This window comes from Haematobia irritans, chromosome 1 (assembly GCF_050003625.1).
Source record: "Haematobia irritans isolate KBUSLIRL chromosome 1, ASM5000362v1, whole genome shotgun sequence".
Classification (NCBI taxonomy): Eukaryota; Metazoa; Arthropoda; class Insecta; order Diptera; family Muscidae; genus Haematobia; species Haematobia irritans.
The window spans coordinates 98,573,299-98,645,387 of NC_134397.1; the positions used below are offsets into that span (position 1 = coordinate 98,573,299).

A 72,089-nucleotide genomic window follows, 5' to 3' on the forward strand; every position below is an offset into this window, starting at 1 on the left:
CAAGATCGGCCTGTTTTATTAGTGGCATATGTTTTCATTAAATACATTACCTTGTCCATAATTTGGGATATCCTTTAAATCTGTCTTTGAGATACTAAATAGTTTTTTTTTTGTTTTTGGTTTCGGGAATTTATCGTTCGACTTCAATTTACGGTTGAAGATTTTCTTATATTATGGATGTTTTTATTATATTCGACCTGTATATAGATTTTCCAATTGATAATTGTTGATAAAAACGAGCTCGAGGTCTGTACACCGAAAAAAAAGTTTACTATTTTTTATGAAAAATGAACTAACCCATAGTAAGAATGACCATGATTTGGTGCCAAAGATTTTTTTCATCTAGATAAGTTCATGATTTTCTTATAAATTAGTTCATGTATTGCATCGTATTTTAGTTCATTATTACTATGCTGTGGGAAGAATATACTTAAACTCATTCAAAATATTTCTGCTATCCAGAAAAATGAACAATTTTTTGGGAAACCTGTATTAAGAAATTGGTTTGAAATAAACTGTTTGTCAGTATAATTTTCAAAAAAGCAGAGAAATTGAGGAATCAAAGGTACAACAAGCCTCTATACAACTAAGAAATTTTTCGTACAAAGCAAGTCAATTTTCTATAACCACCAGTATTTTATTTCAAAAAAAATTTATAATATTACACAAAACTATGGCTTATGATATACAACAAAGGAAATATTTTTATTCGTACGTTGGATGCAGTTACTTGTCGGTAGTTAGTAATTGCTTCTTCAAAAGAGTAATATTCTATGTTAATAGGACTAAAGTAATTAATTTAAATTTCCATGTTTTCTATCCATATGAAAGATATATGTGGCATAAGTTGCTATATTCAATCGAATTGTCCAATTCAATCGATTTTGGCTAACTTTTGTTGGGCGGATTTGTCTTTTAAACATCTGAAATTGCAAAGTTATACAAAATATAAGAAAAATATTATTATTTAATTAATTCTATCGCTCATATTGATTTTTAACTTACGGTTTTCAAGAGTATTTCTTATAGCCAATAAGGATATCAGCTTAATTAGCATTAAACAGTAAAAATATTCAAAAAATTACCATCACAAGACCTGTCTAACTGCAAGTGAAAAAAATTATTTTTAATAAATTGAAATTTTGGTTTTATTAAAAACGGGCAAAATACCGTTTATAGAAAAACTTACCACATTGAAAAATCCATCCTGTAGGTATTGGAATCATATCCATGGACTAATGGGACGTTTTTGAAATTATTCTCAGAATATATTTGAAATAAAAAATATTATAAAATTAGTCATAATTTCCACTTGTCAGTATAGCATTTAGTATGTAAGTTGGACATTAAGTTCGAGTTTAGAGGCTAAAATCGCAATTTTCATGACAAGTTTTCTTTAATAATCCATTAAAAAAATAATCTTTATAAAAAACTTGGTTTGGGCTATTCCCCATCAAGTTATATATTAAAAATTGTATCGAAGACGTACAATTTTATAATTTTCTTAGTGATTTATTTTTAATTTTAGCGGCTAAACTCGAACTTAGTACTCACCTGTAGGAATTGCTGTAACATAAAAAAAAATAGATTCCAAAAAATAGACTCCAACCTGTGATCCAGATGTGGAATAAATATAGATCATGCTATTACCACTCATGTTGTATATTTTTTATGTAAATCAATTAAAAATCCGCACTAATTTTAAACTATTAACAGAAATATACAGTTCCTTAATCTACACAGAAAAAAAGGTGTCTTGTTAATTTTAGGACCAGTTTAACTTCCACATAGTTCAAAAAATTTACTGTAATATAGTTCATTTTTCGTAACCACTTCGAAAATTAACTTAGCTAAAGGAAAACTTATAAAAATTCAGTAAATGTTTTTTAGTTCACTAACTACGAAATGGGACGGATTTTTCCTTAAATAAATTTCCAATACAATAGTTAATGCATCGTTGATTGTATTATAAAAAGACATAGGCAATATAAAAATCTTACTACGAAATGTGGACAATTTACTAAGAAAAATTTTTGTATGGAAAAAAATTTTTATAGTAAAAATTAACTTAACCACAGTACCGATTCGTATGGCGGCTTCCTACAGCTTATTTCGGTTTTTACTATAAGTTGGAGTATATTTCCTCACATTGAAAATTTTAGATAAAGTAGAATAAAAAGTAGTTAATTTAATCCTTGACGGGTGTATATAATTTTTTATGCATTCCTCGTAAATTTTGTATATATTTTACCTTATCCTATTATTGCATCATCTTTTTTTTTGTTTGTGTTTGTTATTGCGATGATGTTATGGAATGTGTGTTGTTGGTATCTTTTGTGGTGATAGTTGTTTTGTTGCAATAGCGAGATCAGAAAGGGATCATGTGTGTGTGGAGTTGTTTTTCTTTACATATGTGTCCTTTATGACTATTTGTGTCTTTGAGTTTTATTGGTGCATTCAGTTCTGTTGATGCATTTATGAAGCGCACACGTGGTGCGCTTGCGTGCGGTATTTGTGTTTATTAATAAAAATACATTTATTTCGTAACATTTTAGAAACTGATAAGTGAATGGTGTGATGTTAGAGAAAACAAAAACACTTTATATTGATAAAAAATAAATAACTCTAAAATAAATCACATATTAAGAAACTGTATATTTCTATTAATAATTTAAAATTAGTGCGGTTTTAAATTGGTTTACATAAAAATATTCATAATGAGTGGTAATAAAATGATCTATATTTACTCTACATCTGGATCACAGTACAATTTTTTGAGTCTATATTTTTATGTTATAGCGAGTCCTTAAGGTGTGTACTAAGTTCGAGTTTAGGTGCTAAAATCAGAAATAAATCAGTAAGAAAAGTATAAAATTATACGCCTTCGATGCAAATTTAAATATAACTTGATGGAGAATAGCTCGAAACAAGTTTTTTATAAAGTTTATATTCTTTAAATGGATTACACGATTAAGAACAGAAAATCGTTTTTAAGCTTATGTAGAACGCTGTTTTTTAATTTAATATGATGAATTGTTTTCAAGTTATTCCAATATATATATATATAGCGGAAGTCCCTTAATTTTGAACATAACCGTATATCTCAAAAAGTCGAGCTCTTAAAAAAACAAGTGTAAATTTGGATTCAGCAACCTCAAATTACTAAAAATTTGATATAAATTTTAAATGAACACAAAAACGGTTCAATTTTGTTCCCATGTATTTCTAAAGAAAACTAATCATGAAAAATTGGGATTTTAGCCACTAAACTCGAACTTAATATCCACCATAAATACTAAATGCTATATTGACAAGTGGAAATTATATCTAATTTTATAATATTTTTATTTCATTTATATTCTGAGAAGGATTTCAAAAATGTCCCATTTGTGCATGGATATGATTCCACTAATGTAGTAATTGGATGATTTTTTTCAATGTGGTAAGTTTTTCGTCCATTTGTAATAAAGCCAAAATTTCTATTTATTAAAAATAATTTTCATTTGCAGGATGACAGCAAATCTAATGGTATTTTTTGGAATCTTCTTACTGTTTAATGCTATCTAAACTGATATCCCTATTGGCTCTAAGAAAATTCTCTTGTAAGTTAAAGATCAAAATACCATAGAATTTGATAATATTTTTATATTTCATATACCTTTTTAACTTCAGAGGCTTATGACGCAAATCCACACAACAAAAACTAGCGAAATCGGTGAAATTGGACAAAAATGAAATGAAAATAGCAACTTATGGCATATATCTTTCATATGGATAGAAAATGGAAATTGATATTAATTAGTTTCATTCTACTAACATAGAATATTACTCTTTTGAAGAAGCAATTACTAACTACGGAAAAGTAACAACATACAGCGTACAAATAAAAACATTTCTTTTATTGTATATCATAAGCCATAGTTTTATGTAATATAATAATAATTTTTTGAAATAAAATACTGGTAGTTATGAAAAATTGTCTTATATTGTACGAAAAATTTCTTAGTTGTATACAGGCTTGTTGTACCTTTAATTCCTAAATTTATTTACTTCTTTGAAAATTATACTGATAAATAGTTTATTTGAAACCAATTTCTAAATATAGGATTCCCAAAAACTTGTTCATTTTTCCGGATAGCAGGAATATTTTGAATGAGTGTAAGTACATTCTTCCCTCAGCGTAGTAAGAATGAACTAAAATACGATGCAATACATAAACTTATTTATAAGAAAATCATGAACTTCTCTAGATGAAAAAAATCTTTGGCGCCAAATCATGGTCATTCTTACTATGGGTTAGTTCATTTTTCGTAAACAATAGTAAACTTTTTTTCGGTGTATTATTTGTTTTTTTTTTTTAATCAATAAAAAGCGTTTTTGATTTCTGTAACATCACATTCACTTCTCAGTTTCTAAAATGTTTCGAATAAATGTATTTTCATTAATAAACACCAATACCGCGCGTACAATTTTGCAAAATTAAATCCACGTGTGCACTTCATAAATGCATCAACATAACTGAATGCAACAATAAAACTCAAAGACACAAATAGTCATAACGGATACATAGCTGCCGTAAAGAAAAACAACTCCACACACACACACGATCCCTTTCTGATCTCGCTATTGCAAGAAAACAACTCTCACCACAAAAGATACCAACAACACACAAGGAACATTCCATTGTCTCTAGAATCAAAACAACCAACAACAGCATAAATGACGCAATAACAAACACAAACAATCATACGAGATATACACAAAATGTCTCTAAAAACTCCCTCACATGATGCACTCACATTTTCCAGTAGCACGTTTATTGATTAGTTGGAATTCTATCTATAAGTTAAGGTTAAATATATACCAAATCTATGAGGAATCTATATAAAATTATATACACCCGTCAAGGATTATATTAACTACTTTTTATTCTACTTTATCTAAAATTTTCAATGTGAGTAAAAACATAGGTAGCCATCGTACGAATCGGTAATGTCGTTAAGTTAATTTTTACTACAAAAATTTTTTTCCATACAAAATTTTTTCTTAGTAAATTTTTTACATTTCGTAGTAAGATTTTTATATTGCCCATGTATATTTATAATAGAATCAACGATGCATTAACTACTGTGTTGGAAATTTATTTAAGGAAAAATCCTTCCCATTTCGTAGTTAGTGAACTAAAAAACATTTACTGAATTTTTATAAGTTTTCCTTTAGCTAAGTTAATTTTCGTTGTGGTCACGAAAAATGAACTATATTAGAGTAAATTTGTTGAACTATGTGGAAGTTAAAATGGTCCTTAAATTTACAAGACACTTTTTTTCTGTGTATGATTAATTTTTATTTATTCAATATTTCGTCTTTTCATTGAAAGACTTTGCTTTTTCTAATAAGATTTCTGTAGATTTGCGCCAAATTGTCAGTGTATATCTTATAGCATATTCGCTTCTGTGTTGGTGTATTAAGAATGTGCAACATCTCCAGTGTTAGCAGCGTTGCCGTTTTGGTCCGATCGGACCAAAATTGGTCCAAAAGATTTCTAATTTTTAAATTTGGTCCGATGGTCGGACCAAACAGAATTTGGTCCATTTTGGTCCATTTTCATAAATTTGGTTTCTATCACATATTAAATAGTAGATGGTGCACCGCAAAGAATGTTGTCGGGAGGCCAAATATTTCACATGCTTAAAATACGAATACGAATTTTGCTTAGAATAGAAGACGTATTTCTCTGATATAAAGTTTTTTCCTTGTCTAAAAGTCTCTAAACTTTTCAATGAAGTCTGTTTGTCCTTATAGCTAAGTGATTCTACATAAAAATGTGTATCGTAACATGAATGAAAATTTCGTTTTAATGAAGTCAAAATGGATTTAATATTTCTGAAAAAATCTTCAAAATTAATAAAATGTTTCAACACATTGTTTTAAAGTCATTATACCCTAAACCACATAGTGGTTAGGGTTTTTGGGCACAAGGACGAACGCTATTGAATTTGGAAGAAATCGGATCAAATTTAGATATAGCTCCCATATATATGTATCGCCCGATTTCGACAAATGGGGTCACGCTGTGCTTTTTTTCAAACGGATCGTCGCCAAATTTGACAAAAGGTAATCTTTTTCATCGCCCTTCAAGTCTGCAAAATTTCATCCAAATCGGTTCAGATTTAGCTATAGCTCCCATATATATGTACCGCCCGATTTTTCTCGAAGAGGAGCGGAGCGGAGCGTGGAGCGGAGCGGAGCGATTTTTTTTTCTCGGAGCGGAGCGATTTTTTTTTCTCCGGAGCGGGAGCGGAGCGAAAAAAATGGACCGCTCCGGATCCCTGGTCATGTGTGCCAAATTTAATTGAAATCGGTTCAGATTTAGATATAGCTCCCATATATATGTTTTTCTGATTTCGACAAAAATGGTCAAAACACCAAAATTTTTCTTGTTAAATCGCCACTGCTTAGTCGAAAAGTTGTAAAAATGACTCTAATTTTCCTGAACTTCTAATACATATATATCGAGCGATAAGTCATAAATAAACTTTTGCGAAGTTTCCTTAAAATTGCTAGATATAAATGTTTCCCATATTTTTTATACCCTTCACCACTACTGTGGTACAGGGTATAATAAGTTTGTGCATTTGTATGTAACGCCAAGAAGGAGTAATCATAGACCAACCTTTTAGTATACGGATCGGCTTAGAATTAAATTCTGAGTCGATTTAGCGATGTCCGTCTGTCTGTCTGTCTGTCTGTCCGTCTGTCTGTCTGTCTGTTGATGTATTTTTGTGTGCAAAGTACAGCTCGCAGTTTTAGTTCGATTGTCCTAAAATTTGGAATAGGGTCCTATTTCGGCTCAAAGACGATCCCTATTGATTTTGGAAAAAATCGGTTCAGATTTAGATATAGCTGTCATATATATTTTTCACCGATCTGGTCATAATTGGCGTGTATATCAACCGATCTTCCTCAAATTCCGTACATCCGAATATTTTATGGGTCTCGAAAAACTTGCAAAATATCAGCCACATCGGTTCAGATTTAGATATAGCTCCCATATATAGCTTTCGCCCGATTTACACTCATTTGCCCACAGAGGCCAATTTTTTGCTCCAATTTAGTTGAAATTTTGCATAGGGAGTAGAATTAGCATTGTAACTATGCTTGCCAAATTTGGTTGAAATCGGTTGAGATTTGGATATATCTCCCATATATAGCTTTCGCCCGATTTACACTCATATGACCACAGAGGCCAATTTTTAACTCCGATTTAGTTGAAATTTTGCACAGGGAGTATAATTAGCATTGTAGCCATGCGTGCCAAATTTGGTTGAAATCGGTTCAGATTTAGATTTATCTCCCATATATACCTTTCGCCCGATTTACACTCATATGACCACAGAGGCCAATTTTTAACTCCGATTTAGTTGAAATTTTGCACAGGGAGTAGAATTAGCATTGTTACTATGCGTGCCAAATTTGGTTGAAATCGGTTGAGATTTGGATATATCTCCCATATATAGCTTTCGCCCGATTTACACTCATATGACCACAGAGGCCAATTTTTAACTCCGATTTAGTTGAAATTTTGCACAGGGAGTAGAATTAGCATTGTAGCTATGCGTGCCAAATTTGGTTGAAATCGGTTCAGATTTTGATATATCTCCCATATATAGCTTTCGCCCGATTTACACTCATATGACCACAGAGGCCAATTTTTAACTCCGATTTAGTTGAAATTTTGCACAGGGAGTAGAATTAGCATTGATGCTATGCGTACCAAATTTGGTTGAAATCGGTTCAGATTTAGATATAGCTCCCATATATATGTTTTTCTGATTTCGACAAAAATGGTCAAAATACCAACATTTTCCTTGTAAAATCGCCACTGCTTAGTCGAAAGGTTGTAAAAATGACTCTAATTTTCCTTAACTTCTAATACATATATATCGAGCGATAAATCGTAAATAAACTTTTTTGAAGTTTCCTTAAAATTGCTTCAGATTTAAACGTTTCCCATATTTTTTTACTAACATTGTGTTCCACCCTAGTGCATTAGCCGACTTAAATTTTGAGTCTATAGATTTTGTAGAAGTCTATCAAATTCTGTCCAGATCGAGTGATATTTAAATGTATGTATTTGGGACAAACCTTTATATATAGCCCCCAACACATTTGACGGATGTGATATGGTATCGAAAATTTAGATCTACAAAGTGGTGCAGGGTATACTATAGTCGGCCCCGCCCGACTTTAGACTTTCCTTACTGGTTTTTTACTAAAATTGTGTTCCACCCTAGTGCATTAGCCAACTGAAGTTTTGAGTCTATAGATTTTGTAAAAGTCTATCAAATTCTGTCCAAATCGAGTGATATTTAAATGTATGTATTTGGGACAAACCTTTATATATAGCCCCCAACATATTTGACGGATGTGATATGGTATCGAAAATGTAGATCTACAAAGTGGTGCAGGGTATAATATAGTCGGCCCCGCCCGGCTTTAGACTTTCCTTACTGGTTTTTACTAACATTGTGTTCCACCCTAGTGCATTAGCCGACTTAAATTTTGAGTCTATAGATTTGTATAAGTCTATCAAATTCTGTCCAGATCGAGTGATATTTAAAGGTATGTATTTGGGACAAACCTTTATATATAGCACCCATTTGACGGATGTGATATGGTATCGAAAATTTAGATCTACAAAGTGGTGCAGGGTATAATATAGTCTGCCCCGCCCGACTTTAGACTTTCCTTACTTGTTATATTTAAAAAATCTATCACCAAAGAAATCTAGCCAAAGAAGATTTCATGTGCTTAAAATACGAATGCGAATTTTGCTTAGCATAGAAGACGTATTTCTCTGAAATAAAGTTTTTTTCCTTGTCCAAAGTCTATAAACTTTTCAATGAAGTCGGTTTGTGCTTATAGTTAAGTGATTCGACATAAAATTGGGTATCCTAACATGAAAGAAAATTTCGTTTTACTAAAGTCATTTTAATACTCCTGATAAAATATTCAAAATTAATGAAATATTGTTGACGTTGAAATATTGTTGAAAAGCTTTTAAAAATGGGAGGTGTCTTTTAACCAGGGATCCGGAGCGGTCCATTTTTTTGCTCCGCTCCGCTCCCGCTCCGGAGAAAAGAAAAACCGCTCCGCTCCACTCTCCGCTCCACTCTCCGCTCCTAGAAAAAAAATCGCTCCGCTCCTCTTCGAGAAAATTATAGTACAAACATTGTATTATTTGTTCAACTGAGTTTTATTTTACGAAAACCAAAAAACTTACTTCAATAGTTGTATTATAAAAGAAAAACAAAAAAAAGCAAAAAGTATTTCTTGCTATACATAACAAATAGTAGTAAAAATTAATTATTTAGATTTTGTGTTTAGATTAATTAAAAGGTATGTTTGACAGATTTGCTTCCGTTAGGCGGCAGCGTAAGTGATTATATATATATATATATAATATATATATATATATATATATATATATATATATATATATATATATATATATATATATATATATATATATATATATATATATATATATATATATATATATATATATATATATATATATATATATATATATATATATATATATATATATATATATATATATATATATATATATATATACATATAATTTTAAACTTTTATCACCAAAAAAATTCGTTTGTTACAAAATTTTTATTTTTTCAATAAAAAAAGTTATTTTTGAAACAACAACACAGTCCATTTCGTTTATATCAAACACTGTTCTTTTCTGACTTTAGGTCTTTAATAAGACACATTTTACAGTTCAAAATTTAATATACTACAATGTAATGTTGAACATTTTTTCGGAATCTTCCGAACATATCTGAAATATATGTAAAAAAAAAACAAAAAAAAACTTTGGCCGAAGCAGGGATCGAACCCATGACCCTTGGCATGCAAGTCGGACGTAGCAACCACTGCTCCACGGTCCCAAACTAAATGTTTGTTTCTGTTAAATAAACTTTGTTTATTCGGTTCGTGGGCGCCGCAAGCTATGCTATATAAATATAACTTATATGGATATTTATCTATTGATGACCATAACAGGTACATAGCTCAGTGGTTAGTGTGTTGGCTTACAGAGTGCATGGTCCGCGGTTCGATTCTCCGTCCAGGCGAAAGGTAAAAAAATTTTAAAAATTTATAAAATCGTATAATTTCTTCTACATTGTTTGTATTACAAGAAAAAGGTGTTAAGAACTACAAAACCTCGTGGATGTGAGAAAGATGTGAGGGAAAATGCAATTAGCAAGAAAACAATATTTTTTTTTGAGTTTGTCTTTATGAAATTGTTTTTACATCCTGGAAAAGAATAAACGTTTATCACAAAAAGTATAAACTTTTCTTCCAAATACACTTCCTTACAGCGAAAAGCAAATGAGAAACGAACTTTGCTTGTCTAAAATTTCGTTTGGGAGGAAAGAATTATTTTTTTGCGTGTAGCTGGAACACCTAGAACTACACATGCCAGTCATACAGAGGGTGTGCTCGACGTTCATCCCAAAATTGCAGAACACTGCTCTGTGCCGAAATGCGAGCTTGACGGACACTAAACGCTAGATCGACTCAGGAGGTGATTCTGAGTCGATCGGTATATATTTTATGGGGTCTAAAATAAATATTTCTCTTAGGCACATTTTTTGGCAGATCAAACTTATTATACCCTAACCACTATGTGGTTTAGGGTATAATGACTTTAAAACAATGTGTTGAAACATTTTATTTATTTTATTAATCTTAAAGAATTTTTCTTAATTATTAAAGTCACGTTGACCTTACCTCAAAAATTTTATCTTTCATGTTATGATGCACATTTTTAAGTAAAATCACTTAATTATAAGGATATTACAACTTCTTTCAAAAGTTTATTGACTTTTGGACAAGAAAAAAAACTTTCTTTTTTTTTGAGAAATGCGTCTTCCATGTTAAGCAAAATTTGAATTCTTATTCTAAGGACATGAAATATTTGACTTCACGACCATATTTTTTTCAGTGTAGAAAACTAAAAAATTAAATATAAATAAGATCGTTTAATTGCATTTATTTGACGTTCATTACAAACATCTTTGTAGTAATACGGGATGAAATTGATCGAAAGTACTGTTGTTACTTTTACAACACATACTAGAGATATATTTTGACATTTGCCGTTTTTGAAAACAATTACTAAAAACACGTTGTGTTTTCCCCAATGTACGTACGCACAAAAATACATATCGTACATTTTAAACGTTTACTCACACTACGCTAAGTACTAGCTATATTTGAAATTACCTACACAGTGTAATTTCAAAGTTACACATTTCATTCAAGTAATATTTTATTTTTTCATTTGGTTTTTCATTTGGAAACCGCTCCGGATTTTAGAAATGCCGCTACCGCTCCGGCAAAAAAAGGCTTGCTCCGCTCCGCTCCGGATCTCTGCTTTTAACACATTATTTTAAAGTCGTTTTTTACTTGAAACATAAAATAATTTTCACTTGTAGTAAAAGAGAATTGTGACGTAAATGTGTCCTCACTTCTATTCTCTGCTTCTTTGGCTCGGAATCAATACCAAAATCATGCGTGTAAGGACAAAATTTTTGGAGCCGTGAATGTTTTTTTCAGTGTGGGATTAGATACTATTTCAATCACAGAAAATCGAATGAAAATTTCGCATTGATGTCAACTAAAATTGATTTTAAAATTCGACCTTTTCAAAAAGTCAATTTTTTCAAATTTAAATAAAAAAGTTGAAAAGTATTTTACTTTTTTAATAAAAGCAATATGTACAACAATAAAATATTTTTTAAAGCAAATTTGAAATTGGAAATTTGGTCCGCTGGAGGGAATTTTGGTCCGATTTTGGAAAAATTTTGGCCCAAAATAAAATTTCGTAGTGGCAACGCTGAGTGTTAGTCTCTTGTTGTAATTACTCTCACACTGTAACACACGTGCTCTCTCCAAATCTGGGTGATGGTGTTCTCCTGCACATTGGGTTGATAATGCTGTTTTTTGCATAGGTCTCTGCAAACGGTGTTTCAGATCTGATTTGTGGCCTGATAAACGAGTTTTTAATTTATTTTTTGTAGTTCCTATGTAAACCTTGTCACACACATCTTTTTCGTTCCCATTGCACTTTATTTCGTATATTAAATTGGATTTATCCATGTCATCAATTTTTGGTTTTAGATTAGTAAATAGTTTTTGTAGTGTATTATTAGTTTTCGGGGCTATTGCGAAGTTACTCTTGTCAATGAAATTGGCATTACTGAATCGTTCGTGTAATTTTGGAATATACACAACCGATTTGTAAAAAAATGTTTGCTTCTCTTTGGCTGGCTGTACTTTGCTGTTGTTGATCAGTTTATCAATGGTAGATAGAGGAAAGCTATTTTGCTGGAGTATTTCTTTAATTTTTTTGATGTTCGGCTGGTGAAATTCTTGGCTGCTTATGTTTAACCCAGATATGCCGACGGGCCGTTAAATTCTGTAGCACACCAACAAGTAGATTAGAAAATGTAAAGCACTGTAAACGCAGAAACCTGAACATAAGAGGTGTACTACATGTAGTACGGTCGGCACATCTGGGTTAATACTCGGTTCATAAAATTTTGAGCAGTATTTTGTATAACTCTCCTGGGGTGGCTGGAGTAGAAATTTACCAATCTGCCGGAAGAAGTTGGCTTTTGGTACCAGTCGGTTTTAATTTTGTTACCATCTCTGATAATTAAAATGTCCAGATAGGGAATTTGTCTACATTTTTCGTATTCCAATGTGAATTTTATGCTAGGGTTGAAGTTATTGAATATCGTCAAGAGGTTATTTATTGCACTTGTTTTCACAATCCCAAAAAGGTCGTCAACATACTTAGTAAGAATCTTAGGCCTAATATCACAGTTTGCCATACATCTATCCAATAGCTCTTCCATCACAATGTCGGCTACTATCGGAGATGCTGAAGATCCCATAGGTAAACCTTTTCTTTGTTGATAAAAACTGGTTTTATATCTAAAATATCTATTGTCAATTATGCAGAATCTTAATATCTTGAAGAACAGATTCTTCGGAATCTTAGTTATCTTCTCCAGCAAATGCCACTTTTCTTCTATTATTTTTAGTGCTAATTCAACGGGTATACTCGGAAACAAAGATATAACGACAAAAGATACCATCGTCTCGTCTTCTTCTATCTTGATGTCTTCTATCTTTGATTTGAATTGTATGGAAATTTTTACGTTATATTTGGCATTTTCCGTTAGTCTATTTAAAATGGTTGTCAAGTAATTGCATAAATTGCTGGATGGTGAATTTATAGAAAAACATATGGGACGAAGTGGGTAGTCCTGTTTGTGAACGAATTGTTCAAACACAATATTATAGATGACTCTATCTACCATTGATAAACTGATCAACAACAGCAAAGTACAGCCAGCCAAAGAGAAGCAAACCTTTTTTTACAAATCGGTCGTGTATATTCCAAAATTACACGAACGATTCAGTAATGCCAATTTCATTGACAAGAGTAACTTCGCAATAGCCCCGAAAACTAATAATACACTACAAAAACTATTTACTAATCTAAAACCAAAAATTGACGACATGGATAAATCCAATTTAATGTACGAAATAAAGTGCAATGGGAACAAAAAAATGTGTGTGACAAGGTTTACATAGGAACTTCAAAAAATAAATTAAAAACTCGTTTATCAGGCCTCAAATCAGATCTGAAACACCGTTTGCAGAGACCTATGCAAAAAACAGCATTATCAACCCAATGTGCAGGAGAACACCATCACCCAGATTTGGAGAGAGCGCGTGTGTTACAGTGTGAGAGTAATTACAACAAGAGACTAACACTGGAGATGTTGCACATTCTCAATACACCAACACAGAAGCGAATAAACTATAAGACAGACACTGACAATTTGGCGCAAAGCTACAGAAATCTTAATAGAAAAAGCAAAGCGCAGCAGAGTAAGCGTTAGTAATGCAACAGACACCGTCGTTAGCTATTTACTCTACCGTTGGTGTATTGTTTTTGTTCTTTTCGTGAGTGTTTTTAATGTAACATGCAATTTGTACATATTTAAATATACTGTGTATATACTTTCTTTTCTACTTGTATACGCAGAAAAATTTTCCCGATGAAGTCTTTCAATGAAAAGACGAAATATTGAATAAATAAAAATTAATCATACAGACCTCGAGCTCGTTTTTATCAACAACTATCAGTTGAAGATTTTCTGTTATCCGCTCCGTGACTGTAATATTACATCAGTCCATTAGATTCAATATGTCTCTTAACAGATTTATCCGTATTTCAGACAGGTTGGTTGAATTTGAAGCCAACCTCAATGATAAAAACACCCCTCTATCGTCATCATACTTAGTCGAGTCGTATATGGAAGAACTGAAGGCATTGTGGGAGGAAATTAAGCTCTCCTATGACCAATGCCTTCAGGACATTGAGGCATATGATGATGACGCTTTACCCCCCTAAGCGGACGGAAATTCGGAAAATGCGTCCGAATTAGAAATATTCGACATACTGCCGTTGCAATGCCCGACTAAAAGAAATTTTATCTGACCACTTTTCTCCCAGGGTGAATCCAAATCCTCAACCCGTCACTTCGCATGTGGCTCACATTCCCATTCCAGAAGCCCCGAACGGCTTCAAGTTGCCACCGTGCGAAATCCCAACTTTTACAAGGGACTTCTCAACGTGGCCAACTCACTAACGATAATTTCGCGATGGCTTGGAAGAGTCTTTGTGCTCGTTATGAGAATAAAAGAGTTCTCGTGAACATACAGCTCAAGAACTTATTTAGTCTTCCGATGATTACCGCTGAATCTGGAGCCACTTTGAGGAAGCTCCAAAGAGATATGAATTCTAGTATCTCACTGCTTAAACAGTACGGCATCGAAATAGAAACATGTGACCCAATTTTTACTTTTATTTGCTCCAATAATTTACCCGATTCCACTCTCACGTTGTGGGAACAGACCCTGTCGGATAAGATTTCTAAGTGGTATGAATTGTCATAAGACTTTAGAGTCAGTGTCCGAAATCCGGAAACCGGAACTGAATCCCACTAATCGTTTAAAGCTCCCAAGTGGAAAATACAATAATCGGGGAAATTCGTCGAATGTGAAAACATTTCAAAATAATATTTCTGAACCGAAATGCACATTATGCCCTAAAGAATTCCATATCATTCGCAAGTGTCCCAAGTTTTTAAAAATGGATCCGAGCCAAAGATTTTCAGAAATTAAGGCTAATAGTATGTGCATAAATTGTTTTTCTAAAGTTCATACAGTCAAGAGTTGTAACAGCAAATATTCCTGCCGCACAAAAGCACAACACTCTACTCCATAAGCCACAAAACGAAAAACCTTATAGCACCGAAGCCAATCTGAGTGCTGCGGTTTTTCCATCCACTTCGTCATCTATACAGTCCACTTCTTCGTCTAGAAATGAAATTGTCCATTCATGCTTCTCGACCAGCTCTCGCGGTGCCTTGTTAGGAACTGCCTTGGTGAAGATTTGTCACAGTGGTTTGACGTATACCGCTCGGACTTTGGTGGATTCGGGATCTGAGGGAACTTTTGTATCCCAAAAGCTTTTTAATATTTTGAAATTGCCTTTTAGACGCACTAGTGCCAAAGTATCAGGGTTGAACAACACTGTTTCGGCTGCTGTACAGAAAGAATGTTCTTTTGTATTAGGGTCCAATACTGATGAAAATATTGAGATTTTCACTACGGCACTAGTGGTTCCACACCTTTCGGGAAATCTTCCCTCTAGGACCTTTGATATTGAATCACTTTCGAAACTTCCCAACATTCCTTTCGCTGATCCTAGATTTTATGAAAGTTCCACGATTGCTGTCCTTTTAGGAGGAGACATTTTACCATCCATTACACCCAAAGAAAAGTAGACTTCTAAAATTAAGTTTCAAATTCTTATTTCTAGCCTGAATCCGCATATAAAATTTTAAGCACGCAAATACTAAGTTATACTCATATTAAGTACAAAGTGCGCTTATTTGTGCAATTCAAGTGCTTAAAGTTTGTTCTAAGCTTGTTTTGAGTTAACATAAGAAAATGTTTACTTAATTTGTCTGTGAGAGTTAGCTAATGAGAGCACAAAATAAAGATTGCTCTCTTCGATACTCTCATAGATTTTCAACCCCCGAAAACTGTTTCTTACATACAGAGAATTTTCAATTTAATCTTTGGCTTTTAGTGTTAGTGTTGTTGTTTGGCTTGCATTTCGTCTGCTATCTTAAGCCGACTACGGATTAAAATAAGAAAACTTTAACTTGATATTCCTTTATGAGTCATGTCAAATCAGAATACAGAATATATACAGGTTATTAGTTTATTGTTCGCATGTATGTATGAAACATTGTGAGTGTGTGTTTGATTTCGATCTTGTGTTTTTTAGCTTCGCTTGCATTTTGTTTGCCAAATTCTTTTAGTATTATTGTGTGCTTTGACCATAATTGACAGTAAACTATTTATTGTCTCCTCACAAGAAAGTGAGAAGGAAGATAAATTAATAAATATTTAAAAAATGGAAGTACATACAATATTTAAAAAGTAAATAATATTAAAGCGAAGCTAAAAAACACAAGATCGAAATCAAACACACACTCACAATGTTTCATACATACATGCGATCAATAAACCAATAACCTGTATATATTCTGTATTCTGATTTGATATGACTCATAAAGGAATATCAAGTTAAAGTTTTCTTATTTTAATCCGTAGTCGGCATAAGATAGCAGAAGAAATGCAAGCCAAACAACAACACTAACACTAAAAGCCAAACATTAAATTGAAAATTCTCTGTATGTAAGAAACAGTTTTGGGGGGGTTGAAAATCTATGAGAGTATCGAAGAGAGCAATCTTTATTTTGCGCTCTCATTAGCTAACTCTCACAGACGAATTAAGTAAAAATTTTCTTATTTTAACTCAAAACAAGCTTAAATCAAACTTTAAGCAGCTTTAAGGCTCATTTTAAAAAGGTCGCGGCAAACTTCAAGCATACATTTGAAGAATTTCAGACGCTCCTTGCAAAAATTGAAGCGTGTCTAAACTCGCGTCCTTTATCCCCATGCTCTCAAGAACCATCAGACTTTTCTGCTCCAGGACATTTTTTAATAAGAACCCCACTTTTAGCTCCCATTGATCCCTCAATAAAAGACAGTCCATTATCCATTATAAACCGCTGGCAAAGGTTAGGTTAAAGTGGCAGCCCGATTAAGATTCAGGCTCACTTAGACTATTCAGTCTATTGTGATACCACACTAACTAAAAGTACCTATTATATATGGGCACTTCTAGTTTTAACCGTTGAACCTTCTCGATTATTTTCTTCTGTTGAACCAACCAGATTGTTCCAAAAACATTAGCAGTATGCTTAAGTTAACGTTTTCCAGGTCCGCCAGTAATCTGAAGCTATATACCCCTAAAATTTGCTTACGCCTTACACAAAATGCAGGACTCTCACACAAGAGGTGTTTTATTGATTCCTTGTCCTCCGCATCATGACAGCTCATAGAATAGTCATTATACTTCGCACCAATAGTTTTTGCAAAATCGCCTATCAGGCAGCGACCTGTTATAGCAGATATGAGGAGTGATATCTGGCGTCTCGAGAACACTAGCATATCTAGTGTGCGATTTAAGTTTAAATGGGGCCATATTTGCTTGGTGTCGTTACAACCCTTACAATTCTCCCATCGAACATTTGTCATCATGACACCGCTGGCAAAGACTTAAGGTAATTCACCAACTTTTCTGTCTCCGTTGGAAAGAGGAATACCTTAAAGAATTACACAAGGGTCATAAGTGGAAACGGGCAACCGATAACTTACAAGAAGATACCATGGTGATCATACGTGAAGAAAATTTGCCCCCAAACTGTTGGCGCCTTGGGAGGATAAGAAAGGTACATACTGGGGCTGATAATCGAGTTAGAGTTGCCGAAATTATTACGCAAAAAGGCATTGTTACCCGACCGATTACGAAAATCGTAGTTCTTCCTATCGAAGATACAGTTTAGCCAGTACTGTAGAATAAGTACTTAAGTCATTCCAGATTTCCAAACGAATAGTATTGTTTTTTCTTATAGTTTCAAAATACGGGATAAAAAATCCCCATCTCATTCCCACCAAAATCATCGTAAACAGGACACAAACCAATCCTACATTTGTCGTTTGTGTAGAAAGTCTCATCCTTTACGGAAATGTAAACGTTTCTTGGATATGAATATCCTGAAACGTCAAGAAATAGTACGCAAATACGGATATTGCACCAATTGCTTAGCGCATGAGCATTCTGGCAACACATGCTTCACTGCAACTGGTTGTCGATATTGTAAAAAATCTCATCATAGCCTTCTACACACCCATGCCCGGTTGGAATCTATGAAACGAAAGGGACAGAAGGCTTCAGCTATAACTTCAACTCAATCTTCAGCATCAACTTCTAACCCACAATCGCCCTCAAAGTCTACGACTCCTTCGTCATAATTTAACTCGGCGAATACGACACTTTCGGCTATTTTAAAGCACAATGCTGTAACTTTGTGGTCGTGTCTGTCACCACTAAAAACGGAAACTGTACCATAAGATGTCTTCTGGACTCTGGATCGAAATCCAGTTGTATTTCCTCTAAAGTAGCAGAAAAACTTAATTTGACTACCCTTACTTTGGACGACGAAACTATCTGCCCCCTCACATTGATGTCTACATACATACAACCCGGAAATTTACATCGAAACCGTCCTGAAAGTTAACAACCGGATTGCTATTCATACGCCTAGCAAATCGTTATCACCATCTTATGCTCGACATTTCTCAAACATGCTACTAGCCGATAAAGAGTTCTACAAGTCTGCTCCAATCTCGATTATTTTAGGAATTGGCGTATATTCACGTGTAATAAGTGAGGGATTTCTTAACAGGGCTGGGCTGCCAACAGCCCAAAACACGATTTTTGGCTGGTCTATTTATGGAACTTGCTCTAACTAACTAATGTAATTTTCCTATCTCAATAATTTTTTTTTCCTCGAAAAAACCCACACACTGAATAAGCAATGAAATATTGAAAATTTATGAAAACGTGAACTTCCACAAATTTTCTTATATTACCACCTAAAAATATTGTTGTATCTCAATATTACTTACAAAAAAAAAAAAATAATGCTATAATATAGAAATAATATATATTGAATTTCGCACATTGTAATACCAGAACTAAAACACTCCAATGAATGAATTTCTAATATTAATTTTTATTTAATAATATTACCAGATATGGTTTGACATTCTTACATCAGTTCATTGCAGGTATGCTACAAGGGGCCGCTAATGTTTATGTCACATAAACAGTTGGAAAAAATTTTCCCTCTAAAATAATAATTTTCTCAGCACTGGAATCCCTACTGGGATTCTTAGAATACCCAATTACTTTTCAAGATACAAATCCAAATAAATCGATAAATTATAATTTCAAATGACAACTCAAATCCAGGAAACTGTCAAGCCATGTCAAAACACAGCTTCCGCAATAATTTTAAGTGATACTTCTCTTTTTGTATTCATCATTTCTACTGGTAAGGCGTTGATTCAGAAGAAAGAAGAAATAAATCCTTAATAATATCATCCATCTAAACCCAAATCGTTGTGTTTTTTTCATTCCATCGTTTTGATATTGGTTTGTTTCTTCCCTACGATCTCATCTGGAGTACAAATCCCAACTATTATTGCAATAGTGGAATTTGTTTCGGCTCACGACAAATACTCTTCCAACAGGTTGACTGCACTCCCGCACACAAACAATAACATAGGAGAGTTTGCAAATCTACCTCTAACGCGCATTATCCCCTCGTTAGAGGTAGATTTCTGACAGATAGTTACTAACCTATTTCGTATCTGTAGAATTTCAGAAGCGCTTATTGTATGCGATGACCTGTGAAAATTGCACCGATATTTAGAAAAACCGGTACACGTAAGAAAGAATTCTCAGGGCTTTCGAATAAGATGAAAATCTTTCTAAAATATCATCCAAGTTTCGAAAATATGAAATGTGGACTTTAACTGATTTTTTTTCTAACTCCACATCGAAAGTCAGATCTGCTGCACTATTGGGTCATTCCTCAGGCGGATGTTGTAGCCATTCAGGCCCATGCCACCTAAGCCTATTGCTTGCAAGTTCTTGTGCTTAGTAAATCCTCTGGGTTGTCCTCCGAGGACATATGTCGCCAATTAGATACGACAGTAACATGTGTGATTCTCGCCACCCTATTGGCGACGAATGTTGTCCATACACATGGCGGTCAGTACATCACTATCATAGAGTCCGTCCACCAGTAAAGTGTATATATTTCGCATTCCAATTGTGGTAACAAATTGTCGACCATATCGGCTAGCAATGCTGCACAGCATAATTCCAGTTGGGGGATTGAGATGGTCTTTACCGGCGCCACTTTGGGGAAATTAAATGCGTTGAAATATTCCTTTTATTCCTAATTCGAATGTAGAGAGCGGCACCGTACGCCCACTCAGAAGCGACACAGAACGCGTGAAACTGGACATCACTTTCGGGTGAGAAATCGACCCACCGTGGAACTCGAATATCTTTAATCTGTGGATAGTCCCTCTGGAACATTTTCCATAATTGCAAGGAATTTGGCGATATACTTTCATCCCACGACGTTCCATCAATCCATATTTTCTGCATAATTATTTTAGCCCGAATAACAACAGGGGAAAGCCTACCGGCTGGATCAAAAACTTTAGATATAAGCGATAAAACCTCACGTTTGGTATAACAGTTTTTATCTGGGAAACATTATGGGAAAAGAAAAAAACAATCAGAATGGGCATTCCACCGAATACTCAGAGTCTTTGCTGAACTCCTATCGTCAAAGTCAAGGAAATCCTCATACAATAGTTGATCAGTAGGAATACCCTTGAGAACATCATTCGAGTTTGAAGTCCATTTACGCATATCGAATCCTGCGGAAGCCAATGCTATCACCAGTTCATCCCTGGCTCTGATAGCCGAACAAACCGAATTTGCACCCGATAGTGCATCATCTACATACATATAATGGGACAGTATACGACTCGCTAAGGGATAGACCTCCTGCACATCGCTGGCTAACTGTTGCATGGTCCTCATCGTCAGATAAGGCGGACAATTGACACCAAATGTTACCGTTTGGAGTTCGTAATCCCGTAAGGACGCGCTAGGACTATTTCGGAAAAGAATTCGTTGGAATCGGGTATGTTCGGGACAAATTAGAATTTGGCGATACAGTTTTTGTATTTCACCATTAAAAACGTAACGGAAAAATCTCCATCGAAGTATCAAAATTGTGAAGTCCTTTTGCAACACGGGCCCAACATGGAACACAGAGTTCAAACTATTATCGATCGAAGTAACAGCCGAAGCATTAAATAACACACGGACTTTTGTGATCGTGCTTTCTGGCTTCAGAACAGCGTGGTGAGGTAAATAGTAGCGTGGATGAAGGAATGAAGTATCGAAAACTTTATTGGCCGCATATGGTCTAAAGTCAGATATTCATGCAGCACCTGGTCATACTGCTCCTTTAAGGTAGGATTTTTAAGTAAGCGACCCTCATTCCGGAAAAATTGGGCCATGGAGGAAGATCTCGATTGTCCAAGGAAAAGTGTTTGCGGAAATCCTTCCTTTAATGGCAAAGAAAATATATATCCTTCCCCCACTGTTAATTTTAGTGCTTTTCTGAAACAACTTCTCGCAAACCATATCGCTGTATGGTAGGACTTTCCTACGAGGCAGGTCCTCCACCTCCCAAAATCTGGAGATTTGCCTATCTAAGGAAATCGCACAATAGAAGGACACCACTGTTGGGGAAGGTGGTGGTGTGCTCAAAGGAATGGTCCCAGCGAGAATCCATCCGAAAATGGTCTCCTGAACCATCAAAGACCCCCCCAAAAAGTCGCTCAAACCCAGGCAGCATAATCGAGGGTAGTACATCCCCTCCAATGAGAATGTCGATTTTCGTACTCTCGTAGAATTTCGGATCTGCGATAGGCAGGTTGGGCGGAACCTGTGGCGACAGAGCGTCAAAAGTTCGGAAAGAAAGATTACTAGAAACCTCAGAATTCGGGCAAATGGTAGAAACTAGCTTGAATGTACATTCCTTGTGCACAGGAGCAGATATAGTGTTGTTGAGGCCTGAGACAGTGGCACTAGTTCTACGAAAAGGTAATGTCAACTTGTTAAATAGATTCTCTGCTATAAATGTACCCTCAGATCCTAAATTTATCAAAGCACGTGCCTCGTATGAAACGCCAGCTAGACGTATATGGACCATGGCTGTCCCAAGTAGAATGCCCCTAGATCCTGCGGAAAAGTATGTGCGAACGCTGTTACCCCCCGTATCACCGGACTGTAGAGATGTAGGGACTGTTAGTGGGGGTAATGGCTTAGAAAGCGACGAAGCCGTAGTCGGCTCATTTGCATCCCTAGGCATGGCACGAGTAGTATAATTTCGCGTGTCCGCAGAATCGTCGTGGAGAAGTGTGTGGTGCCTGCGCAGGCATTTATTTACACACGTTTCACACGACTTCTTTTTGCCACTAGAATTATCCCTTAAATTCTGTGGCTTGGAATCTGATGTGCTTTTCATGTCCGAAACGGACTCGAGGGTTCGATGCCGACTCGTGAGGAAAATGTCCAAGTCTGCCCATTTTAGGACGGATGTCTTATCTGTGATAGTCTTTCCCATAGGGTAAGAGTGAGACTGGGAAGTCGATTCGAACAAATATAGACAAAGATCGGATCCCAACTTGCTATATCAAACTCGTAAAGGCTGAGAGCAGATATACAGCCATTGATGTCCCTTTGGAGAGACTTCAAAGCATTGGCAGATTCAGCGGAACAAGCTTTTAGACAAACAAATTTTTCAATTGACCGTTGATTAAAACCCGCCTGTTCTCGTAACGGGAGCACAGGTTCTGCCATGCAGACTCGAAACCGTCATTGGTTAGTGGACTCTTCGATACGATATCGTGAGCCTCACCTTTCGTTTTGCTGACCAAATGGAAAAGACGCTCGACTGGACTGAGCTTCGGATTCTTAACACATATGGCCGTGAACATGTCGCGGAAAGTCGCAGGGTGTTGTTGTGATCTCTTCAAAGTCTTCTTTATTAATGCCCTCTGATAATATACATCCATGCTTGGTTGTATGCACTAAGTACTTACAATCTGTTACAGGGTTGTTACATGCTACAGTGGGACATTTATAAAGTAATGTACTTAAATATAAATACAGATATACAACATCTTTCCTTTCACGTTTATTTTATATTCATACCTCTTAGTGCATAAATTTCTTTATATACATGGAAATTTAATGTAACAATCATTAATATTATTTCCTAACTGCTTATTAGGATATAGCCAGTTTTAATCTTCAAATCCAAGTCTCTTCGGAGGTTTTATTTCCCTACCACTCCTGGAGAAGTTCTCCTTATTGTTTACCCTTGATTCTATAGCTATATTTGGAATATTCGTCAAATAATTGTTATCGGGCACTGATATTCCTAAATCAGGTTTAACTCCATCAGATTTCTCTGCAACTTCTAAGATATGCTCCCTATTCCTCCTGTATGTTACCCCTTCTTCATCGTCAATCAAATATGATCTAGGTATGATCTAGGTACATATTTTGACAATTGTTCCCGGAAGCCATACTGACAATGGACTCCTTTTAAAATAAATTTGGTTTCCAGGAACAATAGGTCTAAGGTTTCTTGTATTCCTGTTGTAATTACTGGCTACCTTCTCCAGTTTTCTAGACCTACACTTTACAATATCCCTTGACTTTACAACTCTAGGTCTCAATGTATTCGACATGGATGGCAGTTTCGTTCTTAATGTTCGCGACATCAAAAGTTCTGCTTGACTAGCCAAATTATCCTTCCGTGTAGTGCGATAGTGAAGTAAAGCCGTATAATAATCATCGCCTGTATCGCGGCATTTCTTAAACATTTCCTTAACCGTTTGAATTGTCTTCTCAGCCAGGCCGTTTGATCGTGCAAAATAAGGGCTTGAAGTTTGGTGATCAATTCCCCATTCCAAGCAGAATTTTGCAAAATCCCTCGAGTTGAATGGAGGCCCATTATCCGACATCAAAATGGTCGGAATGCCATGCCTAGAAAAAATGCTTTTCAGTTTATTGATAACTAAATTACTTGTGAAGCTATCATTCAAGGGTTCAACCTCAACGTATTTTGAAAAATAATCAACCAATAATAAAAAATGTTTCCTCTCAAATTCAAATAGGTCCATACCAACTTTGTACCAAGGAATAGATACAATATCATGATTGACTAATGGTTGTCTTGCATTAGAATTCCTATATCGTGTGCATATCTCACACCCATCTACAATATTTCTAATATCATTATTAATATTGGGCCAATACACCGAATCTCTAGCCAAACTTTGGCATCTTTGAATTCCTAAATGCCCCTCATGTAATCTTGTCAATATATGCGACCTCATAGCCCTTGGAACCATAATCCTATTATTCTTCAATAATAAAACTGATATCATCCCTTACATGAAAATATGGAACTACATCGACGTCACACAATTCCCTTGTCGTAGGCCATCACTCTCTCACATAATGAATGATCCTTTGAAAAATTTCATCCTGCTTCACAAATTCCCTTATCCTATTGATATCCGTTGCTGGCAGCGCGACTTGATTGATTACGGAATGACAATGTATGTCAATATCATTGTCCATGTCACCGCACGACTGCTCAGTTAGTGGGGCCCTAGACAAAGCATCGGCAATGTGTAGATACTTGCCAGGTTTATACTTCACAACCAAATCATATGCCAACAATCTCATCATAAATCTTTGAAGTCTTGGATGGATCCTATGTAAAGGTTTCCCAAAAAGGGCCACGAGGGTTTTATGATCAGTCTCAACCAACACCTTATGACCATAAATGTACTGATGGAACCTGGAACAACCGAAAACAATAGCCAATAATTCTTTCTCAATCTGTGCATAATTTATCTGAGAGGAAGTCAGTGATGCCGACGCATAAGCTATTGGCTTCCCCTCTTGCATTATGACAGCACCCAAAGCAAACTTGGAGGCATCAGCTGAAAGTGTCATTTCCTTTCTCGGATCATAATATGCCAATACGGGATTCCTAGTTATCTCCAACTTCAAATTCCTAAAATCATTATCCTGATGCTTACCCCAATGCCACAATGTATCCTTCTTAAGCAAATCTCTTAAATGTTTATTCTTAGAAGACAAACGGGCCTAAATAATTTACCATACCCAAGAAACGTTGTAGTTCCTTCACATTTCTTGAAGCTGGCATTTCCACAACCGATTTTATTTTCTCCCTGTTTGGGCTAACTCCCTTAACGCTAAAAATATGACCAATGAATTTGATCTCGTCCCTATGAAAGTTAGATTTGGATTTGTTGAACTTCAGCCCCACCAGTTTCGCCCTTTCTAAAACCTGAACCAAAATTCGATCATGTTCCTCCAAAGTAGGAGCATGTATCATGAAATCATCCATGTATATCATCAGCCCCTTTATGTCGCCGAAAAGTCTAATCATCTCTGCATGAAAAATTTCGGGAGCAGAATTAATACCAAACGACAACCTTAAAAATCTATACCTCCCAAAGGGTGTGGCGAATGTGCACAATTTCGATGACTCCTCACTTAGAGGAATTATCCAAAACCCTGAGTTCGCAACAAGTGTACTGAATATTCTCGAACCACTCATTTGGGCCTTACATTCATCAATATTCGGAAACGAATGTCGAGGTCTAATGATAACCTTATTAAGGTTTCTTGGATCTAAACACAACCTAAGAGATCCATTTGGTTTAGATACCAAAACAATGGAATTTACCCACTCGGTGGGCTCCGTTTCCTCAATGATGACATTCAGGTCCTTCATCCTCTGCAATTCCTTCCTCAACGGCCCCAAAAGACAAAATGGTACTCTACGGGGTGGATCTGCTACTGGTTGACTATTTTCCACAACACGTAAATCACGCAGATTTTTCAAAAGACCCAAACCGCTAAACACCTCAGAATACTTTTCAAATATTCCTTCTTTATTAATAAAATTCCCAACCTGAATGAGATTCATATCTATGGCCATATCCAGATTATTATTCAACCGTCGAACTGAACGGACGTGTTTTCTAATAGCGGAGTATTTCATCGTAATAAGTACTTATTACGAATTTCACGTGTGGTGGAAATAATAAACCACCATGCAGCGAATTTCAAAGTCATCCACTGTGTTGCTAACTTCAGGGCCCAGTGGACGGGTAACGACTGAAGTTATAAATTTGGGCAGCGACCAAGAGTCAGGGCCAATTAGTCGACCTGTAGACGGGTCGACTGGCGGTGACACTTTGGCAAGTCGAACCTTTTCTAAGGTGACGACATCAAAAGGAGGCAACCCCTCTCGAAAGAGATTCAAGGAACGATGAAATGCTTTGTTTATCCTAAAGAAATTAAGATCAGTCGACCCAAGCTCGTTGTCGGCTAAGCAAAGCGATTCCTTAAATTGGGCTCAAGGAATTCTTGAAGCTGGAAAAAGGGAACGATCACCGGATGAGTTGCCATCCTCTAAACGGGATCAAATATCGTTTGCCTCAGTTGCAAAGGACAGCCTTGTGATGGCTATTATTAATAAAGGAGCAAAATTACTTTGCAATCCATGTCGAGCACATAAAATTTAGATTGATATACCAATTCCTTAAATTTAACGTCTATATCAACTTCTCCTACTACTGGCAACTTTTCACCATTGAACGTTAAAATTCTATTTTTAACATTAGTATTAATTTTAAATATATTAAGCTTATGCAGCAACTTAGACGGCAATAAATTCGCTTGTGATCCAGTATCCACTTGACAGCTCACTTTAAAACCATTGATTTCTACCTCTAAAATCCATTCCTTCAAAACTCTCGCTTTCGATTGTTGCAGTACTCCAACAAATAAATCATCTTAATCTGCTTCTTCTTCTTTTTCAGAATCGCCATTTTCTTCTTCGATCTTTCTTACATACTTTCCATTTCGCTTTTTAGGATTTTCATTTTGGCGCATATAACACATTCTAGCAAAATGGTTAAACTTTTTACATATGTGGCAGACGGCAGTAGAGAGAGTAGGTGCGTTTAACATAATTTAATGGCTTTTTCTAATGGGTATTTCTAAAATTTTTATGGGTAGATTGCAGTTTTTATGGGTTTTTCTAAAATTTTTATGGGTAGATTGCAGTTTTTGTGGGTTTTTCTAAAATTTTTATGGGTAGATTGCAGTTTTTATGGGTTTTTCTAAAATTTTTTTATGGGTAGATTGCAGTTTTTATGGGCTTTTCTAACATGTTAATGGTTACTTTACACTTATTAATGGCTTTTTCTAACTTGGAGTTGTACGTGTAAAGTTTATAGTCAGGAAGTGGTGATCGTAAACTATGGGAGGGTATTGGAAAGCGGATGTGGAAGCAAAAGGGAATGTACGTGGAAAAATTTTGTGTGTCGGTTAGAATGAAATTTGTGGAGGATCGCTATCGTTGGAGGGTAAAAAATGGAAAGCGAAGGTGGAAGCAAAAGGGAATGTACGTGGAAAAATTTTGTGTGTCGGTTAGAATGAAATTTTTGGAGGATCGCTAACGTTGGAGATAGTGAGTTTGGATTTTCATTGGTTAGGTAAGTAATAGTTTTTTCTAACGTGCTGTTTTTTCATAAATTTTATAGTTGGGATGTGTTGATCATAAAATGATGATGGGCATAGAAAAGTGAAGGTGGAAGCAAAAGGGAATGTACGTGGAAAAATTTTGTGCGTCGGTTAGAATGAAATTTGTTGAGGATCGCTAACGTTGGAGATAGTGAGTTTGATGGTAGTTTTGGTGGGAGGGAAATTGTAGCTGATCAAGGTTAAAAATTTGTTAGGATAGTTAAGTGTATACGTGAGGGTTATGATTGTAAATATCGATTGGTAATGAAAACCGTTGCTAGTTGAAATTGAATGAGAAATAATCGTTTTCATGGAAATAGCCACAGTGGTCTATGTGTTGTAAATGGAAAAAAAAAAACTTACTCTCCATTATGTATACAATTTCTGTTGATCTGTCAAGTACCGGAAATTTTGACACCTGTTGAGTTTTGAAGAAATTGATTTCGTTGAAGGGAAACTATAGACAAATAACCGTCATTAAATTTGACGAATTTATGATGTGTCAAGTATTGTCACCTAAGGTTGAAAAGTTGTACATTTCATCAACGAAGAGATCTATGGACATGTATATAGACAAGATCTTCAGGAATACTTGTGGATGCATGATGGAATATTACATTGTTTGAATATTTGATATGTTTAAAAATTTTAAAATATGATATATTCTCTGTAAATGTTAATGATCATGCTCAGAAAGGAGGGAATATGAAAAAAATGTATGAAAAACAAATGAATTGTTTGTATATAAAGGACATTTTGTCTTCGGTAAGTTGCAGAAGGTTCTTTGTCGTTGAAGGAAAAACATTCTCGGGAAAACATTTTTTTTTTTTTCGCTCAAGAAACAAAAAATAAAAATAATGGATATGGATATGTCTTTTGACGAAATGATCGACTTATTCCAATGCGGACAAAATCTGTATGAATGGGTTAATGAAGAGGAAGCACCCATAACTATCGGATGCCAGACTTTACAAGAATATTGGGATAGCGAATGTCAACGTATGGCAGATGAAATTTTCACATGGAGAAACGAGGATTCATTTCAAGACTAGGATGAAGAGCTGGAGTAGAGAATCATAAAAAATTTCTTAATTTTCTTCTTTTTTTTTTTTAACTCAATTATAAAATAGTTATATAATATATTAATAAATTAATAATAATAATAAACAAAAAAAAACACAAAGCTGAAACTTCTTTTTATTATGTGGAGGGGGAAACGAATGGGTGGTAGTGCAGCCAAATTGACTGACCATGTTTGTTATAAATAGTCGAAGTTTTTCAATATCGGTATTCAGTCACAATTAGAAATACACGATGGCAAGCAACAAGTTAGTGGAAAGTTTCAATTCCCTAAATTTCAAGAAAATTATCAACATGAAGGAGCTGTCCATAAATGTTGAATACCTTATAGGAGGTGCCTATAGGACAACAACCAAATTTGGTGAAAAGGTTGTCCTAAAACTCAATGATGGAGTTTTATATCTACCCTCAAGGTTCAATTCGTTGAGTGAAGAGGACATCCAGCGCTTGAATGAAGGAACATTCTCCATTACCAAAGTACCGCTTAAAGAAGGAGCTGAATTTACAAAACTAGTTTTGAACGAAGTGTTGTTGACACCAGACACTTTTTATGTACCATATTTAGGTTAAGAAAAAGAAAAAAAAAATAAATAAATAAAATAATTTTTTGTAAAACTTGAAATTTTCATTCTTTTTATTTTTGGTTGGGATAATGATGGGAAATGAAAACGAAAGGGAAGGGTGGGTGAGTGGCAAACAATTATTCACTTTCGCTAGAATAAAAGCGTCGACATACTTGGACGTAACCACAGTATACAGAGTTACTTGCACTGAAACGAAAAAGATGAGTGAAGTAGAGAAATTAAAAACACCAGGCACAAACAAAAGTCTACTCTATCGGGAAGATGAGCGTTGTAAGACTTTTCAATCTTGGTCGGGGAGGCATACAAATTGGAAAGAGATGGCAATGAGTGGTCTTTTTTATACTGGCGAACACGATAAAGTGAAATGCTACTTCTGTCATGTGGAAATACATTCTTGGCAGCCAGATGATAATGTAATATCTGAGCATATGCGATGGTCTCCGATTTGTCCACTGTTGAGAGGGTATCCTAATAATAATATTCCATTGTGTGAGGAAGAGCTAACGCATATACTCCAACCTATAGGATACGATACCTGCGGATTGAATATGGAGCGAGAGGAAGAGAAAATCAACAACAATGTATCCATAGCTAATTATGTTTTCCACATTTTCAATCTTGGTCATGTGTTTCTATTATATGGTTTAACTTTTGTTGTTCTAAGCAGTGTAAATAAAGGTACAAAATAATATAAAAACGCAATTTGATTTTTGGTTTATTGTTTATTTATTCATCATTAATAAAATTTTGTACATGGGAAAAATTTGTTTCTAAATATACAAAAAGTTTGAAAACATTATTGAGAGCGCATTTAAATCTATTATCGGTATGAATTTCACATGATGTGTAATAGTTATTCAGTTTTGAAAAACTTGTCTTATACTCTAGATTAATGATATTAACATCTAAGTATTTCATTAGAAAATCTTTTTTGGCTTCCCCAAAGCAGAAGATGTAGTCATAGCATTTGAGTGGCGAAAGAATTTCACCGACATTAATGTAGTCTATGTCACCATCCATCCAATCCAATCCATGTACAAATTTCCGACAGTAAATGTTTTTTCTACGCCCTACTCTGGTTAGTTCACGAAAATCAAAGGGACGTTTGAAGAAAAAGTGATTGGGTACGGTTGAAGAAGCACCCATATATGACAGCTCCTTCATATAAATGCTGCTATCATCGCCGTGGCAGTATTGAAAATCCAACAGCGCGAAATTGTTTCTCGTCAGAGTTGTCATTTTAGCGTGGATTAACTGAAAATACTAAATGAATTGGCTTTCCAAAGCCCCTATATATACGATTTTTCATTTAGAATTCACGTCAGTCTTGAAAATTCATCCGACGAAAATGACGAATAGCTCGTACAAAAGTGAAATGTTCAAGAACCATGATGTGGTTTTTGAATTTGAGTACTTTGTCACCACTCGGCTCAAAGTGACGTGTGGTTTCTCGACAACTTTTTGCTTTGAACCACTAATTTGGTTTCAAGACAAGAGAAAAAATTTAATTGGATTTTCTCGTGATATGTGGCTTCATCTGATGACATACAAGGACTATATACAGCTGAGACTGGATCAGTTTGAGTTTTTCGACTCCTTCAACTTGTTGAATGATGTCCCCAATGAACATATCGGATACGATTTTCGTCAAAAGGATGGTGAATGTTTTCTAGTTTTCCGTCAAAATAATGGCAAAATCAAAATTGATGGAGAAACATGGCGCTCGATTACACGCGTTGGCGTATTTTTAACAACATTTGTGTGTTGGAATGCGATTTTGCAGAAGCAGATATCTTATTTTTATTTTAATTTCTATATTCCTACTTGTGCTAGGTTAAAGAAAACCTACATTCAAATAAATGAAATTGTAGGATTTTATGAAAAAGAAGTAGTGATTGATTTAACTCGTCTTTGTTTTGAATTTGGTAGAAAAATGAAGAGTATTATTAAAAAAGATGTGGAAATTTATAATATGTACACTACTATAAATAATGTATAAATGAATAATAATAATAATAAACAAAAAAAAAACTACTTGTTTTTGTTTTGTCTTTTTCTCTTCATTAAAATTTACTTAGGAATAAAAGACACAAGTGGCCGCAATTAAAAGAATTAAATTTCTGTACTCGATTATAATTGTAATTTATTCTCTTTCCTAAATAGTTTAAAATTTCTAAGGGCGGTTGCAAATTTCCGAAGCTATCGAAATATTCAACCAAATCTTTGTTTTTGTAATACGCCACCCAATGCGTGCCACTTCCCTTGTAGGTGTCGAGATTTACTATACCACACTCAATTGTGTGAGGCTTTTTCGGTAATCTATCCCTCATAAAGACACCTCTAAAATATGGAATGTGTTTTGTGGCAAATGAAATCAAATCATTATCTGTTAACGCTCTCTTGGGTAGCTCTTTTACAAGTTTTTTATTTTCCGTTGGCGGGTGTTGTTGTTTTCATTCTCATTGATTACTATACCCATACCCTTCTTAAAGGGTTTTAGGTAAAGGCCTTTACCCAGTGCCACACTCTCCATTGCACGGTTATGACGTGCATTTTCCTCTAGTTGTTGCTTAGCATTTTTGGCAGAGTTAACTGCTTTGGCTATGGATGCACCACCTGACGCCAACGCACCTACGGCACTGAGTGCTGTTAAAATTGGTATTAGTGGGAGGAAACCGCCAATTTTTGGTACTCTTATTACTCTTGGAATAGTAACTTGTGCTTTTTTTCCCTTGAATGATCTACCAATAACGTTTCGAGCCACTTTTATAGCAGCATGGATATCTGCCGGTTTTTGTTTCTTTAGAACCGTATTTGCCTTTTTGAGCGCATCTTTAAATAGTCTTTTCCCACAAATTGGTTTCTTGTTTTTCTTTTTCAATCCCATACCAAATTTTGTCTTAGCCTTCATTGCATTTGCAACTAAATATGCATTTATTTTTTCTCCCCAACTGCTGTCTTTTGCCAACACGCGCTTCCAGGCTCTCTCGGTTAATTCTCTATCAGCTCTATGTCTATTTTCAAGATCTTGGTTTTCAGAATATGCAATATCATGAATTTTGCAAGCTGCATCCAATCCATTTATTCCCTTATCTCCCCGATCCAAACGTTTTTGTAGTTTAGTTCCCGGTCCGCAATATTGATAGCCAGGTAAATGCACTTCAAATGGTAATGCGTTAATGATGTTATTAAGTAGTCCTCTTCCTTTGATTGCTTTCTTGCGAATAATTTTATTTTTCGCGTAAACGATCATTTTATACTTTTTTTTTTTTTTTTTTTTAACTCTAAAAAACAAAAAAAGAAAACATATATTGCAGTGAAATATTTTTCAATTCACAGTCATCAAAATGCGTTTCGTAAAGCAGGTTAAAAATATTAATGTTCAAAACTATGATTTTCTGCATAAAAGACCTCTCAAGACTAAACATAGTTCCTTATTACCAAACACTATTCGTGCTCTAATTGTCGGTCCATCAAATTGTGGAAAAACTAATACTATGATTAGTTTAATAGAGAGTCCCAATGGTCTAAAATTTGAGAATATATATCTGTATTCAAAATCTCTATACCAACCAAAGTATGAATATTTGAAAACGCTTTTAAAGCCTATAAAGGGAATGGGGTTGTACACTTTTTCCGATAGTGGTGACGTGATCGCACCAGATGAAGCAAAACCAAACTCAATAATGATTTTTGATGATGTGGCTTGTGAAAAACAAAATAATATTCGTGCTTATTTTTGTATGGGTAGGCATAAGAACATAGATTGTTTTTATTTGTGTCAATCATACACACGAATACCAAAACATTTAGTACGAGATAATGCAAATTTTATCATTATATTCAAACAAGATGAAATGAATTTAAAACATGTTTACGATGATAATGTTCTAAGTGACATGACATACGACAAATTTAAAGAATTATGTCGCGAATGTTGGAAAGAAAAGTACCAATTTTTAACAATAAGTAAGGATAACGAAATTAATGATGGGCGTTATAGAAAAGGCTTCGATACATATATTCAAGTTTAGTAATGAAAAGCAATTCATTTAAAACAGACGCAATAATGGATGAAAATACTTTAAAACAGCTCATAAAGACAAGAAAAGTTTTAAAAAGAAAATTTGATGATTTAAGACATGGTGAAATCGAACGTAATAACCAGCTTGAAAGTACTTTTAAACCGCTGACAGTTCCACTGAATAAATTTCTTAGGCTGTCACATGAAGCGAAACCCAATCATTTCGAAGGAAAACTATCAAAGAAGGAAATTAAATTAGAAGAAAATGAAAAGTTATCAACACCCGTGAAAAACACAAAAGTTGAAAAGGATGATGATGATGATGATAATAATGATAATTTCTATTCGCAATCGGAAGATGAGGATATTTTGTATGATCTAAACACCTTACAAAACAATAAAAAACTGGATACATGTTTTGGGCCACATAAAGATAGCGATGGTGGTTGGAAGTTCGGAAATAGTGACCTTCAATTGACCGATGATAAAATTATAATAGGAAATCAAAGATGGGCTCGCACTCCGGGTCTATTTGAACTTCTTTTTTATAAAAATCCCCAGAATTATGATAAATCTGAATTGGAAATCTACAAGAAAATATTGATAAATACGAATGCCCATAAAAGAGATTACATGTCCGAGGGAAAAATTAAAGCAAGCAAGGGTTTAAAATACACCAATATTATAAAGAAATTATTTCAATCTACTCACGTGGGTGATGGATTAATGAGTGTAAACATGCGACCACCAAACTATATATATTGGGATGACCCCAATGAATTGGTTGATCGTCTCAAGCTGTTGATTGCATCTCAAAATGCTGGTCATAATAACCACAATAATGAAATAGTATCAATTATAGAAGAGCTAAGAGAAGCAAATATAATTTACTAACAATTGTTTGGGAATTTTATTATCAAGATGAGTGTCGACAAGTTCGGTCACTTCTCAAACTCAGAAATTCTACGAAGAAATGCTCAAAAAATTTTGGGAATTACTTTTGACCGGTATTATAACCTCGATATACAAACTAAAAAAATTAAAAATTTGGGTGCGCCAACAGAAGATCGAGACGCAGTCAACAAAGCTTACCTACAAGCACAAATCACGCGCTCACAAGAAATATTCAAAAAAGAGATAAGCGTAGAATTTTACAAAACGCAGGAGCAGATTTCGGAATTGAAAACTTCACTAGCAAACATTTTCGACGCTATGAGTAAATTGTATCCCTCGCCAACATTCATTTACAATAAACACGAATGATCATGGAGAGAAGAGGAATCGTAAATGAAATTCATTCTCAAGTGCGAAAAAACTTTCCTCGTCGTAGAGTCATAATGAAAGGGATTGATGACTTGTGGCAGGCGGATTTAGTCGAAATGGGAAAATATGCTAGAAAAAATAGCGGATATAAATTTTTGCTGACAGTTATCGATACGTTTTCCAAATATGCCTGGGCTGAAGCAACAAAAACTAAAAATGCAAATGATGTAACTGCGGCGTTTCATAAAATATTGAAAGAAGGAAGAATGCCCAAGAACTTGCAAACAGATGATGGGAAAGAGTTTTTCAATAAAGATTTTGGAAAGCTAATGGAAAAGTATCGTATTAACCACTACTCCACATATAGTGTAATGAAAGCATCCATCGTTGAACGCTTCAATCGCACATTAAAAAGCAAAATGTTTCGTGAGTTTTCCTTTAACGGGAACTATAAGTGGATTGATCTGTATAAAAAGTTGATATACACATACAATAGAACAAGACATCGAACAATTAAAATGGCGCCATACAAAGTAAATTCGAAAAACCAGCAGGAATTGCTCAATACCGTATATAGCAAGCTTAAAATATTCAAGTCACACAAATATAAAGTGGGTGATTTTGTACGTATCAGCAAATATAAGAATATATTTGAAAAGGGATATACCCCAAATTTCAGCACGGAAATATTCCGTATTAAATTAATCAAAGTAACAAATCCTGTAACGTACATATTGGAAGATTATCAAGGTCATCCCATAAAAGGATGTTTTTATGAGGAGGAATTAAAAAGAACCAGATACCCTAATTCTTACCTAGTAGAAAAAGTTTTAAAAACTCGAGGAGATCGTGTTTATGTTAAATGGTTGGGTTTTTCAAATCAACATAATTCATGGATAAATAAAAGCGATTTAATTTAACACGTGTATATCATTCAAATCATAACACTCACAATGTCAATAACACTAGCCTTAACGGGAAAATCATCAATCCTATCTGCGGAATATTTCCCCTCATTGCAGCTCTCTGGTGATTATGAATGCGCGTTAATTGATTTTCATACATACAACTCTATACCAAATATAGATAATGATAACAATTTATTTCATATTGGTGAGAAAGTAATTGAAATCCCCATAGGTTCATATGAACTGGAAGATATAGTCGACTATATAAAAATGGCTTATGGAAGAAACAATGGATCGAAAAATATCAATATTTCCGCCAACAACAATACACTGCAAATTGAAATATTCTCTTCACATGACAAAATTGATTTCAGTCATGATTGTTCTATTGGTCGCTTATTGGGTTTCAAAAGAGAGATTTTGACACCCAATATAACACACAAATCATCCCTTCCTGTGAATATTATGAGGGTAAATGCGATTCAAGTTCAATGTAATATTACTTCAGGTGCTTTCATGAATAGTTTACCGGTGCATACCATTCATCAATTTGCCATAAACGTATCTCCTGGCTATAAATTAGATGAAATACCACGAAATTTAGTTTATTTACCAGTGATCGTTAAAGAAATCAGTTCACTTAAAGTGTGGATTGTGGATCAAGAAGAACGATTAATAAACTTTCGAGGTGAGGAAATTACTTTACGCCTCCATCTAAGGCCATCTGCAAGATGATTATTTACAATAAATACGTCGGCGGAAAGTCAAAGGGAAACATTCGAGAACAAACCACCAACCGCAGACTACTGCCTTTATCTAAGGAAAACAGAAAATTTTTAAAATCTCTCAAACTTCGTTTAAAACAAAATGTCAGAAATTCTTAATGTCACTGAGAAGCCGTTTTCCGATGAAAATATAACTAAAAAAGACTATCATAGTTATGTTCCATATATTCACTCATTTAAAAATAATGATGAGATTAGAATTACCATACAAAATCAAGACTTGTACGTATTGCCAGCTGAAAGTTATATTTACATAGAGGGTATCATAACAGTGGCTAGTGGAGAGAAAGCGGCCAACGCACGTTTAAGAAACAATTGTGTGGCATACATGTTTGATGAAATCCGCTATGAGCTTAATGGTGTTGAAATTGATCGATCGAGATATCTTGGTATATCAAGCACAATAAAAAATTTCGCTTCCCTAACAAGTTTTGAGAGTAATATGCTCCTGAACGCAGGATGGAGTTCTTTGAAAGATATAGCTGTGAACACATTCAATTTTTATGTTCCATTAAAGATGTTACTGGGTTTTGCCGAAGATTTCAATAAAATTATATTGCATAGCAAGCATGAGTTAATACTTCATCGAAGTTCTAACGATAGCCAAGCATGTTATTCATTGGATCCAAAGGAAAATCTAAATTTAACCATTACCAATGTAATGTGGAGGATACCCCATGTACAGCTCTCTGACCCTATGAAAATAAAAGTCATGAAAACTGTACGTGATGGAACATCATTACCGATTGCATTTCGAAGTTGGGATTGTCATTTTAATCCCACTTTCTTTGGATCGGTGAAATGCAACTGGAATGTAAAGCTGTCGCTGAATAGGGAGAGACCACGATTCATTTTGTTTGCATTTGAACGGGAAGGAAAGTTTGTTCACTGTAACTTAACAAACATAAAAGTGCATTTGAATTCAGAGACCTATCCGTATGATGATTTAAATTTAAAATTTGATGAAAATAGATATGCCATACTCTATGATATGTATACTAAATTTCAAGAAAATTATTATCAAAGGGAGACACAACCAATCTTAGGCCTTGATGATTTCAAGACCTCGCCACTAATAATCATTGATGTTAGCCATCAAAATGAAATGATAAAGCATGGTCCAATAGACGTTAAACTCGAAATTGAAACGAGTAAACCAATCACACCAAATACACATGCCTACTGTCTTATACTGCACGATCGCCTGATGGAATACACACCTTTGACTGGAGTTGTTCGAAAAATTATTTAAAAACCAAAAAATCACTTTTTTTTTTTTTATTGTTATTAAATTTTTTTTATATACATTTTATATACATGTTTATAGTAATAAATAACAATTTAAATATATTTTTTTTCTTTTAAAAAATAAATAAATACATACAACAAATTATATATGTTTTTTTTTTTTTCTTATCAGACAAAACGGTCAAGATTCAAGTCATGTAAATCATTTATTGTTGCCAAGTCAAGACTTTGAATATCATTCAAACTCTCCTCAAACACCATTGGATTTATTGACTCCCAGTTGATTTCATTATGTTCCATTGCATGGTTTTCTTCTGCGATTGCATAGTGACCCCATGCATAGGTTTTAATGCCATCTTCTCGAATTTTTCTTTTGTCGTCATTATAACTTAAAGTTATTTTATTAATTCTATTTGTAAACACTGTGTGTTTCTTTGACCTAAAAACTAGCATGTTGTCGTTTACATTTTGTTTGTTAAAGAGACAATTGCGGTATGTCTCAAACGTGTACTTTTTCAAAACGGATTTTTTGACGCCCTTAGATTTTTTAATTTCCGAAGCACCCTCTACTTTCATAGAGTACATTTTCGGTCTCAACCCTATGAATTCCGTCATTATTCTCCCCGAATTCTCATCTTTCATCATTCCAATTACTTTTTTATTTTCTATAGGGAAGTTGAACCTATTATTTAGAGGCAAGTCGGATGTATCGAATCTTGCTTTTATTTCTTCCACCGTCAATTCTTCATAAAAGTCCCTACCTAAGAATTCGAGGACCATTGAATCAGTGTCTGTATATGCTAAAGATACATCATCGCCGAATTTTTCTTTCAGAAACTCATAATAAAAGTTGTACATGAAATGTTTTGAAATTTCTAAAATCGCAAAGCCCATTTGTATTGGTTTATCGTAGATAATTTCCTCCTTATTCATTTGAATAGCAACCATATTTTCCCCGAAATGAATTAAACTATTAAAATTCGGACTGGAAATCAATTTCACTGCGCTATTCCTTTTTCCAACTGTTTCCCATACTTTGACAATTCTAACGTCCGTTCGTTTTTCGACATTTTCCATCGTCTTGCCATAAATTGCATTATTTAATAATTTGAAAAAATTTTTTTCAAATGCAATGTCGGTTCTGGCTCTATGCCCATTATTTATTTCAATATATGGACGAAGCCAATCACTTTGCACGAATGTAACTATTCTATGCACCTTATCAAGCTTCAAACCCAAATCTATACATTGCTGTAGATTTCTATAATGAATGACATAGTTTTTCTTGTCTTCGAAATCTGCTATCAATTTCTTAAATTTGGAACCGGGGGGAAACTTGTTCTCAGGACAGGGAGGAAAATCATTTAAATAATCGTGAACTTCTTTGGGGCAAGAAAGGTCAACCTCAAGAAAATAGCCGTCATTCGAATTGGCTGGCAATTTTGATATTTTATCTATGTAAAACTTCATTAGGAATTCTTCACTACCCGTAACCCACTTGAAATCTTTTTGAGGGAGATACTGTGACATAGCATATCCATACAGGTTATTCGCGTCAATGTATAAAAGCATACACAATAGCTCATCCTTTATATAATTCGCCATATATTTATTATTGGCACGAACATACCTTTTGCTACACTGCACTATACCACCCCTAATCCCCCTCATGCAGAAATTATGCATCTCTCTATCTAGTAAGAGATGTAATTCTGTTGTCTTTGTAATGCATTTCAACATTGCTTCCCAAGAAAGGCCAGGGACAGTGAAATAATGACAAGGGTCAAGTCCATGTATATTCCAACATAATTTTCGGAAATTCTCAAACACATCGGTTAAAAGGAGAACGTCTGTGATCAGATACAATTCCATATATTCTTTAAGTGTCTCACACCCCATGGTGCTCCACACATTTTGAGCGTGTGTGTAGTCTTCCATGGAACACGGTGTGTCAGTCAATGTGTTATGAAAATCTTCTATGGATGGAAGTTTTTCATCATCTAATCTACTATGACTTGATAAATAGTCATAGCAGAAAACGCCTTTCCTTTTCATCAAATCGAAATTGACGGGGAAGTGTTCTTTCACATTTAGTAAGGCATCGTTAGGCAAATTACGGGCAAGTGTGTCCAAACTTGCCGACATAAATTTGAAACTGTCCAAAAACCTCATCTCTAATATTTTTCGATTACCCATGGGAATGATGTGTGACATGGAAATATATGTCTCCTTATTCTGGGCAATAACCGAAGTTGTACCCTCAAAGTCTGCCAAGTCTTTGATAAAAAGATGTGAGTCATATTTTGAAAAATTATGGAAGAAAATTGGTATGAACTTTGCTATTTGGTATTGTAGGTTGCAGCTGTTGTGTGCTGGTCCCCTATATTTGCCTGTGAGATGGCAGTGATCTCTAACCTTTTTTTCAATATGCGTGTTAATTTCACGTTGGCAAATGTGACATTCTTTCGCTTTTAAAAATTCTCTAACCTCTAAGGGCGTCAATCTATCCATTGGTTTGACGATATTTAGACGATCATAGATCGTCTTACAGTCCGCAATTAAATCCTCTAAGAATTTTTTGGAAGCATCTACACCCGTATACTTTCTTAAAATATTTTGACTACTATCGTAACTACATATAATTTTGTAACTATATGCACATGGTACATGTTTTTTCAAAGATGTAGTCTTTGAAGTGTTGTCACTTTCCACGCTACTGTCCTCTAAAATACACTCAAAGTCTGCATACACTGTATGCGAAACCATGAGCTCGCGCTTGAAATTATTGAATGTCAATTTCTGACTATGTTTGTCCGGCATTGACCTCTTTACCTTTTGACATTTTTGTTGATGCTCATACAGTTTGTCTCGCGAATTAAAATGACGTATGCATAGATCACACACATGAATACGTGCATTATGGTTCCGTTTCTGCCTACTCAAGAGTCTGGAAGAAGAAGAACAAAAATCTCATTAAATGGTTTGATGGAAAAATTGAAAATATGCAAAATTACCTTGAGATGCTCGTTACGAGAATATAATGTGATTTTTCTCCTTCGGTTAGCAGCAGCAAATTTATATGTGTTGATTTTACATTGGCAGTTTTAAAATAGGGGCCGACAATGACTCCATTTACATAACCATACACATTTACGCTGATATCGGGATTCTGATCTTCAAATTGCCATATATGATGTGTAGGCAATGGGAATTGTAGATTATTAAAATTCAAAACTTTCCCATTTTCCAAATGTATAACATTGTTAGTAATGTCAACATCATAGGAACTTGTCGCAGCTCTATTTTTATTTGGCATACCACCGACACCAGCTATCATACACCATTTGAAGCAGTAGTCATCAGTGTTTTTTATGTTCACACATGCTAATTTTCTTCGTAAAGCCATGGGGGTAGGTATGTACGACGAGCCACTAATAAGGTTTACTCGGTTAACATTAATATCTAGCTTAGCAATCTTACTCAATGCCCAACCTGAATCTCTTTCCTGAAATTCGGACATTTTGTTGAGAATGCTATCAAACTGGGACTCAAACAGTTTTTCAATGTCGTCAGATTTTGTGGCTAGACACATTTTCGTAATGTGGTTGAATGTTTTTGGGCTACTCACTCCATCTTCACTGGACTGTTGAGCTGCCTCATTAACAGGCTTTACGTATTCACCGATAAGTTCCATATTGAATTTTACGGTGGTGTGCTCATTAACTTTTTCCTTCACTAAGTTAATCAGTGAAGATTTTGCCTCATTTAGAAGTTCCTCCGGGAGGAGTACATTACTCGTATTGCAATACTCATACATGGCAATACGTTTTTTAAAGGCAGTTTTTGTTTCTCGTAATTTCGTTGTTGTAGATGGCTGGTCTATGTTATCATTGTCGGCCCTCTCCTCACTCGTTTTCTGGTAAATGTTTTCTTGTTGCACACTTTGCGTTTTGATTAATTTGCTATTGTCTCCATGGTGAATTTTAAGGTTTTTGCTGCATGTCGGTCGTTGGATTGGTTCGCTTGCCTCATCTATTTTACGTTTCTTAACACTCACATCTGAGACCCCTTGACCTACGATTTGAGGACAAGTCTTTTGGTGAGATCGTAAAATATATTTATTTTCACAAAATTTTCCGCAAACACAATGTTTAACAATGTGTAATTCAAACAAATGTTTTTGTGTATAATTAGCCGAACAATAGCTGCAAATATATTTTATTTTTCTTGACGGCACAATATTATTGGAATTGTTTTGAACATGTTGTTGTTGTTGTTGGCTGTTGATCCATTGAAGGTTTCCTTGTGCGCCTTTATTTTCACTGCTGCTCCACTGACGATGAACGGTGGTGCTCCATTGCTGCATACTTTGTGGATGAAATTGTTGTTGGTTGTTGACTCCCCATTGCTGCATGCTTTGTGGTGGATATTGACCGACATTCCATTGACGATGATTGTGCAGTATACTTTCGGGGTGCACTTGTTGTTGTTGTTGGTGACTATCCCAATTTTGTTGTTGTTGTTGATTAACATTATGGTGAATCAGTTCGCCTCCATTTGGTGATTGATTCACCCATCCTTCCATTTTTCTCTTACTTGAGGTTACGTTTTGCACCCTTCCTTCAACGACGTGGGGGCATTTCTCCTTGTGCGACTTGAGAATAAATCTATTCTCACAGAATTCACCGCACACACAATGTTTCACTGAATGACTAGTGAATTCCCTTTTGGTTGCGAAACCGGCGGAGCACATTTCACACAAATATTTAGCCATTTTTTTTTTTTTTTCAAAAATGCGTAAACACACGGAATCGCTTTTAACAAATTGTTAAAAATTTAAATATTTTAAACAAAAAATATTGCTTTAAAATTTGTTTTAAAATTTGGAAAACGGGATTTGATTCGAAGCGGTATCGATAGGCTCGTGAACTATCACAAACTGTCAGTACCATCTAGGAAGAGAGAGTTTCAACCTTGTGTATGTCAAAGGAGTTCTCTATACTAGCTACATAATATTGAACATTATAAAAATTAAAAATTATTATGAATATATTAGTTTATTATAGATCCCTCAAAATTCCACAGGTGTCAAAACTTCCGGTACTCGTCAGATCAACAGAAATTGTATACATAATTGGGAGTAAGACAATACTTGACACATCATAAATTCGTCAAATTTAATGACGGTTATTTGTCTATAGTTTCCCTTCAACGAAATCAATTTCTTCAAAACTCAACAGGTGTCAAAATTTCCGGTACTTGTCAGATCAACAGAAATTGTATACATAATTGGGAGTAAGATTTTTTTCCCCCATTTACAACACATAGACCACTGTGGCTATTTCCATGAAAACGATTATTTCTCATTCAATTTCAACTAGCAACGGATTTCATTACCAATCGATATTTTACAATCATAACCCTCACGTATACACTTAACTATCCTAACAAATTTTTAACCTTGACCAGCTACAATTTCCCTCCCACCAAAACTACCATCAAACTCACTATCTCCAACGTTAGCGATCCTCAACAAATTTCATTCTAACCGACGCACAAAATTTTTCCACGTACATTCCCTTTTGCTTCCACCTTCGCTTTCCATTTTTTACCCTCCAACGATAGCGATCCACCACAAATTTCATTCTAACCGACACACAAAATTTTTCCACGTACATTCCCTTTTGCTTCCACCTTCACTTTTCTATGCCCATCATCATTTTATGATCAACACATCCCAACTATAAAATTTATGAAAAAACAGCACGTTAGAAAAAACTATTACTTACCTAACCAATGAAAATCCAAACTCACTATCTCCAACGTTAGCGATCCTCCAAAAAAATTTCATTCTAACCGACACACAAAATTTTTCCACGTACATTCCCTTTTGCTTCCACCTTCACTTTTCTATGCCCATCATCATTTTATGATCAACACATCCCAACTATAAAATTTATGAAAAAACAGCACGTTAGAAAAAACTATTACTTACCTAACCAATGAAAATCCAAACTCACTATCTCCAACGTTAGCGATCCTCCAAAAAAATTTCATTCTAACCGACACACAAAATTTTTCCACGTACATTCCCTTTTGCTTCCACCTTCGCTTTCCATTTTTTACCCTCCAACCATAGCGATCCTCCACAAATTTCATTCTAACCGACACACAAAATTTTTCCACGTACATTCCCTTTTGCTTCCACCTTCGCTTTCCATTTTTTACCCTCCAACCATAGCGATCCTCCACAAATTTCATTCTAACCGACACACAAAATTTTTCCACGTACATTCCCTTTTGCTTCCACATCCGCTTTCCAATACCCTCCCATAGTTTACGATCACCACTTCCTGACTATAAACTTTACACGTACAACTCCAAGTTAGAAAAAGCCATTAATAAGTGTAAAGTAACCATTAACATGTTAGAAAAGCCCATAAAAACTGCAATCTACCCATAAAAAATTTTAGAAAAACCCATAAAAACTGCAATCTACCCATAAAAATTTTAGAAAAACCCATAAAAACTGCAATCTACCCATAAAAATTTTAGAAAAACCCATAAAAACTGCAATCTACCCATAAAAATTTTAGAAATACCCATTAGAAAAAGCCATTAAATTATGTTAAACGCACCTACTCTCTCTACTGACGGCACGTTCTGCTGGACGTTTGTATGTGTGAGTTTGCCCACATTTGCCGCACATTTGATGTGAAACTTTATGTTGTTGCTTTTTTGTAGAAGAGAATGCCGTTTTATTCATATTCCCTTTTTGGTTTTTTAAGACCGCTATGACATTTTCTGTTTCTTTTTGCATTTCTGCGGCATTTTCTCGTGCCATTTCCATGCTTTTTGCTGTAGATAGGGCCTTACTCCACTTTATGTCTCCTTCGCTCAATAACTTTTCTTTTATGTTTATAAACTGCTGTGATAGTCCACATATAAAAATGTCTTTGACTAGTTCTTCCCTCAAAGACCCAAATTCACAGGGTATACTTAGGTTTTCTAGAACTGTCGCGTACTGACTGATTTTTTCATCCCCTGACTGTGTGCCTCTCCATGGAAACATTTGTGCCTCTCCATGGAAACATTTTTCTTTGGGATAAAATACGCCTCAAATTTGTTCCACAGCTCTTCGAACTTTATCGCATCAACTTCCACTACAAACGAATTAAATACCTCCAATGCATCTGGTCCCATATGGTGTAACAAAATTGCCACTTTCCGCACATCAGACTGTTCTATTAAGTTTGAAGCCAGCAAGAAAATTTTGAACTGTTTGCTCCAATTACGCCATTCCACAGCTAAATTCGAGCTGTTCATATTAAACTGGGACAAGCTCGCCGCAAAGGAAAACATTTGGTTTGAAATCTTTTCTTTATCCACCATGTTTATCTCTTTTTATATGCAAAGTTTCACACCTGACACCATGTTGTGATCTCTTCAAAGTCTTCTTTATTAATGCCCTCTGATAATATACATCCATGCTTGGTTGTATGCACTAAGTACTTACAATCTATTACAGGGTTGTTGCATGCTACAGTGGGACATTTATAAAGTAATATACTTAAATATAAATACAAATATACAAGAGGTGTAAGACTAATATTATAAGTTGGACTGGACTCCAAAGCTGTAGACCTAGGACGCATCTCACTAATCAATTCATTCAGCTTAGAGATACACCTAGAATAAACTACGTATGAACTTTGGTGCTTCTCTTTAACGGTCGCCAAATCCGACTTTAAAGCCGTACTCTTACCACATTCCCCTTCCCTACTACCGTTCTCATCATTCACATTCGCCAAACACTTTTCATATGCAGCATTGAGAGTACGCCACAATGACTTCACCTCATCCTTGTGGGTTTCCAGAAGAAACGTCGGGGACATGGGAACCTGGTTACTACTTAGGGAAGCTTCAAACTCTACGAGTTTGTCCGCACACCTTTTGTAGTTAGCAAGTGAATGACCCAATAAAACTAGAATATGATATAACGATACCGAAATCGGAAATTGTGAAATAGGACGCATCTCACTAATCAATTCATTCAGCTTAGAGATACACCTAGAATAAACTACGTATGAACTTTGGTGCTTCTCTTTAACGGTCGCCAAATCCGACTTTAAAGCCGTACTCTTACCACATTCCCCTTCCCTACTACCGTTCTCATCATTCACATTCGCCAAACACTTTTCATATGCAGCATTGAGAGTACGCCACAATGACTTCATCTCATCCTTGTGGGTTTCCAGAAGAAACGTCGGGGACATGGGAACCTGGTTACTACTTAGGGAAGCTTCAAACTCTACGAGTTTGTCCGCACACCTTTTGTAGTTAGCAAGTGAATGACCCAATAAAACTAGAATATGATATAACGATACCGAAATCGGAAATCGTGAAATAGGACGCATCTCACTAATCAATTCATTCAGCTTAGAGATACACCTAGAATAAACTACGTATGAACTTTGGTGCTTCTCTTTAACGGTCGCCAAATCCGACTTTAAAGTCGTACTCTTACCACATTCCCCTTCCCTACTACCGTTCTCATCATTCACATTCGCCAAACACTTTTCATATGCAGCATTGAGAGTACGCCACAATGACTTCATCTCATCCTTGTGGGTTTCCAGAAGAAACGTCGGCGACATGGGAACCTGGTTACTACTTAGGGAAGCTTCAAACTCTACGAGTTTGTCCGCACACCTTTTGTAGTTAGCAAGTGAATGACCCAATAAAACTAGAATATGATATAACGATACCGAAATCGGAAATTGTGACCGATAAAATATATCCACTCAACCAACTCTACGAAATCCTTTAATATCAACGGCAATATAATTAGATAATTGATACGAATTATACCATATACAATACATTAGAAAGTAATTATTGTGCAGCCTTTGTTAATCTCGAGAAAAAACCAGATGTCTTCAATAGATGCAGGTCAATGAACTTCGATTCAAAACTAGGCCATTGGAAAGGATCGGTAAACAAAACAAAATGATGTACAAGCGAAGAAACTAAAACAAATATGTAGGTTAGGTTAGGTTAAAGTGGCAGCCCGATTAAGATTCAGGCTCACTTAGACTATTCTGTCCATTGTGATACCACATTAACTAAAAGTACCTATTACATATGGGCACTTCTAGTTTTAACCGCTGAACCTTCTTGATTATTTTTCTTTGTTGAACCAACCAGATTGTTCCAAAAACATTAGCAGACTGCTTAAGTTAACGTTTTCCAGATCCGCCAGTAATCTGAAGCTATATGCTCCTAAAAGTTGCTTGCGCTTTACACAAAATGCAGGACACTCACACAAGAGGTGTTTAATTGATTCTTTTTCCTCCGCATCATGACAGCTCATACAATAGTCATTATACTTCGCGCCAATAGTTTTTGCAAAATCTCCTATCAGGCAGCGACCCGTTATAGCAGATATCAGGAGTGATATCTGACGTCTCGAGAACATTAGCATATCTAGTGTGCGGTTTAAGTTGAAATGGGGCCATATTTGCTTGGTGTCGTTACAACCCTTGCAATTCTCCCATCGAACATTTGCCATCATAACAGCCTTCTCACGCAGCATGAGCTTGCAGGTAGCTAGGGGCATACCAACAAATTCTAGTTCCCCTGGAATATGTAAGGTAGTCCCTAGCCTTGCCAACTCATCGGCTTCGCAGTTCCCCGGTATGTTCCTATGGCCAGGCACCCATATTAGGTGAATATTGTACTGCTCAGCCATCTCATTGAGAGATTTGCGGCAATCGATGGCCGTTTTCGAGTTGAGGAAGACAGAGTCCAAGGATTTTATTGCAGGTTGACTGTCTGAGTATATATTAATGCCCACATTTTTTGGAACATTACTTCTCAGCCAATTCGCCACCTCTCTTATTGCTAATATTTCAGCCTGAAAAACACTACAGTGATTAGGTAATCTTTTCGCTATTTGAAGTTCCAAATCATTAGAATATACTCCGAAACCCACTTGTCCATCCAATTTGGAGCCATCACTGTAGAAATCTATATATTCTTTATTCCCCGGGGTCTGTGTGCACCACGCCTCACTGTTGGGGATTAGAGTCTCAAACTTTTTGTCGAAAAGTGGACTCGCCAAAGTGTAATCCACTACGTTAGGCACATCTGACATTCTTTTGAGGACAGAACTGTGACCGTAACCTTTTTCCGACCACAGCGATAGTTCGCGCAACCGCACAGCCGTTGTTGCAGCTGACTGTTTGGCCAAAATGTCTAAAGGCAATAGATGCAGCATGACATTAAGGGAATTTGTTCCTGTCTTGCTGAATGCGCCTGAAATACACAAACACGCCATACGCTGAACTTTATCTAAACCAGTCGGTTTCTAAAGTGCCGACCACCAGACTACAACACCATATAGCATTATAGGTCTAACCACTGCCGTGTATAGCCAATGCACAATTTTTGGTTTTAGTCCCCACTTTTTTCCTATTGCCTTTTTGCACGAGTACAAAGCTACAGTTGCCTTCCTCGCCCTTTCTTCAATATTAAGCTTAAAGTTCAGCTTCCTGTCCAAAATAACGCCAAGGTATTTTGCACAATCACCAAAGGGAATTTCAATACCCCCTAAGGAAATAGGCCTAACCGTGGGAGTTTTGCGATCTTTGCAGTACATGACTAATTCTGTCTTTGCGGGATTTACCCCAAGACCATTGTCTTTCGCCCATTTTTCAGTCATCCGGAGGGCCCTCTGAATAATATCTCTGATTGTGGATGGGAATTTTCCCCTGACTGCCAGAGCTACATCATCTGCGTATGCCACCACTTTTATCCTTTCTTTTTCTAGAGTAACCAGAAGGCTATTTATAGCAACATTCCAAAGAAGAGGTGATAGAACTCCTCCTTGGGGGGTGCCTCTGTTCACATACTTTTGTATGTTTGCTTGTCCTAGTGTGGCTGAAATACGTCTCTTCATTAGCAGTTCGTCTAACAGCCTGAGTATACATGGATCAACATTCAGAGTTGTCAGTCCATTTAATATCGAGCTCGGATGGACATTATTGAACGCCCCTTCGATGTCTAGAAACGCCACGATTGTGTATTCTTTGACAGATAGTGAGCTTTCAATAAAGCTGACTAGTTCATGTAGTGCGGTCTCAGTAGACCTGCCCTTCGAGTATGCATGCTGTCGTTTCGAGAACAAACTTGAATCGATGCTAGTTCTAAGATAAATATCTATCATCCTCTCCAGAGTCTTAAGTAGGAATGAGGATAAGCTGATTGGTCGGAAATCCTTCGCCCTCGAGTGAGAGGCTTTTCCCGCTTTAGGTATGAAGACGACTTTTGTTTCCCTCCACTTTCCTGGGATATATGATAAGTTGATACATCCTTTATATATCACCGACAACCAGGGGATAATTTTGTCAGTTACAGCTTGTAACTCCGCCGGAGTAATTCCATCAGGTCCAGGGGATTTGAATGGTCCAAAGCTATTTAGCGCCCATCTTATTCTAGTTTCCGATACAATTTCCTCGACAGGAAACGACCGCTGAGCAACTGTGGCACCGCCAGTACATGGTTCAACCGTCTGATTTCCAGGAAAATGTGTGTCCAATAGTACCTCCAGCGTCTCCTCACTGGACGTTGTCCAATTGCCCTCCGATGTTTTAATGAAACCTGGAGCGGAGTTGGTGGATGCTAGAACCTTCCGTAGTCTGGAAGCCTCGGACGTATTCTCAATACTGCTGCAGTAAGCATTCCAAGAGTTATGCTGAGCCTTTCTCAGTTCTCGCTTGTATCCTCTCAGAATCTTCTTGTAAGCGTCCCAATCCTCAGAAGCTCTGGTGGACTTTGCCTTGTTAAAGAGCTTCCTGCAGGATTTCCTCATATTACTTAATTCCGTAGACCACCATGGTGGTCGATGTTTCCCCCTTGGCTTTCCTCTAGGGCATGCAGCTTTCAGTGAGATGTTGAAGGCCTTAGTAATCCGCTCCACTGCGTATTCGATATCTTGCACATTTCTCATATTTGTCTCTGTTATTTCCGGTATCATAATATTGAACGATTCCCTATACCTATTCCAGTCAGCTTTCCTAACATTTGGCGGAAATATGATCTTGGTGATATGAACATCAAATTTGAAACTGATGTAGCGATGATCTGAGAAGCTGTGTTCACTTAAAACCTGCCACTCAGATATCATTTCATTCAGTTCTTGCGAGGCCAAGGTGATGTCCAAAACCTCTTGCCTGTTTTTAGTGACAAAGGTTGGGACATCTCCCTTGTTGCAAACTACCAGATTAGTACGCAAAATAAACTCTATTAGCGACTCTCCCCTTGCATTAGTATCACTACTTCCCCATATACTATGATGTGCATTCGCATCGCATCCCATAATGAGTTTCGTCTTTGTTTTCCGTGACTCCTCCACTAAGGTCTTGACGGCATATGGAGGCATCTCCCTGTCATGTCCCATGTAGACCGAAGATACCCAATATTTGCATTTGGCTATTTCTAAACTGGCAACGACAGTGTCTGTATTGCACATTGAAGGAAGCAGAAACAAGTTGAGCTCGTTTTTAGCAATTATACAGGCTCGATTTACATCATTACCAGTATACTGCAATAGTTTAAACCTCGGAGTACTTAATTCACATATTTTGTTTTTATAAACATATGGCTCTTGAATAAGAACTATATCTATGTCCCCTTTCATCAGGAGAACTTTTAAGGCAGCACATGCAGCCTTACAATGATGAAGATTTATCTGGAGGATCCGTAGGACCATCGAGATTTTCAACAACCGTCACATCAGCCGCTTCAATCGAGTCATCAAGAATGTCCTCTTCAGAGATATCGGTGACTCTCGCAATAACCATAGGTTCAACTTTGGTGAGTTCTGAGGCAGTAGAAGCCTCCTCACGCATACGGTATCTATCCATGTCTTCAAATGTCTTGGTATCCCCCTCGACTTCGCAAGAGGATCCGCTTACTTCTGATTCAGACAAAGGCTTGTCCATTTCTGAATCCTTTAGCTGATCGTTTTTATACACCTTCATTTGGATATAATGAAAGCCATAACACACACGGCCCTGGGACTTTGCTAGATGTGGCAAAGACTGAGTGTTCAATATAAACACTGCATGCCGTCTTGGCCCATCCACTTCATCCAAACGGCCAACCTTCCAATCAGCTGTTGGAAGATCTGGATTGCATTGTTTCAGTCTATTTAAAATAGATTCAGGGTCAGGAGGGTTTGCAGGTATCCACGCATGTGCTCTTGGTCTAGCCGGTATGTCTTTCTTCTCGACTAACTCTAGAGCAGCTCCTTCCCAAACTTCACCAATTAGTATCAGAGCAGCTTTAAAACAGTCTATAGACCTCTGGTCCTCAAATGCGACTAGCTTAAATCGTCCTTGATGCCAACCAGCCTCTTGGTGTCGAGGATCTGGGCCGGGAAACTTTTCCAGCACCTGTGAGTAGACGCCAGACAAAGCATTCTCAATTTCCCCCCATTTTTGCCTTGGAACCATACCGTCCAATGCTCCTTTATTAACGATAGCCATCACAAGGCTGTCTTTAGCAACTGAGGCAAACGATCGTTGATCCCTTTTGGAGGATGGCAGCTCATCCGGTGATCGTTCCCTTTTTCCAGCCTCAAGAATTCCTTGAGCCCATTTTAAGGAATCGCTTTGTTTAGCCGACAACGTGCTTGGGTCGACTGATCCTAATTTCCTTAGGATAAACAAAGCATTTCTGCGTTCTTTGAATCTCTTTCGTGAGGGATTACCTCCTTTTGATGCCGTTACCTTGGAAAAGGTCCGACTTGTCAAATTGTCGCCACCTGTCGACCCGTCTACAGGTCGACTAATTGGGCCTAACTCTTGGTCATTGCCCAAATCTATAACTCCAGTCGATACTCGTCCACTGGGCCCTGAAGTTAGCAACCCAGTGGATGTCTTTGAATTTCTCTGCATGGTGGCCTAATATCCCACCACACTTGAAATTCGTAGTAGGTACTTATTACGATGATTTTATCCGCTATTAAAAAACACGTCCATTCCGTTCGACGGTTGAAAAAACAAATATGTAGGTCAATGAACTTCGCTTCAAAGCTAGGCCAATGGAAATGGAAAGAAATCTAAAAGTAGGCCATTCGAAAAGATTCGTAACCAAAACAAAAATGATGGATGAGCAAAGAAACCGAAATAATAGAAAATCAATTTCACGCACACATACACCATAAAAACGCAGAAATTGCAATGTGTAAGGAAGATATGTAGCTTAAAGAATTCGATCGAACCTATCCCGACATGTTCGACTCGAACTTACCCGGTACCAGAAATTTAATGAAAGGTGGATGTAGTAGTCAAATACAGAGAGCAACGTTGTTGTGTGGCAAGGTTACTTGTAGGCAAAGAGTATAAATAAACAAGAGGGTCGAAACGTCTCATTTTTGTAATATCGTATAAATGCCATAGATTAGGGTCGAACATGTTGCAAAACGGTACCAACATTTTCTTCGTATTCCCTTTTGTTATCTACGGCTTTTCACATGGTTTTGATTCGTTAACTTGCGATTCGATTTTGAAAAATCAAATTATTCTTTTTGTAATCAAAATTTTTTTTAATTTATAATAAGAAGTGAATTCTTATAATTTTTATAAATGTTAAAAAACAACTTCACGCGAAAATCTAGTGAAAAAGTGAATGTTTTCTAGAGTATTTTACGTTAAGCCTAGTATTCAGCTTTAGCTGAAATTTCATGTAGGTACCAATTCAGATGTTCCTTGAAATGTTTGCTTAAGTATGTTAAAGTCATATTGTCATAAAAAGACAGTAAATTTATTGTTTACTGTCTTTAATAAATTGTCTAAAACACGACAACTTATCGAATGAATGTTTTGGGACATAGAATTCATAGATTTAGCAAACAGAAGTATTCTTTTGGTCCTTTTTTGCGTTTTTCGTTTTGTTTTTTAATGAAAAAATAATTTGAACATAATGAAAATCTAGCACACATTGCAGAACACGCCTTATAATTTTTCCATATTATCAAACGTAAATAAAACATGTTGCATGTTTGACCCTAATCTATGGAATTTGTGCATATCGTAAGTGAGCGATTTCGACCCTCTTTAGTTATTTATACTCTTTGCTTGTAGGGCAATGTATAATAATTGTAATTCGTAATCCAAGTATGATGTTTGATCCAAATATTTTGAATAATCCAAATTTGTCATGTAATCAGAACATTTTGTTGAAAAATTCACTAATCAAAGAATGAAACCTCGATTACATCAGCGAGAACACGATTTCCACGTTTACAGATTATTACCGACGGACCTTTTTCTCTTTAATAAAATTATTCGTTTCCCCTTGAAAATCTTTTATGAAGTCTGAAGTAAGGCTCTCAGAGAGTACGCTGGAATCCGGTTCGTGTTGGACACCTTGTGATACCACATTGACTAAAAGTACCTATTACATATGGGCACTTCAATTTTTAACCGCTGAACCTTCTCGATTATTTTCTTCTGTTGAACCAACCAGATTGTTCCAAAAACATTAACAGACTGCTTAAGTTAACGTTTTCCAGGTCCGTCAGTAATCTAAAGCTACACTGTCTCCAACAATTGTCCGTACAACAAACTATTGAAATATATTTCATCGTATCTCAGAAACTAGACAATTTGCTTTTATATGATCTTTTTTATGTCAAATAGAAATAAATCATTTAAGCTTGAACTTTAAAATACAATTTAATTGAAACGAATCAGATATATAGTTTCTGAGATACAATGCAATATAGCTTTTAGGAGTGATATCTGACGACGTGAGCCTTTTCACGCAGTAAGAGTTTGCAGGTAGCCAGAGGCATACCAACAGATTCTGGTTCCCCTGGAGTACGTAAGGTACTTCTTAGCCTTGCTAACTCATCCGCTTTGCAGTTCACCGGTATCTTCCTATGGCCAGGCACCCACATTTGGTGAATATTGTACCGCTCAGCCAACTTATAGACAGATTTGCGGCAGTCGATGGTCGTTGTCGAGTTAAGGAACATAGAGTCCAAGGATTTTATTGCAGGTTGACTGTCTGAGTATACAGCAATCCCCCGATTTACGTCGCCTCGGTTTACGTTGTTTCGATTTACGTCATTCCATCTAACTTTTTTGTTCCATCCAACTTCGATTTACGTCGTCGATTTTTTTTCAAACTTTATCAGAAACACGTTCCATAAGTGAAATATGTACCAACGATGATGACATCGAAACAATTATTTCCGAAATTCTTAACGAAAATTCGTCAAATTCTGATTGATATTGCATATATAACGCAATTGTCGAAGTGGCGATGTTTTTTTATGTGTATACAACGTAACGGTGTTTTATTTTTTTATGAACTTAATTTTTAAATTGAATTGTTATTTTTTGTTTATATACTGTTAGAAAAATATGTTTTTCATATGTTCCGATACACTCAAAAAAAGTTAACTTGGATCCAAAGATTTTGACCTTCCCTTAAGGATTTTGGTATTGATTCCGAGCCAAAAATGCGGCTTCATTAAAATAAAGACATTTTTTTGCGGACCTCCCTGGCTTTAAATCTAGGATCAAATAAATTAAAATTGGACACAGATCTCATTCATCGAGTTTTTATTTTCTTTTTGCGATATATTAATAAATGTATTTATGTACCAACAAATTCCAATTTCAAAATCCAAATTATGCCAGGTACTTCAAAGTAAAAACAGTTTTCTTAATGCTAAAAAAACTTTAAACCAAAGATGCAAATCCTTAAAATAAGTCTTAGCCTACATTTGAAGCGTTTTTATATTAAATTTAAAAATTCAATATGTCAGTTGAGTTAAAGACGATTTCTTTAAATTAAAAATGTTTTTCTCTATTTTAATGAAAATTTGCCTTACTGCAAAGATCTACAACTTCAGCAGAGAAGCAAGGATTATAAACATTCTTTTAATTAAAATGTCATTGTTTTAAAGAATTTGTCCTTAGCATTGCGTAAATTTTGAGTCCTAAAATCTAAGTTGCATAATCTTCCATATTAGGTCAATATTTTTTTCAGTGTATAAACAAATGTGTTTCGGGCACAATTTTTAAACACAATATATTTAAGTGCTAAAATGTAATGTCCCTAAACTAGCATTAAATGTTTGGGACACATATATTAATATGTTAGAATATATTATGTTTAATGTTTCATAAAAATAATATGTGTGAATGTAAACATATATAAATTTACAAATTTTGAGTAAACATATATATGTTGTGATATTTTGTTTAGAGAGCGACAGAGACAGACAGAGTATAGAGAAAGAACCCGGGAGGGTTGACGAAAGATATCAACATAACACAGCGAGAGAATCAAAAGAGAGCAATTTATTTTGAAACTGCATGTATATTGTTTCGGAAAACTGTTTTACGTGTTCATTTGTTTTGGCTATGCGCTTGGCATGTTAATAAGGCTACGCCAAAAATTGGATATGCTCCAAAGTCTAAATATTATTTAATTTGAACATTAAATTGCGTATTCGGAGTAAAGAGAATAGACATTCGGAACCAAGAGAATAGACATTTAAAAAAACAGCATGTGTTTTTGCCTCGAGAGCAGCAATTTAAGTATGTGTGGACATGTCTTTTGTTTATCATTTTGGCATTATGGGCACAATTTTTATACCCACCACCATAGAATGGTGACGGGGGTATAATAAGTTTGTCATTCCGCCTGTAACACATCGAAATATCGATTTCCCACTACATAAAGTATATATATTGTTACGTTTTTATATTTAGGCGTTTTTAATTACCCGACAATTAAACACAGTTCTTTTAAATAACGACAATCTACAATTTATTTACTATGACTTCACACTTTACAATTCGTTCACACTGAAGTTATTCGTTTGACGCTTTAATTAAGACTGACTCGTTAGCAGCATGCGAGCGCTTTTATATATGACGGTGTGGCAATTCGAGAACATTCTGGTAGCACTACAATATTCTGGCAACGCCAGAACATTCTTAGACAATGATAGAAGGATCTACGACCATTAAGTCATTCATCTGGTGGCTGCCAAACACATACACACTCACATAGATATGTGCTCGCATTACTACAAGAACAAAAACAATGACAATATACAATGAGATGAAATGAGAATGCAAAATAACAAAACAAAGGGGTTGTTATCAAAGAGAGTGAGAACTTACATGAAAATAAGCAAACAAAAGAACATAAAAGAAATTCAGGAAAGTGCTAGAAAATGAATAGATGATTCCAACAAGTTATAACGAAATTTTATCGTTACAATTTGAAATTTAAATTAACGGAAACTAATTTAAATAAAGTTAAATCTATAATTATCAAATACGTAACAATATATTCTTGATCAGGGAGAAATTCTAAGACGATATAACGATGTCCGTCTGTCTGTCTGTTGTAATCACGCTACAGTCTTCAATAATGAAGCAATCGTGCTGAAATTTTGCACAAACTCGTCTTTTGTCTGCAGGCAGGTCAAGTTCGAAGATGGGCTATATCGGTCCAGGTTTTGATATAGTCCCCATATAAACCGACCTCCCGATTTGGGGTCTTGAAATCGTAGTTTTTATCCAATTTCCCTGAAATTTGAAATCTAGAGGTATTTTATGACCATAAAGAGGTGTGTCAAAAATGGTGAGTATCGATTCATGTTTTGGTATAGCCCCCTTATACACCGATCTCCCGATTTTACTTCTCGGGCTTATAGAAACCGCAGTTTTTATTCAATTTACCTCAAATTGGAAATCTAGAGCTATTGTAAGCCCACAAATACGTGTGCCAAAAATTGTGAGTATCGGTCCATATTTTGGTATAGCCCCCATATAGACCGATCTCCCGATTTTACTTCTTGGGCTTATAGAAACCGCAGTTTTTATTAAATTGACCTGAAATTGGAAATCTAGAGGTATTGTAGGACCACAAATACGTGTGCCGAAAATTGTGAGTATCGGTCCATGTTTTGGTATGGTCCCCATATAAAACGACCTCCCGATTTGGGGTCTTGGGCTTATAGAAACTATAGTTTTTATACAATTTGTCTGAAATTGGAAATCTAGAGGTATTTTAGGACCATAAAGAGGTGTGTCGAAAATGGTGAGTATCGGTCCATATTTTGGTATAGCCCCCATATAGACCGATTTCCCGATTTCACTTCTTGGGCTTCTAGAATCCGAAGTTTTTATCCTATTTGCCTGAAATTGTAAATATTGTGGTATTTTAGGCTCACAAAAACGTGTATCGGATTAAGTTTTTATCGGTCCATTTGGTAATGCCTCCATATAGACCGACTTCACTTCTTAAGGGTGTAGAAGGCGCACTGATCATGAAAATTGCTTGAAACTCAATGTAAAATTTCCAGATTTTACTTCTACAGATTTAAGATTTCAAATCAAGACGTTATTTTATAATTTTTTGCACACTTACAAGAGATGTTAATGATTCCTCTAAAACTCAAACAAAAATGGTTCTTATAAATCCAGAATCTGATATAGTCCTCATAGGTGAAAACTTTAAATTTATCTTCGGGAAGTGTCCTCAAGTCCTCAAGCCCTCCTGAAATTTCAAGGGAAACCTTAATATTTGGTTCATGGTGGTGGGTATTTAAGATTCGGCCCGGCCGAATTTAGTGCTGTATATACTTGTTTTTTTGTTGGTTCGTCAAAAGAGATCGGAACGTACGACGAGTAAGTCAAAATATTTAGAAACAAAGGAAATTAAAAAAAAAAAAAAAAAAAAAACAGTGGAAAATATATAAAAATTACAAAGGGATCTTCAGAAAAAATAAGGTTAGTTTCTCTTTATTAATAAACAGTCCTAGATGTGGTGACGTACACTTTCAAAAATAACAGCGGGCATTAAGTTATTTGCTTTAAAATTATTTTTTAAAGAAACGAAAACGTGAAAACATGGCCATTTTAGAGCGATAATGCCAACTTACTTCCGGCCTTAAAGGTAAAAGTGAAATTAAATACAAAATTATTCGTTAATAACTATTCATATTTGTATTTCAAAATACGAGAAATTTTAAATGCATTTAAAATGGTGTTAAATGCTAGTAAAAAGTAGTTCACTCCTAAATAAATTTATGTATATATTGTAAAATTATGTATGTTCATACTCGAATTTACGTTCTTGTTTTTGTAGAGTTTTTGAATTTCTTCGAAAATTTCAAACTTTTATATTAAAACCATTTTTTTGTTACAAAATTGTTATTTTTGCAATAAAAATAATATTTCATCCAAAAGCTCAGTCCATTTCGTTTTAAATCTTTAATAACATACATTTCGAAGTTTCATTGTAAAAATTTAATTTAATAATATAAATAAATATAAATACAAAAAAAATTTGGTATTCGGTCGGAGCAGGGATTGAACCCTTTGCATGCAAGGCATACATGTTAACCACTGCTCCACGTGGCCACCAATATATGTTTCTGTTGAATAATGCTTTGATTGCATCGGCTCGTGGTGCTGCAAAATATGCTATACAAATGTAACATATAACGATAATTGTCTATTGGTGACTATAACAGCTACGTAGCCCAGTGGTAGTGTGTTGGCTTACAACTAGCATGGTTCCCGGTTCGATTCTCCGTCCATGCGAAAAAAAAATTAAAATCAAAGAAAATTATAAAATTGAATAATTTCTTCAACATTATTTGCATTACCGAAAAAGGTGCCAAGAACTAAAAAAATTCGTGGAAGTGAAAATTATGTGAGGGAATGAGCACAATCTTCTTGCGGAGAAAATTCTTCCAAGCATTTAATATTTTTGGGATCACAATGCTTCCAAACATGATATGTTCACATAAAACAAACATAATAATGTTTCGACAATATCCAATAATATATGTGCTTCGCGCAAAATATGTTTGGAACATATGTTAAAGAAGCGATTTTTTTTGAGGGTGTATGTTTGCTTTATGTATATATACATATTTATTTTTTATGAATAAAAGACTGAATTACCTTTAATAATGAAATGGACTTAGGAGTAAGTATGAGCAATTTTTACGTCGTTTCGATTAACGTCGTCAAATTCCGGAACAAATCTCGACTTAAATCGAGGGATTACTGCATATTAACCCTTTCACTACCGAAATACACCTAATCTTAAAAACTTGAATTTTCTTCTGTTTTTACTAGTACTAACAGCATGTAGAACAAAAATTGTCATTTTGAGAACTACCCCAATTACTTCAAGAGCATATTCTGAAAACTTGATTCTTGAATTGTGACCAAATGTCCCTACGAAAATAAGCGCTATTTAGCTTATGATGTCTTTCAAAGTGTGAGAAAAAATACAAAAAAGGTCTCAAAAAAGTATCTGCTATAGTTTTTGTATGAATGTCCATTTACTAGAAACATACAGTAGAAAAACTATCTCAAATTTTCATATTTTTCGTTTATTGTTAAAGAAGTTTATAAAAATGTATTTTAGTGCTCACCAATATGGAAAATATTTAAAGCTTATTTGGAAAGAAGCCTCTACTTTAAAATAACATCGAGAAATAAATCGAAACTAAGAGGGAAAATATAATTTGGTGTCTTTTTCGAATTTCCTTCTAAGTGGACATCGATAGTGAAAGGGTTAATGCCAACATTTGTTGGAAAATTACGTCTCAGCCAGTTCGCCACCTCTCTTATTGCTAATATTTCAGCCTGAAAAAACACTACAGTGATTAGGAAATCTTTTCGCTATTCGAAGTTCCAGGTCTTTAGAATATACTTCGATACCCACTTGTCCATTCAATTTGGACCCATCAGTGTAGAAATCGCTTGCGCAACCGCACAGCCGTTGTTGCAGCTGACTGTTTGACCAAAATGTCTAAAGACAATAGATACAGCATGACATTAAGGGAATCTGTTCCTGTATTACTGAATGCGCCTGAGATACACAAACACGCAAAACACATAACTTTATCTAAACTTGTCGGCTGCTGAAGTGCCGGCCATCAGACTACAACAACATATATCATTATAAGTCTAACCACTACCGTGTATAGTCAATACACAATTTTCGGTTTTATTCCCCACTTTATTCCTATTGCCTTTTTGCACGAGTACAAAACTACCGTGTTTTTTCTCACCCTTTCATCAATATAAAGCTTAAAGTTCAGCTTCCTCTCCAAAATATCGCCAAGGTATTTTGCACACTCATCAAAGGGAATTTCAAGACCATTCTCTTTCGCCCATTTCCCAGTCATCCGGAGGTCTCTTTGTAAAATATATCTCTAATTGTGGATGGGAATTTTTCTTCACACATCCGATAAGTATCTGGAGTGTACTCCCTCATAACATACAACATACAATAATTGTGTGATTGAATCAATTAAAAAAGTGATTGGCTTTTGACATAAAATTTAATCACAGTTTTAATTGAATCAATTAAAATTTTAATTCATTTCGCGACAAAAATCAATCAACTATTTGATTGATTCAATTAAATTATTAATTGATATTTGCAATAAATTTCAAATCAAAAATGTATGTATTGCGCCCCCAAAATCTTATTTAGTTTTATTTGAAATAAAAAAATATGAATTTCTTATAAAAAATCTTCAATATTTTATTTCTCTGAATTATGATATAGACAAAAGAGTTTGGTTTTTGTTAGCTGTGTGTTTTGTTCGAACATAACTTAGACATACAATTATGATCAATAACAACTAAAGGGTTAAAAAAAAAAAAACTATATAAATCATTATCTTCCTTATCATATTAATGATGTCAGCATGTTCCTTCTAATATTTGATGCGCCTACATTTCCAATAAATCAGCAGCTTGTAAGCTTAATTAATTTTTTTTGAAAGTAAACAGAATAATTCGAATTTAATTTTGTTCAATTAAAAGTTAATTTAAACATTACATGCATAGAATATCAAGTCCAATTCTTAGTTCCAGGTTGCAGATTTATAATCTTCTTTTGAAGTTGAAGTCTTTTAGCATAAAAATGTGTATTAATGAGTAGAGGTGGGGGCGTGACTGAAATTTCAATCACACTCACGCAAATTCACGAAGTAAAATGTTATTCACGCACGATACGTGTGGTAGCCAATCCCACTCACGCACATTCACGAAATGAAAACCAGTACTCACGCACGCTTACGCACGAACTACTTTTAAAGACTCACACTCACACACGATTCACGACAAATTCACGAGACTTACGATATCTTCCAAACGGAAATCAACAAAGGTAACAAAATTCAAAAATAGAATATAGTTCGAGAGCTAAATTAATTTCAGTGACACACGCGTGAATCACGTGTGTCACGAAAATTTCGTGACACACGTAAGGAGCTCGGTAATTTAATTTTAGTAACAATTCCTTAACAAAATTTCCACACATTGAAATCGTCTATTAAAATTTGAACCAATCAAAGACCAAAAATAATGGCAAAACAATTTAATATTTGGTATTATATTGATGACACTTTGCAAATTCTGAAAATAGAAAAAATATAAATGGAAAATACATATTTTTATTATTTTCGGATATTTTTCATATTTTTAAAAAAAGAAAGAACTTCTTTATTATTACATAATTCAGCTCATTAGTTTATATATCAGATACGAGTATACTGGTCTCTACTTGGGTTCAAACTGAAAAAGGCAGGTAAAACAAAACAAAAGTGCAACTTCAAGGTGAATCTTCAAACAAACCCATACCGCTCTTGGTTTTAAGAAAACTAGGAGTGAAAAAAAATTTACAATTTTAAAAGATCAATACGGTACCCACCTTTTGATTGCAAACATATTCTTATTTTCATATATATTTGATAAAATTATGGAGTTGATGGGATTGATTGGTCAATTTCACGAAATAAAATTGGTCACTAAAAGAAATGAATGAAAAATATATTATTTTAGTCCGTTTAATGTAAACCGGCTTCAATGGAAAATGCACATTTCACAATTGCTTATCTTCAATAAACGTAGATTGTTTTCCATTTTTACAATACCACATAACACAAACACAGCTAATTTCAAATGCGTTTTGCCATATATTTGTTCAAACCTTTACCACGTGGCCATTTTTTGTTGCACACTTTATTTATCTCAACCCTTTGCTATGATTTCTTGTTGTTGCGTTCAAAATATTTAACATATGCACGCATTTCGAACGCATCAGACAGATCGTCAATCGTGGTTTTCAATTTACGCGACAAACAAAAACCCAACCGTTCGTTACAAGTTACTTTCACAGTCTGACCTCTCCATCATACGTTGTGGAATAAATACCCATTCTATTGTTCTCTTTTCGCTCTTTCCATCGCTCAAAATTGTTTAATTTCAATCACAAAGGTGTTCACATCACATGTGTAATTGGAAGCGGAAAATTTTTCAATCACGTTTGTAATTGAAAATTATTTCCGAATTGATTAACAAATTGATTGAATCAATTAATATTTTAATTGGAAACGTAACAAATATCAATAAGTTTTTTAATTGGTTTTTATTCGGATTTGATTAAATAATTAATTGAATCAATTAACATAGTAATTGAATCCGTTTCCAAATTCAATTAAGTGTTTAACTTAAAAAAATTTCGGTGATAATTTTTTTGTGTGTAGGGAAACCAGAAGGTTGTTTACGGTATGTGCCTCTGTTCACATACCTTTGTATATTTGCTTGTCCTGGTGTCACTGAAATACGTCGCTTCTTTAGAAGTTGGTCTAACAGCCTAAGTATTCTTTGGTCAGCATTCAGAGTTGTCAATTCATTTAACATAATATCGAGCTCGGATGGACGTTGTTAAATGTCCCTTCGATGTCTAGAAAAGCCACAATTGTGTATTCATTGACATATACTGATCTTTCAATAAAACTGACTAGTTCATACAATGCGGTCTCAGTAGATTTGTCCTTCGAGTAAGCATGTTGTCGTGTCGAGAGCAATCTTGAATCGATGCTAGTTTTACTATAAATATCTATCACTCTCTCCAGAGTCTTAAGAAGGTATGAGGATACTCTAATTGGTCAGAAATCCTTCGCACTCGAGTGAGAGGCGTTTCCCGCTTTAGGTATGAAAACGTTTGTTTCCCTCCACTTTCCTGGACCATATGCTAAGTGTATATTCTACTCGTTACCACAGGAATTAAAATCTGATAAGATCTGGAACTTAGGTTCTATTCCCGAGAAGTTAGAATTTTACTGGCTTCAGGCCAAGTGCTGAACTTAAGTTCGAGCAATGCGAACAGTTACACCACCGTGTAAAAAGGAATGAGGATGAGCTTAGGCTCTTGCCAGAGAAGGCGCAGTAGAGAAAAGAATACTTACGTGGTAACCCTTACCACAAACACCAGTGCAAAAACCAAGAGGGATTTTCTTATTAACTTACATTTATTCAATTGAGGTGGAATGAGATGAGGTGTGCTTACAGCGAGTTGTGAGAAAAGAAGAAGGTATATAGCAATGTTTTTTGCCAAGTCACCTCGGCTCAAAACGGAATAAAAAAAATGTGTTGCCACTTATTGATACAAATACTGGTTTGGATTTCATTTACAATTTTACAACTCATGGTTGTATTCATATTCATAGGATAATTCACTAATTCAATTAATTCAAGTTGCAACTTACAACTAAGTGGAGATATAATTCAATTTCAAGAATTCATTTGTACAAAAATTAAAAAGGTGAAAAACTACAATAAACATCCTCCCGGCCTTGGCCAAGAAGGCCAACATGTCACTCGTAACTTCCTTTAGGCGTTGCAAAGCTTCCATGGCTGTTTGTAAAATCTGTTGACGAGATAATCGAGTAGTGCGATTTCCTTCTCGGAGATTGCTTCTGCGGCTTCGTTCTTGTCTCCTGTCTCGTCTGCGTTGACGGTCAATTGCCTCTCTCAATCGATTCTCTTGCACACGTCGGCTGTTAATTAAATGACGCACGTCTGAACTCACTCGTCCTCTTTCAATGTCCTTCAACGTAACCCGGGGAAGGTCAGCTACATGAAGCAGTGTGTGGTGCTCCTTTCCGCATTTACGACAAACTGTTTCGGACGTGCACTCGTATGTGCGATGCGACCTAGCAAGGCAGTTGATGCAGTAACTCTTTCGTGTAGCTTCTCTACGTCTTTGGAAAACATCCATTTGAAGAAATTTCCTACAAAAGCGGAGAGAATGGTATCCCTCACAAACGAGACATTGATGTACGTTAGTAGGAGCCCTGTGAAGAACGAACAAACAAGAAAACGGATATAAGAATCTATTACTCTATTGGGATGATCCTCCCTAAATACAAGTTGCTCAGAAGTTGGCGGGAAGTGACATCTTAAAATTAGAAGAGCGAAATTGTAATAATGTTAAGAGCGGAGTTGAGATTCAGAGAAAAAGGGGGCATAATTTCGTAATATCGCGAGTTATTGTCCCTTTGGTTGTAAGTATATCAACTATGCGAACAAGACCATCGTTGCTTTGGTGAGTTTTCGTGATTCGTCCCAGTCGCCATTCACAAGGTGGAAGTTGATCATCTTTGACCACCACTAGTTGACCAATACTCAAATTTGCTTTGGGGGTATGCCACTTATATCGTTTCTGTAATTCCTTCAAGTATTCATCTTTCCAGCGTCTAGCGAACTGATGCTGTTGGACCTTTAGACGTTCCCATCGATCTGTTAGAGACAAATTATCCGACGTAACTTCAGGAAATGCCACAAGTGGCGCACCTCTTAAGAAATGTCCTGGCGTTAGAGCCAACAGCTCTGATGAATCATCTGTGATAGGAGATAATGGACGGGAATTTAGAACTGCTTCGATTCGAACCAAAAGAGTGACGAATTCTTCGAAAGTATATTTATTGTTTTGGGCTACTTTTTTGAAGTGTGTTTTGAACGATTTTACACCTGCTTCCCATAAACCTCCCATATGTGGAGCATTCGGGGGTATGAATGACGACTGGAAGCCATGAGGTGTATATTTAGCACTGATGTCATTTGCAGCCTCTTTCATGAATTGGGAAAACTCATAACGTAGTGATCTTTCGGCTCCTACAAAATTGGTGCCATTATCCGACATAATTTTCTGTGGAAGTCCTCTCCTTCCAACAAATCGAGTGAAAGCTGCTAGGAATGAGTCCGAAGATAAGTTTGAGCACAATTCTAAGTGTATAGCCTTTGTGCTGAAACAGACGAAAACGCACACATAACCCTTTTACCAGTGTAAGAGAAGGGTAGAGAAAATGTGCTTCGCTCTGTGGACAGAGCTGCCATAATTTGATTTTGAACTTTCTGCTTGTATATTAGACATATTTTACAGTTTCGTATACATTTCTTAATAGCTGAGCGAAGTCTGGATATATAGTATTCCTCGCGAATAGTCCGTAGCATAAGATTATTTTCAGCATGCAATAAAAATTCGTGGATAAAGTTTAGGAGTAATGTGCAATAATGTGATGTCGTTGGGATTACAATGGGGTGTCTTTCATTATATGGAAGATTAGAGTTGGCAATTCGACCATTAGTTCGAATAAGTCCTTGGTCATCCACGAAGGGATTTAAAGTATATAGAGCGCTTTTTTTGTGAACAAATCGTGATGCATTGAGTAAACCATATTCCTTAGGGTAATGGTTTTTCTGCGTTAAACGAATAATCAAATTTTTCACTCTAAGAAACTCAGATTTGGATATTTGTGTCGAATTAGGACGAGTATTTTTCTTTAACCCCTCATAAAATCGAAAGACGTATGCAATAACTCTTATAGCTTTATCCCATCGTGAAAATCTTTTTAAAATGTCATCATCAATCGCCGAAATATGAAACGATTCGATTTTCCGAACCTCTGGAAGATCCTCGTCCGCTAGGAGAGATTTTGGCCAGTTTTCTAGTGGTTTTCGCAACCACTCGGGACCGTGCCACCATAGCATATTATGTACCAAATTTCCCGGTGTGCACCCTCGGGAGCCGAGATCCGCGGGATTGTCGCTAGATCGCACATGTCTCCAGGGACAGTTACCGACGTTTCTTATGATTTTGGCTACGCGATTTGCAACATATGTTTTCCAAGTACATGGCGGTTTCGCTAACCAGCCTAAAGTGATTGAGCAATCCGACCACAGATGAAGCTCAGTATTCTGAAGAGATAATTGGGTTATAACGTGTTTGGCAAGTTGGGATAATAGAACCGCGCCAGAAAGTTCCAAACGTGGAAGACTAATTGGGTCAATAGGGGCAACCTTGGTCTTTGATACCACTAAGTGTGCTTGAATAGAATCGCCATTATCAATTCTAATGTAAATTACTGCACAATATGCTTTCTCAGAAGCATCGCAAAATCCGTGAAGTTGAGTGGGACGAAGTGGGGAATATGTCACCCATCGTGGTATAGAGATACGCGAAATTTTATTTAAATTTTGTACAAACTGACTCCATTTATTTAGTAACTCAGGTCGAATAGGATCGTCCCAATTCGTACCTTCAAGCCATAATTGTTGTAGTAAAATTTTCGCTGTGATAATAATGGGAGAGAGCCATCCTGCTGGGTCGAAAAGCTTCGAGACACTTGAGAGAATTTTGCGTTTTGTCATGCTCTGCGAGATTTCAGGTGGATCAAGTCGATAGGAGAACATATCATCTACAGCATTCCATTGTATGCCAAGGGCTTTTGTATCACTGGCCTCATGGAATTTAAGAAATTTTGAGTTTAAAACATTTTCGATGGGTACGGATTCGAGAATAGGAAAATGGTTTGATGTTATCTTTTTAAATTGGAATCCTCCAGACTTAAGCATCGAAACTAATTGAGTAAGAGCTTGAACAGCTGTTGCCGAATCATGAGCCCCCGATAGAACGTCGTCAACATAAGTTTCATTTCTGATAATATGAGCGGCGTATGGAAATTCACTCGATGAGTCGTCGGCCAGTTGCATAAGGGTTCTAATGGCCAAATAAGGAGCACAATTTACTCCAAATGTGACAGTTTTCAAAGCGAAATCAGTGATGGGACCAGTAGGGGATTGTCGGAAGAGTAATCTTTGATAGTCTATGTCATCAGAGTGTACTAAAATTTGACGATACATTTTTTCGATGTCGCCAGTAAAGACATATTTGTAGAGACGCCACCGTAAAATTAACGTCATTAGGTCAGATTGAAGCGTAGGGCCTATATGCAAAACATCATTAAGTGATTTCCCCGAATCCGTTCTTTTCGATGCATTAAAAACTACACGCACCTTTGTAGGTCACTGGTTCAGATCCGGTTCGAAGGACCATGTATATTCTACTCGTTACCACAGGAATTAAAATCTGATAAGATCTGGAACTTAGGTTCTATTCCTGAGAAGTTAGAATTTTACTGGCTTCAGGCCAAGTGCTGAACTTAAGTTCGAGCAATGCGAACAGTTACACCACCGTGTAAAAAGGAATGAGGATGAGCTTAGGCTCTTGCCAGAGAAGGCGCAGTAGAGAAAAGAATACTTACGTGGTAACCCTTACCACAAACACCAGTGCAAAAACCAAGAGGGATTTTCTTATTAACTTACATTTATTCAATTGAGGTGGAATGAGATGAGGTGTGCTTACAGCGAGTTGTGAGAAAAGAAGAAGGTATATAGCAATGTTTTTTGCCAAGTCACCTCGGCTCAAAACGGAATAAAAAAATGTGTTGCCACTTATTGATACAAATACTGGTTTGGATTTCATTTACAATTTTACAACTCATGGTTGTATTCATATTCATAGGATAATTCACTAATTCAATTAATTCAAGTTGCAACTTACAACTAAGTGGAGTTATAATTCAATTTCAAGAATTCATTTGTACAAAAATTAAAAAGGTGAAAAACTACAATAAACACTAAGTTTATACATCCTTTATATATCGCCGACGACCAAGGGATAATTCTGTCAGTCACTGCTTGTAACTCCGCCGGAGTAATTCCATCAGATCCGGAGGAAATTAATGGTCCAAAACGATTTAAAGCCCATTTTATTCTAGATTCCGATACAATTTCATCGATAGGAAATGACCGCTGAGCCTCTGTTGCACCGCCAGAACATGGTTCAACCGTCTGATTTCCAGGAAAATGTGTGTCCAAATGTACCTCCAACGTCTCCTCACTGGACGTTGTCCCATTGCCCTCCGATGTTGTAATGAAACCAGAAGCGGAGTTAGTGGATGATAGCACCTTCCGTAGTCTGGAAGCCTCAGACGTATTGTCCCTACTGCTACAGTAATCATTCCAAGAGTTACGCCCTTATCAGTTCTCTTTTATATCCTCCCAGATTCATCTTGTAAGTGTCCCAAATCCTCCGGACTCTGGTGGACTTTGCTTTGTTGAAGAGCTTCCTGCAGGATTTCCTCATATTACTTAACTCCGTAGACCACCATGGCAGTTGATTTTTCCCCCTCGGCTTTCTTCTAGGGCATGTAACTTTCCGTGAGATGTTGAAAACCGCTCCACGGTTTGTTCGATATCCTGAAAAGTGGTTATATTTATATCTGGTATTTCTGGTATCATCATATTGAAAGTATACACTTATTCCAACCAGCTTTCCTCCCATTTTGCGGAAATATGGTCTTTTAAGTACGAACAGCCAATTTGAAACTGATGTAGCGATGATCTGAGATGCTATATTCCCTTAAAACTTGTCACTCAGATATCTTATTCACTTCCGGAGAGGCCAATGTGATGTAGATTTTTAATATTTGGTACTATTACTGATAAAGTACGCCTTAAATCAGTTTCAACATGAAGGCAAGACAGATATTTTGACTTTTTGTGTAAAAGTGACGAAAATGGTTTCAACATTTTTAAAATGTGTGAACACAAAAGTAGGTACTGGTTCTGATATTTTAGCAAGAAATTTAGCCGTTGCAAATAAAGTGAACGACTAATAATGGAAAACCTACAACAAATTATAGAATTGTATAGGTTAGGTTAGGTTAGGTTATGTGGCAGCCCGATGTATCAGGCTCACTTAGACTATTCAGTCCATTGTGATACCACAGTGGTGAACTTCTCTCTTATCACTGAGTGCTGCCCGATTCCATGTTAATCTCAATGACAAGGGACCTCCTTTTTATAGCCGAGTCCGAACGGCGTTCCACATTCCAGTGAAACCAATTAGAGAAGCTTTGAAACCCTCAGAGATGTCACCAGCGTGGGATAATTCACCGCTGAAAAACTTTTTGGTGTTCGGTCGAAGCAGGAATCGAACCCACGACCTTGTGTATGCAAGGCGGGCATGCTAACCATTGCACCTCGGTAGGTCCCTTTCTCCAGATAAATCGGGCTGCCACCTAACCTATCTGGAGGAACCGTAGAACCATGTAAATTTTACCGAAACATATGAAAAACAGTATTTTTCATCCATGTTGATGATGGTATTATTTATGTAAATATTTATTATTTTAGGTTACCCATACCTATGGCAAGAGGACACTTTAGTCTGTATTGAAGCAAAATTCAATTCTGATAAAAATCAGTCTATGATATCCCACGAACTGAATGTGCTAAAAAAATTTCCGATTTACCTCGAACCCGTAATGTAAAAAAAGCTGGAGTTAAGATATGGCAAAATCATGTGAATTTCCAGGATTCACTTTCAAAAAACCCTAATTATAAATAAAACAGCAAACTGTCGATTTAAATTTAAAGCAATATCAATGGATATACGCAAAATCAAGTTATCTCCCAAATATGCTAAAATAAATAACATGCACTAAAATATACAAAAAACAAATCTTTAGCATTACATTCGTACTAGGCCATGTAATCTTCACATCAAATGGGAGGAGTGAAATCCATACAACTCTTCATCAAATATTACAAGCACTCATCGAACGATTTCATTCGTACCAGCCTCGAAAGAATTTTACGTCTCTCAAACATTCGTTGTAACATTTCAAATACTAATGTATCAGCCTACTTTGACTAGTTCTATACTCGAACAGATGAGGTTGACTTCTTATTAAAAGCTCTCGAGGACTATGAACTCGTACTACGGTAGTAATGAAAATCAATGGACAGAAAAAATACAATCTCTGCAGGCATTAGGATATTTTAAACACTTAAGCGAAGATCAGGTCAGTAGTTATTGCAATGTGAATATTCATTCATATCCACCGCGAGTATTACTTTCAGATAAGGGATGCGTGTAATTTATCTGTTTTGCGTCAATTTGAACCACTTGACATAATTTATTCTGAAGACAAAGGACACTTGAGTTATGCACACTTTGTATTAAGCGGCGAATGCATGATTCTAAAATTCCTAGATATGGTGGTGGGTATCAAGTGTATAACATAAATATTGGTATTATTTATTAAAATTTTTTTTTTAGGTCACCCATAGCAAGGGGAAGAGGAAATTTGATCTTCAAAATGTTTCAACTCAGTATGACTCTATTGAAACAAAATCCAATTCTGATAAAAATATTGAAAATAATTCAATGAAATCCCATGAACTGGATGTGCTAAAAGAATTTTTCGAAAGCAAGAAAGAACCTCGAACCAACCATGTAAGTAGAAATCAGTTCAATATGAAAATCTTGAATGACCTCGGTTCATTGTCGTACACTTGGAAAAATTTAATACAGTAGTATCTTTATTTCATTATATCATTTGAATTCTTATAACATTCATAATTTGATATCTATGAAACAAAGATGTACGGCAATGACATGTCAGCCGGAATTAATATTTAAAATTTGTATTTATGATTATGAAGGAACATACATATATGAAAATAATATATTACAATTAGATATACTCCGACATTATAAGCTTTCGATATTTAAGTGAATTCGCAACATATTTAACCAGATTTCTCCAATCAGATATCTCCACTCCATTGAGAATTTGTATTGTTTCTTCCTCTGATAAGTACTGTTTACTAAAGAATTGCATACGTTGACCTCTTAATATAGGACAAACAGCTAGAAAATGGTAAATCGTTTCTCTTTCCGATAGATTGCATAAAGAACATTTGTCGTCTTCATTTCCATGGTGGGCATTAAGATATATTAAATCCCCACGAGCCTTGAATATCCATGTAATCTCCCTTGAAGTGTAATCACCATTAAAATAAATAGTATCTGCCTCGGGTTAGGTCTAAGTTTTTATAAAATCGACATGTGCTTTGCCGTGCTTTCTGCAGTGATTTTTCTATGTTAAATCTAGCCAAATGCTCTAATAGGGTATTGGTCATGTTGTTCCAGTCTCTTACTGTCATACCTTCTCTCAGTAAAGGCATGCCAAATCCATTCAGTAGATTGTTAATTGATTTTGCCCAGAAAATGTTCTTTCTTAGAATTATTTTGCTCATTTTGTTTGGAAGTCTTGTTGTGTTGTACTGATATATTGTTCTAGATATGTATCTCAACAAAAGCTGAAGTGTGTATATATGGCTTTCTCCTCTTTCTGTTTCAAGATTGAGGACATAATTGGGTGTGGAATCAGGTAGCCGTAGCACTAGTTTCAGAAAAAAACGTTGAAGTTGGTCTACTAGTTCGAAGTAACCATATCCCCATACATGTACAGCATATGTCTGTATTGATCTAGAAACAGCATTGTACAAGTTCCATTTTTGCTGTATTGAAATTTCATCCTTTTTTAAAAAGTTTTTCCACGTGCTGTTTATAGCACTTTTAGCTTGGGAGTTGCGACTCTGGATATGTTTGGTAAATTTCATTTGGGGCGTTAGTACTACGCCTAAGTATTTGTATTCTGGCACAATTTCCAGTTGTTCTCCATGATAAACCCTCTCCCTGTGTGCCACTCTTCCTCCATTTCGAAAAATCATTATTTTAGATTTATCGGTATTAACTATCAAGTTCCATTTGTCGCAGTATGTTTCCAGTCGTGATATCATATTAGTTAGAATAGTTGGGTCTTCAGACAGAATAACTATGTCGTCCGCATATAGTATAACCCTAATACTAATACCTTCTACAAAGAGTCCATCTCCTATAGAATCTTGTAGATCATTAATGTACAGGGAGAATAAAAGAGGCGATAAAAGGCAGCCTTGCTTCACACTAGCTTCGGTGTCAAAATAGCTAGACATCTCCTCGCCGGTCCAAATGGCTGACTGAGTATTAAGATATATAGCTTCTACCATTCTTACAAATTTGAGAGTCATTCCCATTTGGTATAACTTGTATATCAGTAAGTTTCTTGGTATTTTGTCAAATGCTGCTCGGAAATCCACAAAAAATGCGTATACCTTTTTTCTTTCAGCCAGTTTAATGTTTACGATAGATGCTAAGTTATATATATTGTCGACAGTAGAGTAGTTTTTCCGAAACCCAGCTTGGTGCTCATCCAAATTTAAGTAGATTCATAAAATGTTGTTAAAGAACCTCTGCTGAGAGTGAATT

General features: G+C 35.6%; 3 protein-coding genes and 1 long non-coding RNA gene across 4 annotated transcripts; 2 read left to right on the forward strand and 2 right to left on the reverse strand.

The window, feature by feature from the left end:
• Positions 1-3,084: 3,084 nt before the first annotated feature.
• On the forward strand, positions 3,085-3,976 carry LOC142240401 (uncharacterized). Its single transcript, XR_012723265.1, has 3 exons — positions 3,085-3,442; positions 3,510-3,602; positions 3,673-3,976. It is a non-coding gene; the product is annotated as an uncharacterized LOC142240401 (long non-coding RNA).
• Positions 3,977-36,561: 32,585 nt separating this feature from the next.
• Positions 36,562-37,731, forward strand: LOC142229005 (uncharacterized). Its single transcript, XM_075299544.1, has one exon. It carries the CDS (start codon positions 36,562-36,564, stop codon positions 37,729-37,731), a length of 1,170 nt encoding a protein of 389 aa, XP_075155659.1.
• Positions 37,732-64,094: 26,363 nt separating this feature from the next.
• Positions 64,095-64,787, reverse strand: LOC142229018 (uncharacterized). Its single transcript, XM_075299553.1, has one exon. It carries the CDS (start codon positions 64,785-64,787, stop codon positions 64,095-64,097), a length of 693 nt encoding a protein of 230 aa, XP_075155668.1.
• An 83-nt stretch (positions 64,788-64,870) lies between these two features.
• LOC142229024 (uncharacterized) lies at positions 64,871-66,847 on the reverse strand. The gene has a single exon (XM_075299559.1). It carries the CDS (start codon positions 66,845-66,847, stop codon positions 64,871-64,873), a length of 1,977 nt encoding a protein of 658 aa, XP_075155674.1.
• Between the last annotated feature and the right edge of the window lie 5,242 nt (positions 66,848-72,089).

Coding starts and splice junctions, on each gene's coding strand:
- LOC142229005 (XM_075299544.1), top strand. CDS start 36,562: ATGTCAGAAATTCTTAATGTCACTGAGAAGCCGTTTTCCGATGAAAAT.
- LOC142229018 (XM_075299553.1), bottom strand. CDS start 64,787: ATGTCGGATAATGGCACCAATTTTGTAGGAGCCGAAAGATCACTACGT.
- LOC142229024 (XM_075299559.1), bottom strand. CDS start 66,847: ATGACGTTAATTTTACGGTGGCGTCTCTACAAATATGTCTTTACTGGC.